Raw genomic sequence first — 72089 nt, 5'->3', positions numbered from 1 at the left:
TGTTAGATCAACGATAATGCATATAAGAGCCACTTTAACATTTTCATTATGGTCTTCTCCTATCGACCCCCAAAGAAAAAGAAAAGAAATAAAACTATTTACACGGGAAAGCTCCCAACAAGCAAAAGAAGAACGAGAAATCTTTTTGGGTTTTCTTTTTAATTACTACTACAAGCATGGAAATTAAACTAATTAAAAGCTACAACTATTTTTTTTGTTTTTCTTAAGGTTTATTAAACACACAAGAAGAAAGCATAAAAAGGAAAATAAACTAGCATGGATATTACAATGAAATAGTATGAGCACCGATAACTAGCAATGAGTGTGTGAACATGAATGTAATGTCGGTGAGAAATACGTACTCCCCCAAGCTTAGGCTTTTGGCCTAAGTTGGTCTATGGCCACGGCTGGCCTGGCGGATATCCAAAGTTGTAGCTGGGGTCGTACTGAGATGCAACAGCTATTGCCTCATGAGCTGCCACTTGGAGACGAGCCGTCTCCGTCCTCCTCTTATACTCATCCGCCTCCTCCCTGGTTATAATATATCTCCCTTTTGCCTGAGAGTCAAAGAAAGTAGGAGCAGGGAGAGCGACGTGATAGGTGCGTCGTCTGTCAAAGATTAGTCGGTACTGGAGGAAATGATCGTTCCTCTCAACAAACTGATGACGAACCATGGCCTCATAATCTAGATAAACAGGAGGCAACTCAATATCATACCCACGTATGGGTATATCAAGAAAATTAGCTAGACGGGTTGCATAAATTCCACCAAAGAAATCTCCATGAATACGATTATTATGCAACCTACGTGCAATGATAGCCCCCAAGTTGTATTGTTTCTCTCCTAAAACAGCGCTTTTGAGAATGCTAAGATCAGGCACACACATGTGACATGCTTCATCTTTACCATTAATGCATCTACCTATGAAGAGAGCAAAATAATGTATAGCAGGAAAATGAATTCTCCCCACGGTATCTTGTGTTATATCTCTAGATTCCCCCACATTTATACTAGCAAGAAAATCTCTAAACTCATATTTGCGAGGCTCACTAGTGCTGCCCCATTGTCGAAGTTTGCAAGCAGTATTAAAATCCTCTAAGTCCATAGTATAAGAATTTTCATAAAGATCAAATAGGACAGTTTGAGAATTGCGTGATGATGAAAATTCAAACCTCCTCACAAAGGAATCAGTGAGATAGTGGTATTGGCAGCACTTATCTGCCTTGAAGCTCTCAAGATCGGCATTATGCACATACGCGTTAAATTCTTCCTTGATTCCTGCTCGATCCATAAAGTCCTCTGACGGCCATTCACAAGCCCGCACATGAGCTTCCCTCTGTGGTTCATCATCGACATCGCGTATTGCGAGCCTGGGTCCTTGCTTCCTTGAAGGACTACCTTGGTACATTTTCCTAAACATATTTCTTCCTCTGAAAAATTTCTGAAATTTTAGTAACTTCAAAATAAAAGTGAACCAAACTCAACAATATTGATAGCAACTATTCCTACAAGTGCCTAGAGGCAATATCATGCATCAAAACTACTTTTGACCATATAAATTTGACATGCAAGCTCAAGAATAGGGTCACCTAAGCAGCAAAAATATGCAATGAGTAAAGCACTAGAACAAAAACTAATTGGACCATTGGAGGAGTCACATACCAAGGAACAATCCCCCAAAGCATTTTTTTGAATGGATCTTTGAGCAAGGAGATCGAAAATGGCAGCAAAATGAGCTTGGACTCGGGTTTGAGCTGGTTAGTGATGTTTGTGGGAGGAAGAAGGAGTGTGTGGTAGCGGGAATAAGTGGAGGGAGCCACCGTGGGCCCATGAGGCAGGGGGCGTGCCCTCCACCCTTGTGGCCAGGTGCTTGCTCCCCCTACTATGTTCTTAGTGCCAGATATTCTCAAATTTTCTAGAAAAAATCATATTTAATTTTCAGGGCATTTGGACAACTTTTATTTTCGGGGTATTTTTTATTGCATGGATAATTCAGAAAACATACATAAATTATTATTTTTGCTTTATTTAATATAGATAACAGAAAGTAAAAAGAGGGCACAGAGAGTTGTGTTTTCTAAATTCGTCCATCTCATGTTCATCAAAAGGAATCCACTAACAAGGTTGATCAGGTCTTGTTAACAAACTCATTCTGAATAACATGGAACCAGAGAATTTAGAATAACACTAGGTTACCTCAATGGGGATATGCACATCCCCAACAATAAGAATATCATATTTCTTCTTGACAGTAGGAAGAGGAAATTCAAAACCTCCAAAAATAATCGATGAAATTTTTCCAATAGAGTTTATACTATGAACTTGAGGTTGTTTCCTTGGAAAGTGTACCGTATGCTCATTGCCATTAACATGAAAAGTGACATTGCCTTTGGTGCAATCAATAACAGCCCCTGTAGTATTCAAAAAGGGTCTTCCAAGAATAATAGACATACCATCGTCCCCAGGAATATCAAGGATAACAAAGTCCGTTAAAATAGTAACGTCTGCAACCACAACAGGCACATCCTCAAAAATACCAACAGGTATAGCAGTTGATTTATCAGCCATTTGCAAAGATATTTCAGTAGGTGTCAACTTATTCAAATCAAGTCTACGATATAAAGAGAGAGGCATAACACTAACACCGTCTCTAAGATCACATAAAGCAGTTTTAACATAGTTTCTTTTAATGGAGCATGGTATAGTTGGTACTCCGGGATCTCCTAGTTTCTTAGGTATTCCACCCTTAAAAGTATAATTAGAAAGCATGGTGGAAATTTCAGCTTCCGGTATCTTTCTTTTATTAGTAACAATATCTTTCATGTACTTAGCTTAAGGATTCATTTTAAACATATCAGTCAAACGCATACGCAAGAATATAGGTCTAATCATTTCAGCAAAGCGCTCAAAATCCTCATCATCCTTTTTCTTGGATGGTTTAGGAGGAAAAGGCATGGGTTTCTGAACCCATGGTTCTCTTTCTTTATTGTGCTTCCTAGCAAAAAAGTCTCTCTTATCATAACGTTGATTCTTTTATTGTGGGTTATCAAGATCAACATCAGGTTCAATCTCTACATCATTATTATTACTAGGTTGAGCATAACATGAACATCATTATTAACATTATCACTAGGTTCATGCTCATTACCAGATTGTGTTTCAGCATCATAAATAGAAATGTCATTGGGATTCTCAGGTGTGTCAACAACAAGTTCACTAGAAGCATGCAAAGTCCTATCATTTTTCATTTTCTTCCTTTTAGAAGGACTAGGTGCATCAATATTATTTCTCTGAGAATCTTGCTCAATTCTCTTAGGATGGCCCTCAGGATACAAAGGTTCCTGAGTCATTTTACCACATCTAGTCATAACTCTAACAACATTACCATTTTTCTTACTATTCAATTCATTGAGCAAATCATTCTGAGCTTTGAGTACTTGTTCTACTTGAGTGGTAACCATAGAAGCATGTTAACTTATAAGTTTTAGTTCACCTTTAACATTAGTCATATAATCACCCAAGTGTTCAAGCATATCGCATTGCATTTTAATTCCCTACCAAAATAAGCATTGAAGTTTTCTTGTTTAACCATAAAGTTATCAAACTCATCCAAGCATGGGCTAGCAAACTTAGTAAATGGGATTTTAGCTCTATCATATCTATAGAGAGAATTTACCTTTACTACCTGTGTCGGGTTGTCAAGACTGTGTGTTTCTTCAACATGCAGTAAATTAAGACCATGTATTTCTTCAATAGGAGGTAAATTCTTAACATCTTCAACTTTAATACCTTTTTCTTTCATAGATTTCTTTGCCTCTTGCATATCTTCAGGACTGAGAAATAGAATATCCCTTTTCTTCGGAGTTGGCTTAGGATTTGGTTCCGGAAGTGTCCAATTGTTTTCATTGGTCAACATATTATTCAATAAAATGTCAGCTTCATCTAGTGTTCTTTCCCTGAAAACACAACCAACACAACTATCCAGGTGGTCTCTGGAAGCATCGGTTAGTCCATTATAAAAGATATCAAGCATTTCATTTTTCTTAAGAGGATGATCAGGCAAAGCATTAAGTAACTGGAGAAACCTCCCCCAAGCTTGTGGGAGGCTCTCTTCTTTAATTTGCACAAAATTATATATTTCACTTAAAGCAGCTTGTTTCTTATGAATGGGGAAATATTTAGCGGAGAAGTAATAAATCAAATCCTGGGGACTACACACACAACCAGGATCAAGAGAATTAAACCATATCTTAGCATCACCCTTTAATGAGGACGGAAATAATTTTAGGATATAATAGTAGCGAGTTTTCTCGTTATTAGTGAACAGGGTGGCTATATCATTTAATTTAGTAAGATGTGCCACAACAGTTTCAGATTCATAGACACAAAAAGGATCAGATTCAACCAAAGTAATTATATCAGGGTCGACAGAGAATTCATAATCCTTATCAGTAAGAAAGATAGGTGAACTAGCATAATCAGGATCATATTTCATTCTAGCATTCAAAGTTTTTTTGTTTCAGCTTAGCTAATAATTTCTTAAGATCACTCCTATCATTACATGCAAGAAAGTCTAGCAGTTTCTTCATCCATAACATAGCCCTCAGGCACAATAGGTAGTTCATATCTGGGGGAGAATCTTCATCATCACTTTCATCAATATTATCAGTTTCAATAATTTCATTCTCTCTAGCCCTAGCAAGTTGTTCATCAAGAAATTCACCAAGTGGCACAGTAGTATCAAGCATAGAAGTAGTTTCATCATAAGTATCATGCATAGCAGAAGTGGCGTCATCAATAACATACGACATATCAGAATTAATAGTAGAAGCAGGTTTAGGTGTCGCAAGCTTACTCAAAACAGAAGGTGAATCAAGTGCAGAGCTAGATGGCAGTTCCTTACCTCCCGTCGTAGTTGAGGGATAAATCTTGCTTCTTGGATCTTTCAAGTTCTTCATAATGATAAGCAGATATAAATCCCAAGTGACTCAAAGAATAGAGTTATGCTCCCCAGCAACGGCGCCAGAAAATAGTCTTGATAACCCACAAGTATGGGGGATCGCAACAGTTTTCGAGGGTAGAGTATTCAACCCAAATTTATTGATTCGACACAAGGGGAGCCAAACAATATTCTCAAGTATTAGCAGCCGAGTTGTCAATGCAACCACACCTGGAAACTTAATATCTGCAGCAAAGTATTTAGTAGCAAAGTAATATGATAGTAGTGGTAACGGTAGTAAAAGGTAACGGTAGCAAAAGTAATATTTTTGGTGTTTTATAGTGATGATAACAATAGCAAAGGAAAAGTAAATAAGCGAAGAACAATATATGGAAAGCTGGTAGGCAATGGATCGGTGATGGAGAATTATGCCGGATGCGGTTTGATACGTCCATTTTGCATCATGCTTTTATATCGATATTTATTGCATTATGGGCTGTTATTACACATTATGTCACAATACTTATGCCCATTCTCTCTTATTTTACAAGATTTACATAAAGAGGGAGAATGCCGGTAGCTGGGATTCTGGGCTGGAAAAGGAGCAAATATTAGAGACCTATTCTTCACAGCTCCAAAAGTCCTGAAACTTCACGGAAGTTATTTTCAGAATATATAAAAAATACTGAGCGCAAGAAGTACCAGAGGGGGGGCACTCACTAGCCACGAGGGTGGGGGGCGCGCCCTACCCCCTGGGCGCGCCCCCTGCCTCGTGGGCCCCCTGGTGGCCCTCCGATGCCCATCTTCTGCTATATGGAGTCTTTCGTTGGGGAAAAAATCATAAGCAAGCTTTCAGGACGAGACTCCGCCGCCATGAGGCGGAACCTTGGCGGAACCAATCTAGGGCTCCGGCGGAGCTGTTCTACTGGGGAAACTTCCCTCCCGGAGGGGGAAATCATCGCCATCGTCATCACCAACGCTCCTCTCATCGGGAGAGGGCAATCTCCATCAACATCTTCACAGTTCTGTATCCAATTCTTGTCTCTAAGTTTGGGATTGGTACCTGTAGGTTGCTAGTAGTGTTGATTACTCCTTGTAGTTGATGCTAGCCGGTTTATTTGGTGGAAGATCATATGTTCAGATCCTATATGTATATTAATACCCCTCTGATTATGAACATGAATATGCTTTGTGAGTAGTTACGTTTGTTCCTGAGGACATGTGAGAAGTCTTGCTATTAGTAGTCATGTGAATTTGGTATTCGTTCGATATTTTGATGAGATGTATGTTGTCTCTCCTCTAGTGGAGTTATGTGAATGTCGACTACATGAAACTTCACCATTATTTGGGCCTACAGGAAGGCATTGGGAAGTAATAAGTAGATGATGTGTTGCTAGAGTGACAGAAGCTTAAACCCTAATTTATGCGTTGCTTCGTAAGGGGCTGATTTGGATCCATATGTTTCATGCTATGGTTAGGTTTACCTCAATACTTCTGTTGTAGTTGCGGATGCTTGCAATGGGGGTTAATCATAAGTGGGATGCTTGTCCAAGTAAGGACAGCACCCAAGCACTGGTCCACCCACATATCAGATTATCAAAGTACCGAACGCGAATCATATGAACGTGATGAAAACTAGCTTGACGATAATTCCCATGTGTCCTCGGGAGTGCTTTACTTCATATAAGAGTTTGTCCAGGCTTGTCCTTTGCTACAAAAAGGATTGGGCCACCTTGCTGCACTTTATTTACTTTTGTTACTTGTTGCTCGTTACAAATTATCTTATCACAAAACTATCTGTTATCTATAATTTCAGTGCTTGCAGAGAATACCTTGTTGAAAACCGCTTATCATTTCCTTCTGCTCCTCGTTGGGTTTGACACTCTTACTTATAGAAAGGACTACGATAGATCCCCTATACTTGTGGGTCATCACGGTTCATCATGTAAAAGTCGTAACATAGGGTGACACAGAACTATCTCCAAATCATTAATGTAATGTAGGCATGTATTCCGAATATAGTCATACATGCTTATGGAAAAGAACTTGCATGGCATCTTTTGTCCTACCCTCCCGTGGCAGCGGGGTCCTAGCGGAAACAAAGGGATATTAAGGCCTCCTTTTAATAGAGTACCAGACTAAAGCATTAACACATAGTGAATACATGAACTCCTCAAACTACGGTCATCACCGGGAGTGGTCCCGATTATTGTCACTTCAGAGTTGCCGGATCATAACACATAGTTGGTGACTATAGACTTGCAAGATAGGATCAAGAACTCTTTTATATTTATGAAAACATAATAGGTTCAGATCTGAAATCATGGAAGTCGGGCCCTAGTGACAAGCATTAAGCATAGCAAAGTAATAGCAACATCAATCTCAGAACATAGTGGATACTAGGGATCAAACCCTAACAAAACTAACTCGATTACATGATAAATCTCATCCAACCCATCACCGTCCAACAAGCCTACGATGGAATTACTCACACACGGCGGTGAGAATCATGAAATTGGTGATGGAGGATGGTTGATGATAACGATGGCGACGGATTCCCCTCTCCGGAGCCCCGAACGGACTCCAGATCAGCCCTCTCGAGAGAGTTTAGGGCTTGGCGGCGGCTCAGTTTCGTAAAACGCGATGAATCCTTCTCTCTGGTTTTTTCTCCCCGAAAGTGAATATATGGAGTCAGGGTTGAGGTCGGTGGAGCGTCAGGGGGCCCACGAGGTAGGGGCGCGCCCAGGGCGTAGGGCATGATAACCCACAGGTATAGGGGATCGCAACACTTTTCGAGGGTAAAGTATTCAACCCAAATTTATTTATTCGACACAAGGGGAGCCAAAGAATACTCTCAAGTATTAGCAGCTGAGTTGTCAATTCAACCACACCTACAAACTTAGTATCTGCAACAAAGTATTTAGTAGCAAAATAATATGATAGTAGTGGTAACGGTAAAAAAGGTAATGGTAGTAAAAGCAATGTTTTTGGTATTTTTGTAGTGATGATATCAATAGCAACGGGAAAGTAAATAAGCGGAGAACAATATATGGAAAGCTTGTAGGCAATGGATCGGTGATGGAGAATTATGCCGGATGCGGTTCATCATGTACCAGTCATAACCTAGGGTGACACAGAACTAGCTCCAGTCCGTCAATGTAATGTAGGCATGTATTCCAAATATAGGCATACGTGCTTATGGAAAACAACTTGCATAACATCTTTTGTCCTACCCTCCCGTGGCAGCGGGGTCCTTACGGAAACTAAGGGATATTAAGGCCCCGGAACAAAGCATTAACACATAGTGAATACATGAACTCCTCAAACTATGGTCATCATCGGTAAGTATCCCGATTATTGTCACTTCAGGATTAACGGATCATAACACATAATAGGTGACTATAGACTTGCAAGATAGGATCAAGAACACTAATATATTGATGAAAACATAATAGGTTCAGATATGAAATCATGGCACTCGGGCCCTAGTGACAAGCATTAAGCATAGCAAAGTCATAGCAACATCAATCTCAGAACATAGTGGATACTAGGGATCAAACCCTAACAAAACTAACTCGATTACATGATAGATCCCATCCAACCCATCACCGTCCAACAAGCCTACGACGGAATTACTCACGCACGGTGGTGAGCATCATGAAATTGGTAATGGAGGATGGTTGATGATGACGATGGCAACGGATTCCCCTCTCCGGAGTCCCGAACGGACTCCAGATGAGCCCTCCCGAGAGGTTTTAGGGCATGGCGGCGGCTCCGTATCGTAAAAAGCGATGAATTCTTCTCTTTGATTTTTTTCTCCCCGAAACACAATATATGGAGTTGGAGTCGGAGAGGCAACAGGGGGCCCACGAGGTAGGGGGGCGCGCCCTAGGGGGGAAGGTGATACGTCCATTTTGTATCATGCTTTTATATCAATATTTATTGCATTATGGGCTGTTATTACACATTATGTCACAATACTTATGCCTATTCTATCTTATTATACAAGGTTTACATAAAGAGGGAGAATGCCGACAGCTAGGATTCCGGCTGGAAAAGGAGCAAATATTAGAGACCTATTCTGCATAGCTCCAAAAGTCCTGAAACTTCACGGATGATGTTTTCCAAATATATAAAAAAGATTGAGCTCAAGAACTTCACCAGGGGGGCCAGACCCTGCCCACGAGGGTGGGGGGCGCGCCCTACCCCCTGGGTGCGCCCCCCTACCTCGTGGGCCCCCTGGTGGCTCTCCGGTTACCATCTTCTGCTATATGGACTCTTTTGATGGAAAAAATCACAAGCCATATTCTCGGACAAAACTCCGCCGCCACGAGGAGGAACCTTGGAGGAGCCAATCTAGGGTTCTGGCGGGGCTGTTCTGCCGAGGAAATTTCCCTCCCGGAGGGGGAAATCATCGCCATCGTCATCACCAACACTCCTGTCATCAGGAGAGGGCAATCTCCATCAACATCTTCATCAGCACCATCTCATCTCAAAACCCTAGTTCACCTCTTGTATCCAATTCTTGTCTCCAAGTCCGGGATTGGTGCTAGTAGGTTGCTAGTAGTGTTAATTACTCCTTGTAGTTGATGCTAGTTGGTTTAATTGGTGGAATATCATATGTTCAGATCCTATGTGCATATTAATACCCCTCTGATTATGAACATGTTTATGCTTTGTGAGTAGTTACTTTTTTTCCTGAGGACATGGGAGAAGTCTTGCTATTAGTAGTCATGTGAATTTGGTATTCGTTCGATATTTTGATGAGATGTATGTTGTCTCTCCTCTAGTGGTGTTATGTGAACGTCGACTACATGACACTTCACCATTGTTTGGGCCTAGAGGAAGGCATTGGGAAGTAATAAGTATATGATGGGTTGCTAGAGTGATTGAAGCTTAAACCCTAGTTTATGCGTTGCTTCGGAAGGGGCTGATTTGGATCCATATGTTTCATGCTATGGTTAGGTTTACCTTAATACTTTTGTTGTATTTGCGGATGCTTTCAATAGAGGTTAATCATAAGTGGGATGTTTGTCCAAGTAAGGGCAGCACCCAAGCACCGGTCCACCCACATACCAAATTATCAAAGTACCGAACGCGAATCATATGAGCGTGATGAAAACTAGCTTGACGATATTCTCATGTGTCCTTGGGAGCGCTTTACATCATATTAGAGTTTGTCCAGGCTTGTCCTTTTCTACAAAAGGATTGGGCTACGTTGCTGCACTTTATTTACTTTTGTTACTTGTTGCTCGTTACAAATTATCCTACCACAAAACTATCTGTTACCACTTATTTTAGTACTTGTAGAGAATACCTTGCTGGAAACCGCTTATCATTTCCTTCTGCTCCTCGTTGGGTTCGACACTCTTACTTATTGAAAGGACTACGATAGATCCCCTATACTTGTGGGGTCATCAAGACTCTTTTATGGCGCCGTTGCCGGGGAGTGAAGCGCCTTTGGTAGGTGGAGTTTGGTAAGGAAAAATTTATATAGTGTTCTGAAATTTACTGTCACTTGTTACTATGGAAAGTAATCCTCTGAGGGGCTTGTTCGGGGTATCTTCACCCCAACCAGTAGAGCAAAGAGTTGCTCTTCAACCTACGGAACCTACTGAAAATGAAAATGCTTGCTTTGAAATTCCTTTGGGTATGGTAGAAAAACTGCTAGCTAATCCTTTTTTAGGAGATGGAACAAAACATCCTGATGAGCATCTAACATATGTGGATGAAGTTTGTGGATTATTTAAGCTTGCAGGTGTACCCGGAGATGTTGTTAAGAAGAAGGTCTTCCCTTTATCTTTGAGGGGAGATGCATCAACATGGTATAGGCTATGTGATGATATGGAGTCTTGGAATTACAAACGATTGAAATTGGAATTTCATCAAAAGTTTTATCCTATGCATCTAGTTCACCGTGATCACAATTATATATATAATTTTTGGCCTCGCGAAGGAGAAATCATCGCTCAAGCTTGGGGGAGGCTTAAATCAATGTTATATTCATGCCCCAATCATGAGCTCTCAAGAGAAATGATTATTCAAAAAATTTATGCTCGGCTTTCTGATAACAATCGCACCATGCTTGATACTTCTTGTGCTGGCTCTTTTATGATGAAGACTATTGAATTCAAATGGGATTTATTGGAAAGAATTAAACGCAACTCCGAAGATTGTGACCTCAACAATGGTAAGGAGTCAGGTATGACACCTAGTTTTGATTGTGTTAAATCTTTTATGGATACCGATATTTTCCATAAATTTAGCACTAAATATGGACTTGACTCTGAGATAGTAGCTTCTTTCTGTGAATCTTTTGCTGCTTATGTTGATCTCCCCAAGGAGAAGTGGTTTAAATATCATCCTCCCATAGAAGTAAAAGTAGCTGCACCTATTAAAGTTGAAGAAAAGACTATTACTTATAATGATCCTATTGTTCCTACTTCTTATGTTGAGAAACCACCTTTCCCTGTTAGGATCCAGGATCATGCTAAAGCTTCAAATGTGGTTCATAAAAGCAATATTAAAACATATACACCTCCTGAGCAAGTTAAAGTTGAACCTAATATTGCTATTGTTAAAGATCTCTTGTCTGATAATATAGATGGGCATGTTATTTATTTCTGTGATGAAACTGCTAGAATTGCTAAACCCCGTGATACAGATAAACCTAGACATGTAGTAGGTATGCCTGTTATTTCTATTAAAATAGGAGATCATTGTTATCATGGCTTATGTGATATGGGTGCTAGTGCTAGTGCAATACCTATTGACTTATACAACGAAATTATGCATGACATTGCACCTGTTGAGTTAGAAGATGTTGATGTCACAATTAAACTTGCCAATAGAGATACTATTTCACCAATGGGAATTGTTAGAGATGTTGAAGTCTTGTGTGGGAAAACTAAATATCCTGCTGATTTTCTTGTTCTTGGTTCCCCACAAGATAGCTTATGTCCCATTATATTTGGTAGACCCTTCTTAAATACTGCTAATGCTACCATAGATTGCAAAAGAGATGTTGTTACTATCGGTTTGGATGATACGACTCATGAATTTAATTTTTTGAAATTTAGTAGACAATACCGTGAAGAAGAATTACCTAGTAAAGATGAAATTATTAGTCTTGCTTCTATTGCCGTACCTCCTAGTGATCCTTTAGAACAATATTTGCTAGACCATGAAAATGATATGTTTATGAATGAAAGAAGGGAATTAGATGAAGTATTGTGTAAACAGGAACCTATTCTGAAACACAATTTACCTGTTGAAATCCTAGGGATCCTCCTCCACCCAAGGGTGATTCCGTGTTTGAACTTAAACCATGACCGGATACTCTTAAATATGCTTATGTTGATGAGAAAAAGATATATCCTGTTATTATTAGTGCTAACCTTTCATAACATGAAGAAGAGAGATTATTGAAAACTCTAAAGAAGCACCATGCTGCTATTGGGTATACTCTTGATGATCTTAAGGGCATTAGTCCCACTCTTTGTCAACATAAAATTAATTTGGAAGAAGATGCTAAACCAGTTCATGATCATCAACGCCATCTGAATCCTAAAATGAAAGATGTGGTAAGAAAGGAGATACTAAAGCTCCTTGAGGCAGGTGTAATTTAACCTGTTGCTGATAGTCAGTGGGTAATCCTTGTTCATTGTGTCCCTAAGAAGGGAGGTATTACTATTGTTCCTAATGATAAAGATGAATTGATTCCTCAAAGAATTATTACTGGTTATCGGATGGTAATTGATTTCTGCAAGTTAAATAAGGCCACAAAAAAAGATCATTACCCTTTACCTTTTATCGATCAAATGCTAGAAATATTATCCAAACATACACATTTTTGCTTTCTAGATGGTTATTCTTGTTTCTCTCAAATACCTGTGTCAGCCAAAGATCCATCAAACACTACTTTTACATGCCCTTTTGGTACTTTTGCTTATAGACGTATGCCTTTTGGTTTATGTAATGCACCTTCTACCTTTCAAAGATGCATGATGGCTATATTCTCTGACTTCTGTGAAAAGATTTGTGAGGTTTTCATGGACGAATTTTCCGTCTATGGATCTTCTTTTGATGATTGCTTGAGCAACCTTGATTGAGTTTTGCAGAGATGTGAAGAAACTAATCTTGTCCTGAATTGGCAAAAGTGCCACTTTATGGTTAATGAAGCTATTGTCTTGGGGCATAAAGTTTCTGGAAGAGGAATTGAAGTTGATAAAGCCAAGGTTGATGCTATTGAAAAGATGCCATGTCCCAAGGACATCAAAGGTATAAGAAGTTTCCTTGGTCATGCTGGTTTTTATAGGAGGTTCATTAAGGACTTCTCAAAAATCTCTTGGCCTCTGACTAATTTATTACAAAAAGATATACCATTGGTCTTTGATGATGATTGTGTAGAAGCATTTGAAATACTTAAGAAAGCATTGATCTCTGCACCTATTGTGCGGCCCCCTGATTGGAATTTACCCTTTGAAATTATGTGTGATGCTAGTGATTATGTTGTAGGTGCTGTTCTAGGACAATGAGTTGATAAGAAACTAAATGTTATTCAATATGCTAGTAAAACTCTAGACAATGCTAAAGAAATTATGCTACTACTGAAAAAGAATTCTTAGCAGTTGTATTTGCTTGTGATAAGTTTAGACCTTATATTGTTGATTCTAAAGTAACTATTCACACTGATCATGTTGCTATTAAATATCTTATGGAAAAGAAAGATGCTAAACCTAGACTTATTAGATGGGTTCTCTTGCTACAAGAATTTGATTTACATATTGTTGATAGAAAAGGAGCCGAGAACCCCGTTGCAGACAACTTGTCTAGGTTAGAAAATGTGCTTGATGACCCACTACCTATTGATGATAGCTTTCCTGATGAGCAATTAAATGTCATAAATGCTTCTCATACTGCTCCATGGTATGCTGATTATGCTAATTACATTGTTGCTAAGTTTATACCACCTAGTTTCACATACCAGCAAAAGAAAAAGTTCTTCTATGATTTGAGGCATTACTTTTGGGATGACCCACATGTTTATAAAGAAGGATTAGATGGTGTTATTAGACGTTGTGTACCTGAGCATGAACAGGAACAGATCCTACGCAAGTGTCACTACGAAGCTTATGGAGGGCACCATGCTGGAGATAGAACTGCACATAAGGTACTACAATCTGGTTTTTATTGGCCTACTCTCTTCAAGGATGCCCGTAAGTTTGTCTTATCTTGTGATGAATGTCAAAGAATTGATAATATTAGTAGACGTCAAGAAATGCCTATGAATTATTCACTTGTTATTGAACCATTTGATGTTTGGGGCTTTGACTATATGGGACCTTTTCCTTCCTCTAATGGTTATACACATATTTTAGTTGTTGTTGATTACGTTACTAAGTGGGTAGAAGCTATTCCAACTAGTAGTGTTGATCATAACACTTCTATTAATATGCTTAAAGAAGTTATTTTTCCAAGATTTGGAGTCCCTAGATATTTAATGACTGATGGTGGTTCACATTTTATTCATGGTGCTTTCCGTAAAATGCTTGCTAAATATGATGTTAATCATAGAATTGCATCCCCTTATCACCCTCAGTCTAGTGGTCAAGTAGAATTGAGTACTCCCTTCGTCCGGGTTTATTAGGCCTCTCAGCATCACAAGCATGTCCCCTTTTATAAGGCCCCGCATTGGAAAGGTGCATGCATGCAACCATTTCATTGGTTGTATTGAAAGCTATTGTTGTTGGTGCCATGGCTGAAAAGTTAATACACTTCATGTGTGCTTTTTCATTGGCTGCATGCATGTGAGAGAGTGCATTGGGAGTGGAATGGAATAATTAATGTGAGCAAATTACTATGTGTCTTGGTCTAAGAGAAGTTGTCTTTAGGCCTAATAAACCCGGACGGAGGGAGTAATAGAGAACTCAAATTAATTTTGCAAAAGACTGTTAATAGGTCTAGAAAGAATTGGTCCAAGAAACTTGATGATGCATTATGGGCCTATAGAACTGCATATAAAAACCCTATGGGTATGTCTCCGTATAAAATGGTCTATGGAAAAGCATGTCACTTACCTCTCGAACTAGAACACAAGGCTTATTGGGCTATTAAAGAACTAAATTATGATTTTAAACTTGCCGGTGAGAAGAGGTTATTTGATATTAACTCACTTTGATCAATGGAGAACCCAAGCCTACGAAAATGCCAAGTTGTTTAAAGAAAAAGTTAAAAGGTGGCATGATAAAAGAATACAAAAGTGTGAGTTTAATGTAGGTGACTATTTATTGCTATACAATTCTCGTTTAAGATTTTTTGCAGGAAAACTTCTCTCTAAATGGGAAGGTCCTTACGTTATCGAAGAGGTCTACCGTTCCGGTGCCATAAAAATCAACAACTTCGAAGGCACAAATCCGAAGGTGGTAAATAGTCAAAGAATCAAACATTATATCTCAGGTAATCCCATAAATGTTGAAACCAATGTTATTGAAACCATAACCCCGGAGGAATACATAAGGGACACTTTTCGGAACGTTCCAGACTCCGAAAAGGAATAGGTATGTGGTACGGTAAGTAAACCGACTCCAAAACAGTTTTTAAGGCAATATTTCTTTGTTTTGGAATATTTAGAAAAATAGAAAAATAAGCAGCAATCCGGAAAGGACACGAGGGCTCCACGAGGGTGGAGGGCGCGCCCTACCCCCCTGGGCACCGCCCCCTACCTCGTGGGCACCTCATGTGCTCTCCTGACTCCGATTTCTTACATGACACGTATTTTGGTCGGTAAAAATTCATTATATAATCTCCCGGGGGTTTTGACTCCCGTATCACGCAAAAATCTCCTGTCTTTGTTTTGAGCTATTTTCTGTCAGGGTTCTCAAGGCCACTCACTATGTCGTCTCCCTCCTCCTCCAACCATGAGGGCAATGATGCTTGGCTAATGAAGATAGAGCTTAAGAGAGAAGAACCTATGGAGGTCAACAAGGATGAAGGGATCAAGAAGGCCATGGAGGACCAAGTTCCAGCAATAGAGGACACCCTTCAACTTGATCACAATCTTCTTACCCCAACAGAAATCGAAGCTTTCAAGATGATTGAGTTGGCTCGTATACAAAATAAGTATCTCACACGTGAAAATATTTTGTTGAAGGAGCATATCATTGCACTCAAGGGCATTATCCGCAAGCTAGAAGACCTCTTACGCTCGATGTGCGACTATCCATCATCAACAACTCCACCTTCTTCACCAACAAAGAAGAATTAAGTATCTGGTATGGGCACTCCACTTGGCAACTGCCAAGCTTGGGGGAGTGCGCCGGTATCGTATCACCATCACTTTTATCTTTACCGTTTTTCTTAGTTCGATCCTTTTGGTAATATCTTGATCTAGTAGAATAAAAGTTCTTAGTATGATCTAGTAGTGAGTTTTGCTTTATTATCCTTCTATGTAATCGAGTCCTTGAGCTATATAATAAAGATTAGTGTTGAGTCAAGGGCTTGCTTATTTTTGCCATAATCCAAATAAAAGAAAAGAAAAGAGAAAGAAATAAAAGAAACAAATAGATCATGTGAGTCTTATGGAGAGTAATGAGCTCACATAGAAGGAGTATGATAAATAAAAGTTATTGAGGGTTGACAAACATAGTTTTGGTCATCGTTGCAATTAATAGGAAGTAATAAAGAAAGAGAGGTCTTCACATATAAATATACTATCTTGGACATCTTTTATGATTGTGAGCACTCATTAAAATATGACATGCTAAAGAGTTGCTATTGGACAAGGAAGACAACATAATGGGTTATGTTTTCTTACATCTGAGATAAATTATATTGTCTTGGATCCTCCAACATGTTGAGCTTGCCTTTCCCCCTCATGCTAGCCAAATTCATTGCACCAAGTAGAGATACTACTTGTGCTTCCAAATACCATTAAACCAGTTTTGCCATGAGAGTCCACCATACCTACCTATGGGTTGAGTAAGATCCATCAAGTAAGTTGTCATCGGTGCAAGCAATAAAAATTGCTCTCCAAATATGTATGATTGATTGGTGTGATAGAAATAAGCTTTATACAATCATGTGATATGGAAGTAATAAAAGTGACAGACTGCATAATAAAGGTCCATATCACAAGTGGCCATATAAAGTGACATTTTTTCGCATTAGGATTTTGTGCACCCAACCATAAAAGCGCATCACAACCTCTGCTTCCCTCTGCGAAGGGCCTATCTTTTACTTTTATCTCCTATACTGCAAAAGAGTCAAGGTGATCTTCACCCTTCCTTTTTACATTTTATCCTTTGGCAAGCACAATATGTTGGAAAGATCCTGGTATATATGTCTAATTGGATGTGGGTTTTCATGAACTATTACTGTTGACATTACCCTTGAGGTAAAACATTGGGAGTCAAAACTATAAGCCCCTATCTTTCTCTGTGTCGGATTAAAACTCCATACCCATAAGTATTGCGTGAGTGTCAGCAATTGTGAAAGACTATATGATAGTTGAGTATGTGGACTTGCTGAAAAGCTCTTATACATTGACTCTTTCCTATGTTATGATAAATTGCAATTGCCTCAATGACTGAGATTATAGTTTGTCAGTTTTCAATGAAGTTTATGATTCATACTTGATATTGTGATTGAATTATTACTCTAGCATAAGATATCATATGACAAGAATTATATAAGTTGCTATTCTAAGAATGATCATGATGCCCTCATGTCCATATTTTATTTTTATCGACACCTTCATCTCTAAACATGTGGACATATTTTTCGATTTCGGCTTTTCGCTTGAGGACAAGCGAGGTCTAAGCTTGGGGGAGTTGATATGTCCATTTTGCATCATGCTTTTATATCAATATTTATTGCATTATGGGCTATTATTACACATTATGTCACAATACTTATGCCTATTCTCTCTTATTTTACAAGGTTTACATAAAGAGGGAGAATGCTGGCAGCTAGGATTCTGGCTGGAAAGGAGCAAATATTAGTGACCTATTCTGCACAGCTCCAAAAGTCCTGAAACTTCATGGATGATGTTTTCTAAATATATAAAAAACATTGAGCTCAAGAACTTCACCAGGGGGTCCACACCCTACCCACGAGGGTGGGGGGCGCGCCCCCCTACCTTGTGGGCACCCTGGTGGCAATCCGGTGACCATGTTCTGCTATATGGACTCTTTCGATGGGAAAAAATCATCAGCCATCTTCTCGGATGAAACTCCGTCGCCACGAGGCGGAACCTTGGCGGAGCCAATCTAGGGTTCTGGCGGGGATGTTCTGCTGGGGAAACTTCCCTCCCGGAGGGGGAAATCATCGCCATCGTCATCACCAACGCTCCTCTCATCGGAAGAGGGCAATCTCCATCAACATCTTCATCAGCACCATCTCATCTCAAAACCCTAGTTCATCTCTTGTATCCAATTCTTGTCTCCAAGTCCGGGATTGGTGCTAGTAGGTTGCTAGTAGTGTTAATTACTCCTTGTAGTTGATGCTAGTTGGTTTAATTGGTGGAAGATCATATGTTCAGATCCTATATGCATATTAATACCCCTTTGATTATGAACATGTTTATGCTTTGTGAGTAGTTACTTTTGTTCCTGAGGACATGGGAGAAGTCTTGCTATTAGTAGTCATGTGAATTTGGTATTCGTTTGATATTTTGATGAGATGTATGTTGTCTCTCCTCTAGTGGTGTTATGTGAACGTCGACTACATGACACTTCACCATTGTTTGGGCCTAGAGGAAGGCATTGGGAAGTAATAAGTAGATGATGGGTTGCTAGAGTGACAGAAGCTTAAACCCTAGTTTATGCATTGCTTCGTAAGGGGCTGATTTGGATCCATATGTTTCATGCTATGGTTAGGTTTACCTTAATACTTTTGTTGTATTTGCAAATGCTTGCAATAGAGGTTAATCATAAGTGGGATGTTTGTCCAAGTAAGGGCAGCACCCAAGCACCGGTCCACCCACATACCAAATTATCAAAGTAACGAACGCGAATCATCTGAGCGTGATGAAAACTGCTTGACGATATTCCCATGTGTACTCGGGAGTGCTTTACATCATATTAGAGTTTGTCCAGGCTTGTCCTTTGCTACAAAAGGATTGGGCCACCTTGATGCACTTTATTTACTTTTGTTACTTGTTGCTTGTTACAAATTATCCTATCACAAAACTATCTGTTACAACTTATTTTAGTACTTGCAGAGAATACCTTGCTGGAAACCGCTTATCATTTCCTTCTGCTCCTCGTTGGGTTCGACACTCTTACTTATCGAAAGGACTACAATAGATCCCCTATACTTGTGGGTCATCAACAGGCGCACCCCCACCCTCGTGGACAGGTGGTGGCCCCCCTAGCCTTCATCTTTTGCAGGTATTTTTCATATTTTCTGAAAAGTTGCTCCGTGAAGTTTCAGGTCATTTCGAGAACGTTTGTTTCTGCACATAAATAACACCATGGTAATTCTGCTGAAAATAGCGTTAGTCCGGGTTAGTTCCATTCAAATCATGCAAGTTAGAGTCCAAAACAAGGGCAAAAGTGTTTGGAAAATTAGATACGATGGAGACGTATCAACTCCCCCAAGCTTAAACCTTTGCTTGTCCTCAAGCAATTCAGTTGACAAAGTGAAAGTGATAAAGAAAAACTTTTACAAACTTTGTTTGCTCTTATTGTTATAAATATGTAAAGCCAGCATTCAAGTTTTTAGCAAGGATTATAACTAACCACATTTGCAATAACACATAGGTCTCAAGTTTTCTCATATCAATGGCATAATCAACTAGCGAATGACAACACTTTCTCAAAACAATCATAATATGATATAACAAGATGGTATCTCGCTAGCCCTTTCTGAGACCGCAAAACATAAATCCAGAGCACCTTTAAAGACCAAGGACTGACTAGACATTGTAATTCATGGTAAAAGAGATCCAGTCAAGTCCTACTCAATGAAAAGTAACAACAATGAATGCAAATGACAGCGGTGCTCTCCAACTGGTGCTTTTTAATAGGAGGATGATGACTCAGTATAAAAGTAAATAGATAGGCCCTTCGCAGAGGGAAGCAGAGATTTGTAGAGGTGCCAGAGCTCGCTTTTGAAACATAGGTGAATAATATTTTGAGCGGTATACTTTCATTGTCAACATAACAACCAAGAGATGGCGATATCTTCCATGCTACGAACAGAATGGTAAAGTTTATACTCCCCCTTCAACCAACAAGCATCAATCCATGGCTTGCTCGAAATAAAGAGTGCCTCCAACTAACAAGAGTCCCAGGGGGAGTTTTCTTTGCAATTATTTTGATTTAGTTTGCATAAAGCATGAGACTGGGCATCCCGGTGACCAGCCATTTATCTCGTGAGTGAGGAGCGGAGTCCACTCCTCTTGAGAATAACCCGCCTAACATGGAAGATACGGACAACCCTAGTTGATACATGAGCTATTCGAGCATTCAAAACAGGATATTTATTTGAAGGTTTAGAGTTTGGCACATACAAATTTACTTGGAACGGCAGGTAGATACCATATATAGGTAGGTATGGTGGACTCATGTGGAATAACTTTGGGGTTTAAGGAGTTTGGATGCACAAGCAGTATTCTTGCTTAGTACAAGTGAAGGCTAGCAAAAGACTGGGAAGTGACCAACTAGAGAGCGACAACAGTCATGAACATGCATTAAAATTAATCAACACCGAATGCAAGCATGAGTAGGATATAATCCACCATGAACATAAATATCGTGAAGGCTATGTTGATTTTGTTTCAACTACATGCGTGAACATGCGCCAAGTCAAGCCACTTAAATCATTCAGAGGAGGATACCACCCTATCATACCACATCATAACTATCTCAATAGCATGTTGGCACGCAAGGTAAACCATTATAACTCATAGCTAATCAAGCATGGCACAAGAAACTATGATCTCTAATTGTCATTGCAAACATGTTTATTCATAATAGGTTGAATCAGGAACGATGAACTAATCATATTTACAAAAACAAAAGAGGTCGAGTTCATACCAGCTTTTCTCATCTCAGCCAGTCCATCATATAACATCACAATTGCCTTTCACTTGCACGATCGAATAATGCGAATAATAATAATAATAGTGCATGTGCATTGGACTAAGCTGGAATCTGCAGGCATTCAATAAATAGGAGAAGACAAGGCAATATGGGCTCTTTTGTCAGATAAAAAATAATGCATATAAGAGCCACTTCAACAATTTAATTATGATCTTCTCCTATCGACCCCCAAAGAAAAGAAAAGAAACAAAACTATTTACACGGGAAAGCTCCCAACAAGCAAAAGAAGAACAGGAAATCTTTTTGGGTTTTCCTTTTAATTACTACTACAAGCATGGAAATTAAACTGATTAAAAGATACAACTAATTTTTTTTGGTTTTTCTTAAGGTTTATTAAACACACAAGAAGAAAGCATAAAAAGGAAATAAACTAGCATGGATGATACAAATGAAAAAGTATGAGCACCGACATCTAGCAATGAGTGTGTGAACATAAATGTAATGTCGGTGGGAAATACGTACTCCCCCAAGCTTAGGCTTTTGGCCTAAGTTGGTCTATTGCCACGGCTGGCCTGGCAGATATCCATAATAGTAGTTGGGGTCGTACGCGATGCAGCGGCTATCGCCTGCTGAGCTGCAGCGTGGTGACGAGCGGCCTCCGCTCTCTTCTCGTACTCATCTGCCTCCTCTCTGGTAATAGTATATCTTCCTTTTGCCTGATGATCAAAGAAGGCAGGAGCAGGGAGAGTAATATGGACAGCACGACGTCTGTCAAAGATTAGTCGATGCTGGAGAGGTGATTCATTCCTCTTGACAAACTAGTGGTGAACCATAACATTAAAGTCTAGGTAAGCAGGAGGTAATTCAATATCATCTTCGCGTATGGCTATACCAAGAAAATTAGCTATGCGGGTTGCATAAATTCCACCAAAAAAATCTCCATTAAATCTATTAAGATGCAACCTACGTGCAACAATGGCTCCCAAATTATCAGATTTATCTCCTAACACAGCACTCCGAAGAATACTGAGGTCTGGGACACACATGTGACATGCCTCATCTTTACCATTAATGCATCTACCTATGAAGAGAGCAAAATAATGTATAGCAAGAAAGTGAATGCTCCCTATGGTGGCTTGTGTTATGTCTCTAGATTCTCCCATGGTTATACTAGTAAGAAAATCTCGAAATTCAGATTTGTGAGGATCCCTTATACTACCCCATTGTGGACGTTTGCAAGCAGTGGTAAAATCCTCTAAGTCCATAGTGTAAGAATTATCATAAAGATCAAACAGGACAGTTGGAGAATTCTGATAAGTTGAAAATTCAAACCTCCTCACAAAGGTACTTGTGAGGTTGTGGTACTGGCTGCACTTCTCTTCCTCGAAGCTCACAAGATCAGCGTTACGCAAATATGCGTTGAATTCTTCCTTAATTCCCGCTCGATCCATAAAGTTCTCAGAAGGCCACTCACAAGGACGCACTAGAGCGTCTCTTGGTGGCTCTTCATCAGCATCACGCATTGTAAGCCTGGGGCCTTGCTTCCTTGAGGAACCACCCTGGAACATTTTCCTAAGAATTTTTCTTCCTCTGAAAAATTCTGAAATTTTTTTGTAACTTCAAAATAAAAGTAAACCAAACTCAATAATATTGATAGCAACTACTCCTACAAGTGCCTAGGGCCTATATCATGCATCAAAACTACTTTTGACCATATAAATTTGACATGCAAGCTCAAGAACAGGGTCACCTAAGCAGCAAAAATTTGCAATGAATAAAGCACTAGAACAAAAACTAATTGGAACAATGGAGGAGTCACATACCAAGGAACAATCTCCCCAATCAGTTTTGTCAGAGGTGCTTTGAGCAAGGAGATCGAAAATGGCAGCAAAACGAGCTTGGACTCGGGTTTGAGCTGGTTATTCGTGTTTTGGGGAGGAAGAAGGAGTGTATGGGTGAAAGGATAAGTGGAGGAGGGCCACCATGGGCCCACGAGGCAGGGGGGCGCGCCCACGGGGGTAGGGCGCGCCCTCCACCCTCGTGGGCAGGTGGTTGGCCCCCCTGCTGTGTTCTCAGTGCCAAATATTCTCAAATATTCTAGAAAAAATCATATTTAAATTTCAAGGCATTTGGAGAACTTTTATTTTGGAGGTATTTTTATATTGCACGGATAATCAGATAACAGACAGAAAAATATTTATTTTTATTTTATTTAATATAAATATCAGAAAGTAAAAGTGGGGTACAGAAGGTTGTGCCTTCTAGTTTCATCCATCTCATGATCATCAAAAGGAATCCACTAACATGGTTGATCAAGTCTTGTTAATGAACTCATTCCAAATAACATGGATCCGGAGAAATTTCGAATAACACTATGTTACCTCAACGGGGATATGCACATCCCCAATAATAGGAATATCATATTTCTTCTTGACAGTAGGAAGAGGAAATTCAAAACCTCCAAATATAATCGATGGAATTTTTCCAATAGAGTTGATACTATGAACTTGAGGTTGTTTCCTCGGAAAGTGTACTATATGCTCATTACCATTAACATGAAAAGTGACATTGCCTTTAGTGCAATCAATAACATCCCTTGTAGTATTCGAAAAGGGTCTTCCAAGAATAATAGACATACTATCGTCCTCGGGAATATCAAGAATAACAAAGTCCGTTAAAATAGTAACGTTTGCAACTACAACAGGCACATCCTCACAAATACCGACATGTATAGCAGTTGATTTATTAGCCATTTGCAAAGATATTTCAGTAGGTGTCAACTTATTCAAATCAAGTCTATGATATAAAGAGAGAGGCATAACACTAACACCGGCTCCAAGATCACATAAAGCAGTTTTAACATAGTTTCTTTTAATGGAGCATGGTATAGTTGGTACACCGGGATCTCCAAGTTTCTTTGGTATTCCACCCTTAAAAGTATAATTAGCAAGCATGGTGGAAATTTTAGCTTCCGGTATCTTTATTTTATTTGTAATTATATCTTTCATGTACTTAGCATAAGGATTGGTTTTGAGCATATCAGTTAATCGCATACGCAAAAAGATAGGTCTAATCATTTCAGCAAAGCGCTCAAAATCCTCATCATCCTTTTTCTTGGATGGTTTGGGAGGAAAAGGCATGGGTTTGTGAACCCAATGCTCTCTTTCTTTACCATGTTTCCTAGCAACAAAGTCCTTTTTATCATAACGTTGATTCTTTGATTGTGGGTTATCAAGATCAACAGCCGGTTCATAATCCTTATCAGTAACAAAGATAGGTGAAGTAGCAAAAGCAGGGTCAGGTTTCATTCTAGCATTTAGAGATTGCTTACTCCATTTAGCTAATAACCTTTTGAGTTCATTTCTATTTTTGCAAGCTAAAATAGCTAAAGAAGCTTCTTGATCAAAAACATAACCCTTAGGAATAACAAGTGATTCTTCATCATCACTTTCATCAGTATCATTAGATTCAACATTTTCAATTTCTCTAGCTCTAGCAAGTTGTTCATCAAGAAATTTACCAAGTGGCACAGTAGTATCAAGCATAGAAGTAGTTTCATCATAAGTATCATGCATAGCAGAAGTGGCATCATCAATAATATGCGACATATCAGAACGAATAGCAGAAGCAGGTGTAGGTGTTGCAAGCTTACTCAAAACAGAAGGTGAATCAAGTGCAGAGCTAGATGGCAGTTCCTTACCTCCCCTTGTAGTTGAGGGATAAATCTTGGTTCTTGGATCTTTCAAGTTTTTCATAATGATAAGAAGATATAAATCCCAAGTGACTCAAAGAATAGAGCTATGCTCCCTGACAACGGCGCCAGAAAATAGTCTTGATAACCCATAAGTATAGGGGATCGCAACCGTTTTCGAGGGTAAAGTATTCAACCCAAATTTATTGATTCGACACAAGGGGAGCCAAAGAATACTCTCAAGTATTAGCAGCTGAGTTGTCAATTCAACAACACCTGAAAACTTAGTATCTGCAACAAAGTATTTAGTAGCAAAATAATATGATAGTGGTGGTAACGGTAACAAAAGGTAAAGGTAGTAAAAGCAATGTTTTTGGGATTTTATAGTGATGATAGCAATAGCAACGGGAAAGTAAATAAGCAGAGAACAATATATGGAAAGCTCGTAGGTAATGGATCGGTGATGGAGAATTATGCCGGATGCGGTTCATCATGTAACAGTCATAACCTAGGGTGACACAGAACTAGCTCCAGTTCGTCAATGTAATGTAGGCATGTATTCCAAATATAGTCATACGTGCTTATGGAAAAGAACTTGCATAACATGTTTTGTCCTACCCTCCCGTGGCAGCGGGGTCCTTATGGAAACTAAGGGATATTAAGGCCTCCTTTTAATAGAGTACCGGAACAAAGCATTAACACATAGTGAATACATGAACTCCTCAAACTACGGTCATCACCGGTAAGTATCCCGATTATTGTCACTTCGGGGTTAACGGATCATAACACATAATAGGTGACTATAGACTTGCAAGATAGGATCAAGAACACTCATATATTGATGAAAACATACTAGGTTCAGATCTGAAATCATGGCACTCGGGCCCTAGTGACAAGCATTAAGCATAGCAAAGTCATAGCAACATCAATCTCAGAACATAGTGGATACTAGGGATCAAACCCTAACAAAACTAACTCGATTACATGATAGATCCCATCCAACCCATCGCCGTCCAGCAAGCCTACGATGGAATTACTCACGCATGGTGGTGAGCATCATGAAATTGGTGATGGAGGATGGTTGATAATGATGATGGCCACGGATTCCCCTCTCTGGAGCCCCGAATGGACTCCAGATGAGCCCTCCCGAGAGGTTTTAGCGCTTGGCGGCGGCTCCGTATCGTAAAACGCGATGAATTCTTCTCATTGATTTTTTTCTCCCCAAAACAGAATATATGGAGTTGGAATTGGAGTCGGAGAGGCAACAGGGGGCCCACAAGGTAGGGGGCGCGCCCTAGGGGGGCAGGCGCGCCCCCACCCTCATGGACAGGTGGTGGGCCCCCTGGCCTTCATCTTTTGCAGGTATTTTTCATATTTTCTGAAAAGTTGCTGAGTGAAGTTTCAGCTCATTCTGAGAACGTTTGTTTCTGCACATAAATAACACCATGGTAATTCTGCTGAAAACAGCTTCAGTCCGGGTTTGTTCCATTCAAATCATGCAAGTTAGAGTCCAAAACAAGGACAAAAGTGTTTGGAAAAGTAGATACGACGGAGACGTATCAGGGCATGCCCCACCCTCATGGACAGGTGGAGGCCCCCCTGACGTGGATCTTCCTTCCAGTATTTTTTATATATTCCAAAATAATTCTCCGTTGATTTTCAGGTCATTCCGAGAACTTTTATTTCTGCACAAAAATAACACCATGGCAATTCTGCTAAAAACAACGTCAGTCTAGGTTAGTTCCATTCAAATCATGCAAGTTAGAGTTGAAAACAAGGTCAAAAGTGTTTGGAAAAGTAGATACGACAGAGACGTATCATGTACCTTACTAATGCTCACAGTAGCGCCTGGGTATTTGATACTGGTTCTGTTGCTAATATTTGCAACTCGAAACAGGGGCTACGGATTAAGCAAAGATTGGCTAACGATGAGGTAAGGATGCGCGTGGAAAATCTACTTAATGAAACATAAGTCTGAGACATTTGAAAAGTTCAAAGAATTTCAGAGTGAAGTGAAAAATCATTGTAACAAGAAAATCAAGTATCTACGATCTGATCGTGAAGGTGAATATTTGAGTTATGAGTTTGGACTTCATTTGAAACAATGCGGAATAGTTTCGCAACTCACGCCACCAGGAACACCACAACGTAATGGTGTGTCCGAATGTCGTAACCGCACTTTATTAGATATGGTGCGATGTATGATGTCTCTCACTGATTTACCGCTATCGTTTTGGGGTTATGCTTTAGAGATGGCTGCATTCACGTTAAATAGGGCACCATCAAAATCCGTTGAGACGACACCTTATGAACTGCGGTTTGGCAAGAAACCCAAGTTGTCGTTTCTTAAAGTTTGGGGTTGCGATGCTTATGTGAAAAATCTTCAACCTGATAAGCTCGAACCCAATCAAAGAAATGTGTCTTCATAGGATACCCAAATGAGACTGTTGGGTACACCTTCTATCACAGATCCGAAGGCAAGATATTCGTTGCTAGAGAAGGAGCTTCTCTCGAAAGAAGTAAGTGGGAGGAAAGTAGAACTTGACGAGGTACTTGTAACTTCTCCCTTATTGGAAAGTAGTTCATCACTGAAATCAGTTCCAGTGATTCCTACACCAGTAAGTGAGGAAGCTAATGATGATGATCATGAAACTTCTGATCAAGTTACTACCGAACCTCGTAGGTCAACCAGAGTAAGATCCGCACCAGAGTGGTACGGTAATCCTGTTCTGGAGGTCATGTTACTTGACCATGACGAACCTAGGAACTATGAGGAAGCGATGATGAGACTAGATTCCGCAAAATGGTTTGAGGCCATGAAATCTAAGATGGGATCCATGTATGAGAACAAAGTGCGGACTTTGGTTGACTTGCCCGTTGATCGGCAGGCCATAGAGAATAAATGGATCTTCAAGAAGAAGACTGACGCTGACGGTAATGTTACTGTCTACAAAGCTCAACTTGTTGCAAAAGGTTTTTGACAAGTTCAAGGAGTCGACTACGATGAGACCTTCTCACCTGTAGCGATGCTTAAGTCCGTCCGAATCATGCTAGCAATTGCTGCATTTTATGATTATGAAATTTGGCAAATGGATGTCAAAACTGCATTCCTTAATGGATATCTTAAAGAAGAGTTGTATATGATGCAACCAGAAGGTTTTGTCGATCCAAAAGGTGCTAACAAAGTGTGCAAGCTCCAGCGATCCATTTATGGACTGCTGCAAGCCTCTCGGAGTTGGAATATACACTTTGATAGTGTGATCAAAGCATATGGTTTTATACAGACTTTTGGAGAAGCATGTATTTACAAGAAAGTGAGTGGGAGCTCTGTAGCATTTCTGATATTATATGTAGATGACATATTGCTAATCGGAAATGATACTGAATTTCTGAATAGCATAAAAGGATACTTGAATAAGAATTTTTCAATGAAAGACCTCGGTGAAGCTGCTTATATATTGGGCATCAAGATCTATAGAGATATATCAAGACGCTTAATTGTACTTTCACAAATCACATACCTTGATAAAGTTTTGTAGAAGTTCAAAATGGATCAGGCAAAGAAAGGGTTCTTGCCTGTGTTACAAGGTGTGAAATTGAGTCAGACTTAATCCCCGACCACTGCAGAAGATAGAGAGAAAATGAAAGTCATTCCCTATGTTTCAGCCATAGGTTCTATCATGTATGCAATGCTGTGTACCAGACCTGATGTGTGCCTTGCTATTAGTTTAGCAAGGAGGTACCAAAGTAATCTAGGAGTGATCACTAGACAACGGTTAAGAACATCCTGAAATACCTGAAAAGGACTAAGGATATGTTTCTCATTTATGAAGGTGACAAAGAGCTCGTCATAAACAGTTACGTCAACACAAGCTTTGACACTGATCTGGATGACTCTAAGTCACAAACTGGATACATATTTTTATTAAATGGTGGAGCTGTCAGTTGGTGCAGTTTCAAGAAGAGCGTCGTGGCAGGATCTACGTGTGAAGCGGAGTACATAGCTGCTTTGGAAGTAGCAAATGAAGGAGTCTGGATGAAGGAGTTCATATCCGATCTAGGTGTCATATCTAGTGCATCGGGTCCAATGAAAATCTTTTGTGACAATACTGGTGCAATTGACTAGGCAAAGGAATCCAGATTTCACAAGAGAACCAAGCACATCAAGAGACGTTTCAATTCCATCCGCGATCAACTCAAGGAGGGAGACATAGACATTTGCAAGATACATACGGATCTGAATATTGCAGACCCATTGACTAAGCCTCTCCCACGAGCAAAACATGATCAGCACCAAGACTCCATGGGTGTTAGAATCATTACAATGTAATCTAGATTATTGACTCTAGTGCAAGTGGGAGACTGGAGGAAATATGCCCCAGAGGTAATAATAAAGTTGTTATTTATATTTCCTTATATCATGATAAATGTTTGTTATTCATGCTAGAATTGTATTAACCGGAAACTTAGTACATGTGTGAATACATAGACAAACAGAGTGTCACTAGTATGCCTCTACTTGACTAGCTTGTTGAATCAATGATGGTTATGTTTCCTGACCATAGACAACAGTTGTCACTTGATTAACAGGATCACATCATTAGAGAATAATGTGATTGACTTGACCCATCCGTTAGCTTAGCACGATGATCGTTTAGTTTGTTGCTATTGCTTTCTCCATAACTTATACATGTTCCTATGACTATGAGATCATGCAACTCCCGAATACCGGAGGAACACTTAGTGTGCTATCAAACGTCACAACGTAACTGGGTGACTATAAAGATGCTCTATAGGTGTTCCCGATGGTGTTTGTTGAGTTGGCATAGATCGAGATTAGGATTTGTCACTCCGAGTATCGGAGAGGTATCTCTGGGCCCTCTCGGTATTGCACATCACTATAAGCCTTGCAAGCAATGTAACTAATGAGTTAGTTGCGGGATGGTGCATTACGGAACGAGTAAAGAGACTTGCCGGTAACAAGATTGAACTAGGTATTGAGATACCGACGATCGAATCTCGGGCAAGTAACATACCGATGACAAAGGGAACAACGTATGTTGTTGTGCGGTTTGACCGATAAAGATCTTCGTAGAATATGTAGGAACCAATATGAGCATCCAGGTTCCGCTATTGGTTATTGACCGAAGATGAGTCTCGGTCATTGAGGGAGTCCTGGATTAGGGGGTGTTCGGGTAGCTGGACTATACCTTCAGCCGGACTCCTGGACTATGAAGATACAAGATTGAAGACTTCGTCTTGTGTCCAGATGGGACTTTCCTTGGTGTGGAAGGCAAGCTTGGCGATCCGGATATTCAAGATCTCCTACCATTGTAACCGACTGTATGTAACCCTAACCCTATCCGGTGTCTATATAAACCGGAGGGTTGTAGTCCGTAGGCAATCAACTCCATATACAACAATCATACCATAGGCTAGCTTCTAGGGTTTAGCCTCCTTGATCTCATGGTAGATCTACTCTTGTACTACCCATATCATCAATCAAGAAGGACGTAGGGTTTTACCTCCATCAAGAGGGCCCGAACCTGGGTAAAACATTGTGTTCCCTGCCTCCTGTTACCATCCGGCCTAGACGCACAGTTCGGGACCCACTACCCGAGATCCGCCGGTTTTGACACCGACATTGGTGCTTTCATTGAGAGTTCCTCTGTGTCGTCGCCTTTAGGCCCGATGGCTCCTTTGATCATCAACAACGATACGGTCCAGGGTGAGACTTTTCTCCCCGGACGGATCTTCGTCTTCGGCGGCTTCGCTCTACGGGCCAATTCGCTCGGCCACCTGGAGCAGATCGAAAGCTACGCCCCTGGCCATCAAGTCAGGTTTGGAAGCTTAAACTACACGGCTGACATCCGCGGAGACTTGATCTTCGACGGGTTCGAGCCACGGCCAAGCGTGCCGCACTATCTCGAGGGGCATGATCTAGCTCTGCCTCCGGACAGTGTCCTCGAGGCCGCATACGCATCGGTTCCGACCCCTAACTCGGAGCCTATTGCGCCAATCGAGGATGAGCGGTTGGACGTCACCTCGGGGGCTTCGATCTCAAAGGCGATCGAGCCGAACGCTAGCCCCGCACTCTGCATGATCCGTGACTCTGAGGATCCGGACTCCTTTCCGAACTCCGAACCCCCCGCGCCCCTGCCGATCGAATCCGATTGGGCGCCGATAATGGAGTTCACCGCCGTAGACATCTTTCAACATTCGCCTTTTGGCGACATCCTGAATTCTCTTAAGTCTCTCTCTTTATCAGGAGAGCCCTGGCCGGACTACGGTCAGCGAGGGTGGGACGCGAACGATGAGTAAATTCAAAGCCCACCCACCACCCACATGGTAGCCACTGTCGACAATTTAAACGACGTGCTCAACTTCGACTCCGGAGACATCGACAACATGGATGACGATGCAGGAGATACCGACGAACCAACACCCATAGGGCATTGGACAGCCACCTCATCTCACGATGTGTACATGGTGGATACCCCTAAAGGAAGCGACAACGAGGAAAAAGGGGATGGGACGGGAGATCGACCCCCCGAAAAGCAATCAAAGCGTCGGCGAAAATGCCGACCCAAGCCCCGCCTGGACAAAAACCCAGCCATAGAGCAGGACGAGCCGGTAGATGACGAGCAGGCCTTAGAGCAACCGTCCGAATAGGGCAACACGGATAGAGAAACCGAACAACCCTCCTCCGGCGAAAACGGCATTCCGGACGACGTCACGCCGGATAAACTTATGGAGCAAAAGAATCTCCACGAGAGGCTCGTTGCAACTGCACGCAGGCTAAAAAAGCAGAAGCAGAAGCTAAAAATAGCAGAAGATGCACTCCGGATTAGATGGAGCAAAGTAATCAGTACCACAGAGAAATACGGCGACAGTCGCCGCACTAAAAGCTATCCGAAAATAAAGCTACTGCCTGAATTCGACGAAGAGGCCCTAGAGCCCTCGCATTCAAAATATGAGAAAGCCACACGGTCGGATAGACGACCCCATAAAGCGGCAAGCGGCGCCGTACCTAAATCGGCATGCGACCCACTTAAGGATTCGCATCATGGCCCAGTCAGGTCCATTTATGGGCCAAGAAAGCAAGCTCTCGTAAGCAACGCTATGAAGCCATCATCAGAATCCGGCACACCCAAATACAGGGGCGCCGCACACCCCCTATGTTTCACCGATGAGGTCCTGGACTATGAATTTCCAGAGGGATTCAAACCCGTAAACATAGAGGCATATGATGGAACAACAGACCCTGGAGTTTGGATCGAGGATTATATCCAACACATACACATGACTAGAGGAGATGATCTCCACGCCATAAAATATTTACCCCTTAAGCTTAAAGGGCCAGCCCGGCATTGGGTTAAAAGCCTTCCCGAAAAGACAACTGGAAGCTGGGAAGAGCTCGAGGATGCTTTCCGAGCAAACTTTCAAGGGACCTATGTCCGCCCTCCGGATGCAGAAGATCTTAGTCACATAACTCAACAACCCGGAGAATCAGCTCAGCAGTTCTGGAATAGATTCCTCACTAAAAAGAATCAGATAGTCGACTGTCCGGACGCCGAAGCCTTAGCAGCTTTCAGGCATAACGTCCGAGACGAATGGCTCGCCAGACACCTCGGCCAAGAAAAGCCAAGAACAATGGCCGCACTAACAAGCCTCATGACCCGCTTTTGTGCAGGGGAGGACAGCTGGTTGGCAAGGTGCAGCCCCAGCGACCCAAGTACATCCGAAACTAGGGATGGAAACGGAAAACCACGAGGCAACAAGGACCGTCGCTGGATTAAGGACAAAAGTCCGAAGAGCATGGTAGTCAATGCCGGATTCAAAGGCTCATGACAAAATCAGGAAAAATCGCCCCCCAGGATAACAGGGACGATCCATCCAACCTAAATAAAATCCTGGACAGGATATGTCAGATACACAGTACTCCCGGGAAGCCTCCTAACCATACCCACAGAGACTGTTGGGTTTTCAAACAATCCGGCAGACTCAATGCCGAACACAAGGGGCTCGACACACCAAGCGAAGACGAGGACGAACCCCAAAAGTAGAGCACCGGGAAACAAAAGAACTTCCCACAAGAAGTAAAAACAGTGAACTCACTTCACATAACAAAACATGCGGCGCCCGTAAAGGTACGCACCACACGTCCCATCCCCAAAGGTTCCTGCCACTGGTTGTCAAAACCGATCATCTTCGATCAGCTAGATTATTCTAGAAATATCAAGAATGCAGGCTGGACTGCCTTGATACTCGATCCAATAATTGGCGGACTCCAGTTTTCAAATGTCCTTATGGACGGCGGCAGTGTACTAAACCTGATATATCAGGATACAATCCATCACATGGGGATAAACCCAGCAAGAATCCGCCGCAGCAAAACCTCCTTTCAAGGGGTAACACCTGGTCCGGACACCCATTGTATGGGTTTTCTCCGGCTCGAAGTTATATTCGGCTTTGCCGATAACTTCGGCCGCGAAAAGCTGACCTTCCATATCGTCCCGTTCTCAAGTCGCTATCAAGCACTACTGGGATGCAAAGCTTTCGCTCGCTTTAACACAATACCGCATTATGCATCTCTCACGCTTAAGATGCCCGGTCCACGAGGCATCATCTCTTTGAAGGGGAAGCACTAAAGTGCGCCTCCCCAAGCAGAGGACTATGCATCCGCTTTGACAGCCCCACAGTAAAATGGCCTCACGGGCCAAAAAACTTCGAAACAGGTCATTAAAGACCACGAACGCGGACAGACGAGTTCGGTACAAAATCATCATTGATGCAGGCTTAATGGCCATATACCCCTGCACTAGGGGCTCCATGCATATACAATAAGAGACAACAAAGCTCAATTTTATATATTTTACTTTATACTTTGTTTATTTTAAACTTTTGTTCGGCACGACCCGTTTTCAACTCAGTTTCTCTCTTTTACAGATGAACGTCGTGCCGCGCCCGTCCAGGATACGGCACAACGGAGACACAGGCGCAGACGTGCAGTAGGGACCCGTCCTAAAGGATTCTTCTTAGATTAAGACCCTGCGTAAACCTTTTTTACTGTCTCTTGTTGCTACACATCCCCTGGTTTTTTCTGATATAACCAAGGAGGAGGCTGGCGTCTTGGCATGTGGCCACGTCAGAATTTTTGCACGTACCTGGACACTAGGGGCTTTTTTAATAAAGAGTGTTGTTTCGCCCGCACTCATAAAGACCGAACACCTTAGGGAGTGTTCGGTGTCGCGAGTTTTGGCATTATATGCATCGGCTCCGAATCATGTCTTTGGTCAAATGTTGGGTTGCCCGGCTCCTGAGTTCGGCTACCTTACGTTTCGCTCTATCGGCTAAGGTAGCACTAGGAGAACTACTGCGATTGTGCCCCGGTTCGGCCGGGCGAGCACCTCAGTAGAGAAAGCCGAAAACTGACTGTCATGATGTAGCGTGAGACTGGTCAGCCACTCGATTACCTATCGGAATCTATCGGATTCCTCCGCTTTAACGAAGGGCCGCTTCCCGTTCAGGCACATACGCGCCCCGAACTCGGGCGAGCGCAGTCGCCACCAAGGGGCTACCTAAATAGTCTCACTGTCAAGCTCCTATGGCTAAGTGAAAGTGTTAAAGCATTATAGTCCGGTTGCCTGGCCCGCTGCGCTATCACCTCCTTTGTAGGACCAAGACATTGGGTTAAGTGTGAAAATGCGTCTTCTGCGAGTACCCCCGCACTATGTGCGTGGGGGCTGAAGCCAACGACTGCCATCTTTCAGATTTTGTATATATATATCCTAAAACGGCCGCACAGGAGGTGTTCCCAATACTTGAAGGCACAAGTATAAAAAGGCCACTACAGTTTATCAAAATATTACTTTATAATTACATATGCTATGCATAACATAGCATCTTTCGAGCACTGCGTCTCTATTACACGAGCGCCTTCAAGGACTTCCTGAACATAGTGCTCGGAGGGTACTCGGCTTTTGTCCGAATCTCAGGACGCAACAATGGTGGTCTCCATCTCTGCCCAGTATGTCTTGACACGGGCAAGAGCCATCCTTGCGCCCTTTATGCATGCTGACCTCTTCATTGCATTAATACGCGGCACCGCGTCAAGAAATTGCTGCACCAAGCTGAAATAACTCTTCGGCTCCGATCTCCCCGGCCACAGATGACCCATGACGTACTTCATGGCGAGTCCGGACAACCTATTCAGTTCAGCCCATTGAGCCAAATGATCGTCCACTGCCAGCGGACGCTCTGGATTGTGAAACTGCGACCAGAAAAGCTTTTCCACTTCGCGATCTTTCTGATCTCGAAAGTGTTCGGTCGCATCAGTAACACTCGCTGCCAAATCCAGATAGGTACCCTCCACGCTCCACATCCGGTCCAACGGAGCAAACTTCGGATCGCAAAATTTCCTTCGCAGCATAAAGGGCTTTCCAGCGGCAATCTGTTCGGCCTGACGCAGCTCCTCCTTCGCAGCTCTCATCGCAGAGCGCGCGTCCTTGGCATTGGCAACGGCTTTCTCTAAGTCCGTCTGTTTCACCTGGTCTTCTTTCTCAAGAAGTCTGCAACGGTCTGCAGCACTCTTTAACTTTTCGGCCATCTTGGCCATCTCTTCCTTGCTTCGGCAATGAGAAGCCTGTTCGGCTCTCAGCTCTTCAAGGGCTTTCTTGGCAGCCGCATCACTTTCTCTGGCTTGTTCTTTAGCTCGGGAAAGTTCTGCCCTAAGACTCTCCACGGCGGCCGCACCATCTGCGTCAAGCACACACATCGTAAGACGTTGACAAGCGCGATGTCGGCATTTGCCATGTCCAGTTGCCACTTTAGTTCAGCAAAATCATCAGTTCGGCTCGATTCCGGACACCCCGTCGCCTACATTCAAAGGCAACATCTTAGACCTGGGATTATGATCCTCCGCGTGCCGTCATTTCTTGACGACGCGCAGAGTCTCAGGGGCTACTATCTACACAGGGCGCATCTTATTCATGCGCAACTTACAAAAGTGTACATTATCTAATGTACCTCAAAACCCGTCAGTAAACTTTTGACGGCCTCATGCAATCCGCTCTCTGCGGATGAGATCCTTTCAATCACCATGCCCATCAATGCACGGTGCTCCTCCGAGATAGAAGCTTGCCCCAGCAGAATCTTTAGCTCCTCCGACCGAGCACCAGACAGTGCCGGACTTGTCCCACGACCTCTTTCAAAGGCCGGACGCGGAGAACCTCGGGGGGCCACATAGCTATCTTCCGCCCCTGCCGGATTCGGAGAAACCCTCTGCGACGACACCTCAGGGTCGCCCGCCTCGCTAGGCGGCACGGCAGGGGGAGGCGTCCCGCTCTCCATCATCTCCGGAAGGAGATCCCCCGAAGACGAGCTCTACTGAGAAGGGCTGAGGTCCGAGCTACAAGGTAAAAATTCGGTTAATCTTCTCAGATCTAAATCAAGGATTTCCCTCATCCCTCAAAAGGAAAATCTTTCTCTACTTACGGCTCGCTGGAGGGCTGATCCCCTTGAGGGCGTAGTCCGGCCGAGGGACTCCCCGGCGTCGGACCCTTTGACGAGGATTTTCTCCCCCGCTTCGAGGCCATGGTTTCCGGGTCGTCAGAGGCGGCTCTCTTCTTCCCCTTAGGAGAGGAATTGTCAGTTCCTCCCTTCGGAGCAGCCTCCTTCGAGGAGGCCATAGCTTCCTTGTCCTCCCCCTCCAAAGGCATTATCTCCAGCATCCTGACCAACACGGGATCCGGCCTGGTTTCAGGAAGGGGAGCCGGACACCTGATCAGCTTTGCCTTCGCTATTCACTCCTGTTTAAAAAGATGGCTCTTTCAGGGGCAAGTTTATGACAATTACATGGATAGAAGGTCCGGGCACAAGGTTGCTTACTTGAGTATCCGGGCGATTGCAGCTTAGGCCTGCGTCCTCGGTTAGATCCGGACACATCTCTTGTGATCCGAAGAACAGTCTATACATCTCCGCGGGCGTTGCGCCCATGAAATTCTGGAGAGCTCGCGGTCCCTCTGGATTAAACTCCCACAGGCGAAGGGAGCGACGTTTGCCGGGAAATATTCGGCGAATCAGCATGACCTGCGTCACCTTGACCAGGCTGAGGTCTCCTTCCAAGAGATCCTTAATGCGGCCCTGTAACAAGGGCACGTCTTTGGGCAAACCCCAATCTAACCCTCTGTTAACCCATGACGCTAGCCGTGGTGGGGGACCCGAGCGAAAGGCAGGAAGCGCCACCAACTTGGTGCTCCGGGGAGTGGTGATATAAAACCACTCTCGTTGCCACAAGCCTAGCTCCTCTTGAAAAGAGCCCTCGGGCCATGGAGCATCAGCATTTTTGCTTATAACAACGCCTCTGCACTCTACGTGCCGTCCCTTGATCATCTTCGGCTCCACTTTGAAAGTCTTGAGCCATAATCCGAAGTGAGGGGTAACACGGAGGAACGCTTCGCATACAACGATAAACGAGGAGATATGGAGGATGGACTGCGGAGCTAAGTCATGAAATTCCAGTCCGTAATAAAACAGCAGTCCCCTCACAAAGGGATCCATCGGGAAGCCTAACCCCCGAAGGAAGTGAGACACGAACACTACGCTCTCACCGGGCTGGGGACTGGGGATAGCCTGCCTTTGAGCAGGCAACCTGTGCAAAATTTCGGCAGTCAAGAACTTAGCCTCTCTCAACTTTAGCACGTCCTCCTCTGTGACGGAGGAGGGCATCCATCAGCCTTGAAGGTCGGAACTGGACATTGTCGAAGGTCTGAGGCGCCCGGAATCTGGAGCCTAGGGTGTTGGAACTCGAGGCGACGGGCGAACTTGTTTTGGGATTGGAGAAAAGGAGTGAGGCCCTGGTCTCTTTATAAGAGGTTGAATACCAGGAGCCCTCCCCGTAACCGTTTGGGACTCGCCTTTAATCGAGAAAACATGCTAACGGGCATGATTGGGTTACCCATGTCCGTATTGATGAGAATCCCGTAAAAGGGGGGCACACGATCTCTGCTTTGACAAGACGTGCCAAGGAAACCGCCTCGCAAAACACGCTGAGGTGGAAAAGTGAAAACGATTCGAGTGAAGGACTTGGCTGTAGTGTGTTGACGCACTGCGGAAAACGTCAGCAGATTTGATTTGTGTTAATATTATTCTCTCTACGGCAATATGTGGAAGCTTATTTTGCAGAGCCAGACACTACTCTTGGTGTTTACAATCTTCTATGAAGGACTTGGAGGAGGAACCCGCCTTGCAATGCCGAAGACAATTTGCGCGCCGGACTCGTCGTCATTGAAGCCTGGTTCAGGGGCTACTGAGGGAGTCCTGGATTAGGGGGTGTTCGGGTAGCCGGACTATACCTTCAGCCGGACTCCTGGACTATGAAGATACAAGATTGAAGACTTCGTCTCGTGTCCGGATTGGACTTTCCTTGGCGTGGAAGGCAAGCTTGGCGATGCGGATATTCAAGATCTCCTACCATTGTAACCGACTCTATGTAACCCTAACCCAATCCGGTGTCTATATAAACTGGAGGGTTGTAGTCCGTAGGCAATCAACTCCATATACAACAATCATACCATAGGCTAGCTTCTAGGGTTTAGCCTCCTTGATCTCGTGGTAGATCTACTCTTGTACTACCCATATCATCAATCAAGCAGGACGTAGGGTTTTACCTCCATCAAGAGGGCCCGAACCTGGGTAAAACATCGTGTTCCCTGCCTCCTGTTACCATCCGGCCTAGACGCACAGTTCGGGACCCACTACCCGAGATCCGCCGGTTTTGACACCGACAGTCATGTCTACATAGTTCTCAAACCCGTAGGGTCTACATGCTTAACGTTCGGTGACGATCGGTATTATGAGTTTATGTGTTTTGATGTACCGAAGGTAGTTTGAAGTCCCGGATTTGATCACAGGCATGACGAGGAGTCTCGAAATGGTCGAGACATAAAGATTGATATATTGGAAGCCTATGTTTGGACATCGAAATGGTTCCGGATGAGTTCGGGCATTTTCCGGAATGCCGGGAGGTTACCGGAACCCCTCGGAGAGTATATGGGCCTTATTGGGCCTTAGTGGAATAGAAGAGAGGAAGGGAGAAGGTGGGAGGCGCCCCCCCCCCTAGCCCAATCCGAATTGGGTGGGGGTCGGCCCCCCTTTCCTTCCTTCTCTCCTCCCCTTCCTTCTCTCCTACTCCTACTACTTGGAAAGGGGGAATCCTACTCCCGGTGGGAGTAGGACTCCCCTAGGGCGCGCCATAGAGGGCCGGCCCTCCCCACTCCTCCACTCATTTATATACGGAGGAGGGGGCACCCCATAGACACACAAGTTGATCATTGTCTTAACCGTGTGCGGTGCCCCCCTCCACCATAATCCACCTCGGTCATATCGTAGCAGTGCTTAGACGAAGCCATGTTCCGATAGCTTCATTATCACCATCATCACGCCGTCGTGCTGACGAAACTCTCCCTCGACACTCAGCTAGATCTAGAGTTCGTGGGACGTTACAGAGCTGAATGTGTGCAGATCGCGGAGGTGCTGCACCTTCGGTGCTAGGATCGGTCAGATCGTGAAGACGTTCGACTACATCAACCACGTTGTCATAACGCTTCCGCTTACGGTCTACGAAGGTACGTAGACAACACTCTTTCCCTCTCGTTGCTATGCATCACCTAGATAGATCTTGCGTGTGCGTAGGATTTTTTTTTAAAATTACTGCGTTCCCCAACACGTGTCGCTGAGGAAGAGGCCATGGTTCGAGAAGATGCATGCTGACATGCTCAAGTTCGACGATGAGTGACTTATGGCGGAGAGTGCCATCCTCTTTTTGTATGCCAGCAAGTGTGCTGGCATGACCACGACTGAGATGGCGTGATCGAATTTCCGCCCTTTTTTGTGTGCTGGCATGTGTGCCAACCGCTGTCAAATGCGTCAACATGAACTGTGTGATGGTTTTTTTGGAGGTTGGCATTGTATGCTGGCCGCTGGCATGCGCCGGCTTGAACTTTGGGCGCTGGCATGATTTATGGCTGCCGGCCTTTTAAAGTTATGCATGGATATGACACGAGTCACACGCGTTGGGTGCACGGTCAACCCAAAACAAAAACAAGACGGACGCCAAGCGGGTGGCTGACCTAAAAACGAACGAAAAATGGACAAAATACTGTTTGTTTGAATCGGCGCATTGGAATTGCTCTTACTGTTTCTTATAACAATCTCCAAAACTGAAGAAGGCAAGACATGCATTGTACCAACACTCTGGATGATATGGAGATCGATGCAGATGTGTTGGCCATGGTGCGGATGATAGATGCACCAGGCTGCGGAGACATGCCCCTAGAGATGGACAACTATTTGCGGCCTCCATTTCACCAGATACGTTCTCCTAGGTGATAGCTCGCCGCGCATAGTCTGTGGTTGTTGCTTTTTGTCAGGTTGATATCATAGTATGCTACCTGCATTTAGAAAAAAGGCATTTAAGGGCCGACTTGTGGATACCCTACTTCGCATGTAGGAAGAACTCGTGTTATATTTTGCTTGTAAGACGTGCTATATCTATCTATTGTCATATCTCAAGAATCGTGTATGTGAATACCCTAGATGCAATGGTTATTTTAGTTAATTTCTTTGTCATATCGAATAATCATTTATGTTGAATTGTCATATCTATCTATTGCATGTCTCTTTGGATATAAAATTACAAAAAAACACAAGTGGGAGATTGCCGACTGTAGCACTCGGCAAAAGGAGCCATATGGTACTCGCTGCTAACTCATGGAGTAAGTCTTTGCTGAGCACCCATGTTCGGAACTCATGAAACACTTTCTGTTTTGAAAAAAAAGATAAACCTTTGCCGAGTGTCTGTGAGATGACGCACGACAAACCACGGCTCGAAGTCACTGAGCTGTTAGCTGCACTGGGTGGGGCCTATTGATTAGGTCTTTGCTGAGTTCTTCCCATCCTGCACTCTGCAAAGAACAATTTTTGCCGAGTTCTATCTCTTCACATAGTTTTTTTTCACACTCGTCAAAGATACTTGTTTGCCGAGTTTCATTATACCTTGCACCCGGCTTTCTATTGTTTTGTCAAGCGCCCGATAAAAAAAACTCGGCAAACAACTACTTCCTCCATTCCCTACAACAACAACAACAACAAAGCCTTTAGTCCCAAATAAGTTGGGATAGGCTAGAGGTGAAACCCATAAGATCTCGCAACCAACTCATGGCTCTGGCACATGAATAGTAAGCTTCCACGCACCCCTGTCCATAGCTAGCTCTTTGGTGATACTCCAATCCTTCAGGTCTCTCTTAACGGACTCCTCCCATGTCAAATTCGGTCTACCCCGTCCTCTCTTGACATTCTCCGCACGCTTTAGCCGTCCACTATGCACCGAAGCTTCTGGAGGCCTGCGCTGAATATGCCCAAACCATCTCAGACGATGTTGGACAAGTTTCTCTTCAATTGGAGCTACCCCAACTCTATCTCGTATATCATCATTCCGGACTCGATCCTTCCTCGTGTGGCCACACATCCATCCCAACATACGCATCTCCACCACACCTAACTGTTGAACATGTCGCCTTTTAGTTGGCCAACACTCAGCGCCATACAACATTGCGGGTCGAACCGCCGTCCTGTAGAACTTGCCTTTTAGCTTTTGTGGCACTCTCTTGTCACAGAGAATGCCAGAAGCTTGGCGCCACTTCATCCATTCGGCTTTGATTCGATGGTTCACATCTTCATCAATACCCCCATCCTCCTGCAGCATTGACCCCAAATATCGAAAGGTGTCCTTTTGAGGTACCACCTGGCCATCAAGGCTAACCCCCTCCTCACACCTAGTAGTACTGAAACCGCACATCATGTACTCGGTTTTAGTTCTACTAAGCCTAAACCCTTTCGATTCCAAGGTTTGTCTCCATACCTCTAACTTCCTATTTACCCCCGTCCGACTATCGTCAACTAGCACCACATCATCCGCAAAGAGCATACACCATGGGATATCTCCTTGTATATCCCTTGTGACCTCATCCATCACCAATGCAAAAAGATAAGGGCTCAAAGCTGACCCCTGATGCAGTCCTATCTTAATCGGGAAGTCATCAGTGTCGACATCACTTGTTCGAACACTTGTCACAACATTATCGTACATGTCCTTGATGAGGGTAATGTACTTTGCTGGGACTTTGTGTTTCTCCAAGGCCCACCACATGACATTCCGCGGTATCTTATCATAGGCCTTCTCCAAGTCAATGAACACCATATGCAAGTCCTTCTTTTGCTCCCTATATCTCTTCATAATTTGTCGTACCAAAAAAATGGCTTCCATGATAATATTTTTTAACCTTTTCTTGACTCGTATGTATGTAGACACGTTTTAGTATGTATGTAGTTAATATTTTGAAATAGGTAAAAAGTCTTATATTAGGGAACAGAGGGAGTAGTCACTCTCACTCGGCAAAGTTGTTGATTCCAGTAGTGAATGACTTTTTTTATTTACTACCTAATTACATATTCTCCAGTGTCAGGAGCCAACCAAACAAGTGAACAACCATGCCTTAAGGATTCGTTATTTTGTCCACGTATCCAGACTATATTCTAGTCAACCACAACATGCACGACGCTGGATTTAATTTTGCGTTAGCTTTTCCTTTCATTTTTCTTTGTATATAAAGTAGATGTACAGGACGACGTCCATGCATGCATGCACCTTCCATCTTGGGAAATGAGAACCTGTGTTGACACCTTATAAATTATAGGATTTTATGCTCGAATATCTGTTCCATATGGATGGATGATTGTAATAATTTGCACCGCCAAAAAAAGAAGAATTCGATCGAATAAGGCTTCAGTTGCTTTTTAGAATCTAGCTAGTAGCTCCCTTTTAATCTAGCTAGTACTCCCTCCGTCCCATAATATAAAAACGTTTTTGACACTAGTGTAATGTTATAAACGTTTTTATATTTTGGGACAGATGGAGTAGTAGCTACCTAGATACGCAAGAACATCTTGCAGACAACCTCAAATTTGCCGTGAAATTCATGTATTTCAAGCGCACTCTAAGTGCAACTCCAACGCAGCGACCCATTTTATCCGTTTGGGTCATTTGGATAGATAACTTGGCCCGACAAGACAATCTAAACGAAGACACGTGTCTGCCTGTTGTCCGTTACTATCCGCCCCGATCCAAACTGAGCACAAATATGGGTCACAAATGGGTCCGCGACGAACAAAAGCGGATGCTCCCATCGTCCGCTCTCGTCCGCTGGTGCCCTCTCGTGTCCGCCCTAGTCTCACTAGTCAACGGCACCACAAGGGCAGTTGAGTCTCTGCCTCCACAACAACAGGGGCAACCACAAGCTGCCATCCTCAACGGCGAGGCCCCCGCCTCCTCCGCCGTCCTCGACAGCGAGGCCTCCACCAAGCGCCGCCCCAAGCTGCAGGCCACGTGCGCCGTGGGCCCGCTTGACGGGGAACTGAAGGCGAGACCCCCACCCAGTCCAGCGTCGCCGCAAGCTGCCGTCCTCGACGACAAGGCTTCCGCCTCCTCCGCCACCCTCAACGGTGAGGACTCTGCCAAGCGCTGCCGCAAGCTGCAACCCTCGTGGCGTGCCAAAAATTTATCAAATAATCGCATTCGTAGAAGGCGTGGCAAAAAAAACAATGCTCCAAAATGCTTTTGAAGTAGCATTTTCAGAGTATCGAATTTTTTTTGGCCACTCCTTCCAAAAATGTGATTTCATAACGAATTTTTGCAAGCGCGTGAAAATTTTGTCACAAAAAGCAGATATTTTACTGTTCATCCGAGCTATTTGAGCTCAGGAGCAGAAACTCCGCGTCCCAATGCTACAATCTTGTATAGCCCCATGTGTATGTATACACACGCAAAACCACAGCCGACGGAGCAACCTAAAGCAAGACAAAAGGGCCATGTTCACACAAAAAAAAAGGCCAAACAAGGGCCAATCAGTACTGAAACACCGCAGCCAGCAGCTAGCTCGAACCTAACTAGCATTTGCCTAAAACTAATTAAGCTCAAGATTATTCAAACAAGTTGTGCAACTCGTGCTCCTTGTCTCTGTAAACCAGCCCCCGCAATTTAGCCTCCTAGCCGCCAGCGCACTATCTGTTGTTGGGTCATACAAAAATTAAATGTGGGCTATGCATCAATGCAAGAAAGGAGAACTTAAGCCTAATTATAGAGCCGGATGAACATATGTATTGTTGCCACTTCCTCCATGCGCTCAGGCTCTCCCTTGACAGCTTTCCCCTTCATGCTTTTATGCACACATAATTATCCATCACCTGCATGTTTAAAATATAGAAATGTGAGGATGCAGGCTCTACTGGGTACAGGAGATATATATCTTCATAAGTATGTACTCTCTCTGTAAACTAATATAAAAGTGTTTAGATCATTAAAATAGAAATCTGAACGCTCTTATATTAGTTCACGGAAGGAGTACGTATGTACAATGATTGCATCTGCATGAACAGCTAATCATGCAGCAACCCAACTTTCTTATAGGAAAAACAAGGAGTTTTTCATTTGTCCTCAGAAATGCATACGTCTACAGAGAGGCAAATTCAGCCTAGCATGAGCAGCAAGAGCCACTCAGGCTAGCCAAGGTGACTGCCCATGAGAACCCACGCCAAGGCTAATGAAGCATTGAACATGGATGAAGACATAGGCAAGTCATCCTTGGCTATCAGAGGTAAGGCCCTTGCAGCCATGTAAGGCTTGCTCTCTTCTTGTTGTTGTTTCCCGTTGCCGCTGCTTTTATCATTTGGTGCACATATCGCTAGCTATTTATAGGCAGTTGAATGGGCTCATCCTTCGCATCCTACTACTAGCCTTTCAGCATTGTCTTTAATGCAGAGAACATATTCCAGATAATGTCAACCTGTATAGATATGGACAGCTAGCTTTACAGATTCAATTTCTCATTTTCAGTGGAACAATCAAGATATCCTATTTATTTGCCGGCCGGTTCCGTTCAAATTGTGAAGCCATTTTGGCTTGTCGGTCTTTGGTGTTGGTACAAGCAGCATATCATATACAAACTCAAACTAGGCATGCAAGCAGGACTGAGGCAACTGAACAATTTCCAAAAATAATCACCGACCATCATTGATCACTTCTACAATGAAATGGGCAACACAAACCGTAACAGGCTGCCAAATAAACAGTGCTTCCGTGTGGCAAAAACAAGCAAAAAGTGTATGTTCAGATGCTCAACACTACAGGAAGTTTTAGTGGGTCACGGTAGCAAAAGCAGGATGCCCGCAGGCAGATAAAACACGAGTATTTTCAGAAACCGCCGGGTACATCTGAATCCACTATATATAATAAATTTTCCGAAATCAAACTTTGAGACTTGAAGAATTATGAAAAAAATCAACATATATGGTATTGGCCGGAAACATACTTTTGTAAACTTGTACATAGAAAAGTGGCCCTTCGTGATCTGGTGAAATCGCAAAATGGGATATCTTAGATACATTAGATTTGGCAATGATGGCCAATGGAATATTTCTAGCTTATCTTGGCAAAAGGAAAGTTGGCATGCAAACGCTGACCTTGAGAAAGTAAGATCTATGGATACCAATGCACGCGATGTGTGTTTTTGTTTCATTTCCGTTTTGCTAATAGTATTGCAATGCATTTTATCACTAGCAAAAAGGCCCGTGCGTTGCAACGGGAGAAAAAAAATATCACACGCTCATAATTTACAAAAAATAATCTATAATCTGAGAATTTGTAGCTACAACCCAAACAAAGATGTTCTTAACCTATAAAAGTGTAGTCTAAAATTCTACAGGTGTTCTATTTCAACATAGCTTGCATGTAAATTTAATCCGTACAAAAAAACGGGCAAGTGATCATGCATTTATTCATGTCATGTTCGGAATGGGGTGTTGTTATGGGCGAGTAAAGAAAAATGACAAAAACAAACGATGACACATTAGCACACTAGGGAGACATGTGTGCATCAATGGCAGTTTTCAGTTTAAGAATCACTAACTTTGGGTAACTCTTGAACACTTTTTTTCACATGCATATTTCTTAAATACATGAAGAGTTGTTAACAACCTTTTTAACAACATATTCATCCCTAATCTGAATTAGTACCGGTATGAAAAAAAGACAGATAATACATTGTTGATTAACATTGCAGCCTAGATAGTATTTTTTTTTAAATTGTTAATATGTAAAATAACATCACATTCCGATTCTACATACTTTTTTAATCAAATTCCATATATAACATGTTTAATTTGGAGTTACCGTTTAGAAGATATGAGTATTTTAAAAAACATTTGATATGTATCTCAGGTTTAATGTGAGAAATATGAGGGTTTCTTTATAAAATAGTAAAACGACTAAGAATACCTATTTCTTTTATTAGTAGGTATAGATTGATGATCTACTATGTGAATTGATCCCCACGCTAGGCGACCACGTCGCCTCTCAAGTGCAGACTCCGCTTCTGCCGCCAGCGGCACCCCTCTTGTCGTCCCGTTCTCCTCGTCGTGTCGAAGGGCAGAACCCTAGCATGGGCCGAACCGGCCTGCGCCGCCATTGGATGTTAGCTCCTCCTACCAGTGGAGGGGCTCTAACCTGTGGAGTGGGGACCATGACCAAGGGCGCTATGGCCGATGCATTCCAGATCGATGGTTGACAGTCACCGTGTTGGGCTTATCCCCACCCACATCCGGTCGAGACTCGCCAGGGGACCTTTGCCCAAGTCTGCTCACGACCGCGTGGCTAGGATCAAGTCAGGGTGGGTAAGGAGCACCTTCTTGCCCTTTCCTCAAGCGGAAGGCGGCCTAAAGTTTAGCGGTGGTGTGGGGGGTCGGATACATGGATCGGCGTCCATAGAAGGTGGGATGCACAGTTGGCTCTCTAGCGAGTCTTGTGATAGCAGTGTTAGTGATGCCCCTTGGCCATATTGATGGTGCGGGGTCCTGTGGTGAGTGGTCCCTGTGAGGATGTTGCTCACGGTGGCAGTCGAACCCGCCAAACCCTAGTCTACATCTGGAGGTCCAGATTCATTGTGGTTAGCTCGGAGGTCAGATTTGCTTTGCGAGGTGTGAGGGAGATGTCAAGAAAAAGCGTTGCACCTCATCGCCGGCATTGCTGATTTTTGTGCATGTTGTGGCCCTCTTGGGGAGCAGCTTTAGCTCTCCTTCCACCCTACATGTTTGTCTTAATCCCTTGAGTGGATTTTGACAACTAATGTTAACATATATCAAGGGACTATTGGCTATCAAGTATATTTAAAATTAGCTCCCAAAAGATGCAACAATGGAAATGAATGGTGAGACTCCAATTTCATCAATGAGATGTATTGGCTAAGGGAATGACTTATTTTCTTTTATTTTAGTGATCCAAGATCGCATTGAGTACATAGGTATGCAGATATTGTTTAAAGGAGAACAAGGTTGCTAACCTATGATTGCCCTTGATCGTTTGCGATTGACTTTGTTTTGCCTGATTGTTTGCCTAGAAGGGTTGAAAAAATGCAACTAGTTGATACCTAGCTAGCTTTAGGTCGAAACCAAACCATTTTGAAATATTTATTTGGAATAAGGCTATCCCTAATAAGTGCCAAGTAATATTCAAGCCAAATTAAATCTTCCCAAAAGATTGAGTTGGATTCATTTTGGAAACAATTTAGCGTCAAATGGAAATTATTTAAATGTAGCTTATATTTATTTTGGTAGAGAGTGAATTTCATATGTCCAAATAATATCTTAGCCCCTGCCAAATTTGGAACACATTTGGTTTTGAAACCAAATTCAAAAGAAAAAGAAAAATATGAGTGCAGAAAACACTTGTCCCAAGTGCCCAAAAAATGTTCACACAGTCACAAATATTCAAATTGGATTTGGAACACATTTGGTTTTGAAACCAAATTCAAATTCAAAAGAAAAATATGAGTGCAGAAAACACTTGTCCCAAATGCCCAAAAAAAGTTCACACAGTCACAAATATTCAAATATGAAATTAGTTGCATTTGAATTTACAGAACGAAACATACAAGAAAAAAATGGGAAAAGAGAAAAGAAAAAGAAAAAGAAAAAGAAAAGCCCATCGAGGCCAGCTAGCCAGGCCGGCCCCGCAGCGCAACCTAGCTAGCCAGCCCTGTGCGCCTCTCTCTTTCCTCTAAGCCACTACCAGGCAGGACCCACCTGGTAGGGACATCACCTTCCTCGCGCCCACATCCTCCGTCACGACCTCCCGCAACGACCGGCGTCCCATGACGCCCACGTTGCTCCTGACCACGCCTGTGCCTCCCGAACCCCTCTATTTAAAGCTCCGGACCCCACTCTCCATTCTCTCTCCCGCACTCTTTCTGCCGCCAGGCTCCTCGCACGCGAGCTCGCAACTGCCGCCACCTGCAAGATCTCCGACAAGCCATTCCGCCATCGCTGGTGAGGCCCCGCCGCTCATTTTTCCACCGTTCGATTTGCCTTGACCTCCTCTATCTCCCTAACCCTTTCACTCCTGCTAAGACGCACCAAATCGAGCGCTCCACAGAGGACCCTGCTACGTCTTGAGCTTGCGTTGGTTTTTCCCTTGAAGAGGAAAGGGTGATGCAGCAGAGTAGAGTAAGTATTTCCCTCAGCTTTTGAGAACCAAGGTGTCAATCCAGTAGGAGACAACACACAAGCCACTGAATACCTGCACAAACAAACACCAACTTGCACCCAACGCGACAAAGGGGTTGTCAATCCCTTCACAGTTATTTGCAAAGTGAGATCTGATATAGATGGATAATCGGTAAATTAATATTTTTGGTATTTTTGGTTTATAGATCAAAAAGTAAAAGATTGCAAAGAAAGTAAATAGGAAATTAAAATTGTATATCGGAAACTTATATGGTGGAAAATAGACCCGGGGCGATAGGTTTCACTAGAGGCTTCTCTCAAGATAGAAAATATTACGGTGGGTGAACAAATTACTGCCGAGCAATTCATAGGGAAGTGCAAAGTTATGACGATATCTAAGGCAATGATCATGAATATAGGCATCACGTCCGCATCAAGTAGACCAAAATGATTCTGCATCTACTACTATTACTCCACACATCGATCGACTCCTGCCTGCATCTAGAATATTAAGTTCATGAAGAACAAAGTAATGCATTAAGTAAGATGACATGATATAACGGGATAAACTCAAGCAATATGATGAAAAACAATACAATACGTGTCGGTTCCCATTCTGTCACTAGGATTGAGCACCGCAAGATTGAACCCAAAGCTAAGCACTTCTCCCATTGCAAGAAAAACCAATCTAGTTGGCCAAACCAAATCGATAGTTCGAAGAGACTTGCAAAGATATCAAATCATGCATATAAGAATTCAGAGGAGATTCAAATAATATTCATAGATAAGATGATCATAAATCAACAATTCATCGGACCTCGGCAAACACACCGCAAAAAAAGTATCACATCGAATAAATCTCCAAGAACATCGAGGAGAATACGGTATTGAGAATCAAAGAGAGAGAAGAAGCCATCTAACTACTAGCTATGGACCCGTAGGTCTATGCTAAACTACTCACACTTCATCGGAGAGGCAATGGTGTTGATGTAGAAGCCCTCCGTGATCGAATCCCCTCCGGCAGGATGCCGAAAAAGGCCCCTAGATGGGATCTTACGGGTACAGAAGGTTGTGGCGGTGGAAAAGTGCTTTCGTGGCTCCCCTGCAAAGTTTTGGGGTATTTGAGAATATATAGGCGGAATAAATAGGTCGGTGGAGTCACGAGGGGCCCACAAGGGTGGGGGTGCGCCCTACTCCCCTGGGCGCGCCCTACCCCCTGGGCACGCCCTCCGTCCTTGTGGGTTCCTCGTGGCTTCCCTGACATGTACTCCAAGTCCTCTAGATGTCTTCTGGTCCATGAAAAATCATCGCGAAAGTTTCATTCCGTTTGGACTCCGTTTGGTATTCCTTTTCTGCTAAAACAAGGAAAAAATAGAAACTGGCACTGGGCTCTAGGTTAATAGGTTAGTCCTAAAAATAATATAAAATAGCATATTAATGCATATAAAACATCCAAAACAGATAATATAATAGCAAGGAATAATAAAAAAATTATAGATACGTTGGAAACATATCAGGCATCCCCAAGCTTAATTCCTGTTCGTCCTCGAGTAGTTAAATGATAAAAACAGAATTTTTGATGTGTAATGCTACCTAATATATTTATCCTAATAATTATCTTTATCATGGTGTGACGCCCAGATAATCAAGCTATATTAATCCACTGTTAAGGGTGCCATGTCATCACATTACTGTTGCTAATCCTCGATTGATCCAAATAAAAATCGAAACTCAAATTTAAAATAAAAGTACAAAATTCAAATTTCTCAAACATGCAAACTAAAATGTTCAAAGAGTGCAAATATTTCATAACCAATTATGGTGGCGACCCAACATTTTTTTGTAAGGTGTTTAGATGCCCTAAACTAAGTAAAACAGGGACTAAAACAATTAATTAAATGCTTTTTAAACAATAGTAATTGCAAAGTATTTATTTAAATACTGAACTAATTGTGACAGTGGCATAATTGTCAATGCTAATTTCGGGGCTAGTATTATGTTTTATAAAGCTAAAACTATTAAGAAGATAATATAAAACAGTAAACAAAAAGATTAAGAAAAGGGAAAAATGAAAACAAAACAAAACCCCTGCCCCCCGGGCCTCGGCCCACCCCAGCTGGCTGGCCCAACTTCCCCCACCCGGTCGCCTCCTTCACTGGTCCTCCGACTGAGCGCTGGGCACGCTCCCGCTCGAACACCTCATCGACATCGGCGGGAGGATAAGGACCGCCCCCGCCTCCTCGGTCCTCCCCCTGCTCCACTCACCATAATCCCCCATATTCGCCTTCCCCCTCGTTCCCCACTCCTTCCTCCCTTCCACTCCAGATCCACCTTGCCAGACGTGTCCGTCGCCGACCTCCTCGCCCGGCCATGCCCACCTAGCTCCCCGGCGCTCGAGGACGTATCGGGTTGCCGCGACGTCGTCGACTATGTCGGTGGAAGGGATCCACCTCGGAGCGCCAGCATCATCTTATCCATCATCGGCTACCGGAGCCCCACCGCGTGGTTTGCCGCCACCACTACGTCCCCGGTCTCCCCATGCTTCTCCCCGGCACCGCAGTGAGCTGCTTCCCTTTCCCCTATCTCCCTCACTCGCTTCCGCGCCCCTAGCCATCAGGCCACCGTAGTCGGAACTCACCGTCGCCTTTAACGTGCTTGCCGTCGCCCTAGAACCATGCGAGCCCAACCGTGGATGTCGATGAGCTCCTGGTGCATTGTAGATATCGCCTAGCCCTCGGTTTGTCAAGTTCGCACCCGTGGGCTCGTTTCCGTCAAGCTCCGCCGCCCGGCCGTCGCGTAGCCATCGTTCCAGCCACCCCTGCGCCTGCTGCTGCCGCCTAGCGCCCACCTGCACCAAGCCCCGCCTCGCTCCCTGCGCTGCTGCTGCTCCCACGAAGCTGCCCGAGCACGCCTGCTGCTCGCACCCACGGCGACATTGCCGTTGCTGCTGCATTCTGCGCTCGCGGCCGCCCCTGCTGCTCCCCGCTCACCCCCCGCCGCCTCCCCTGGCTTCTGCTGTTGCGCGCCACCACTCGCCTGGCCCGCTCCCCCCGTGTGTCGCCTCCCCCGCGCGCCCCGCGCCTTCCTGCGCTCTGCAAGCATCGCTCATCGCCGGAGCCCCGCCTCCGCCCGTCGTGGCCTCCTCCTCTATGCCGGCCCGCCGCGATCTCGCGCCATCGACGAGCCTCGCTCACGCCGCCCGCAGCGGCTCCGCGCCCATGCAGTCCGATCGCCGGTTGCGTCCCAGCTGTCACAACCTCTCTCGCCTCCAGCCGCCTCTAGCCCCGCCGTGGCCATGGCCTCATCCCGCACCCGGGCGGGTTACGGCCTCCGCCAGCGCCCGCTCGTTTAGCCGCTACCGGCAACCCCCCTGTGGGCCTTTGACGTATGGGGCCCAACCCCTATTTTTAAAAAAGAAATCAATATATTAATTAATTAATTAATTAATCAATTAATTAACTTAACTTAACTAATGTTGCTTAATTAACCGGTTATAACTACCTAATTAGTCTAACTAATCTTGTTAGTTAACTAGACAGTCAATGACACGGGGCTCACCCCCTGTTGACCAGTAAATGTTGACTGGTCAACTGGGACCCCCTGGACCCGCATGTCACCCTCTGGTACACCTTTGTGTACACAGATCTGGGTGCACATAGCATTTTAGCTATTTAATTTCAAATTAATAACAAATTTAGAATATTGTTTAAATCTTTGAAAAATCATGGAAAATAATTCGTAACTCGTATGAAAAAGTTTTGTACATGAAAGTTGTCACATGCCCCTAGCATAGCGAATATTGAACTTTTCCCCTCTGGTTCGTCTGTCTGAAAATGCCTAACTCCAGGAAAACTTTCCATATGTTATCCCCCTTCACCGGTACCGTGTAGCACTGCGTTAGAACACCCCTAGCCCTGCGTGTTACCCCAGTCATGCATCTGTGTTGCATCTGTTTGCATTGTATTTACTGTTTCTTCCCACTCTTCTCTCCGGTAGACCCCGAGACCACTGATGATGCCCCTGTGATCGACTACATCGATGACGACCCTTCTTCCTTTTCAGCGGAGCTTCCAGGCAAGCCCCCCTTTGATCATCCCGACATCACCCATTCCATTTTCTCATGCTTGCATTACATTTTTCTACTGTATTTGATTGCTCCTATTCTAATGCATAGCCTGCTATTGTAACCTGCTCATTGTACCTTACCTGCTTATCCTAAACTGCTTAGTATAGGTTGGTTAGTGATCCATCAGTGACCCCCCACCTTGTCCTTGTTGCCCCTGCTTCATCATCGACGACTCGATCAAAGTGATCGATGACCAGAGCCTGACACCTCACATCACCTCACCCCCTTTAGTTGTATGACTCTGCAAAGTTACTATCGAGTGCCGAGGGTGATACCTCATAATGCACTATCGATGATAACTCTATAGTGTAGCTATTCGGTCGTGGTCAACGAGGGTGGTTCGTCCTTCACCATTTCCGATACGACTTTGTCGCGCAACACCTCAAGTGTGAACCTCGAGGGTGGTTCCTCTTACGTTCACCTTGATGATTACATCGAGTGGAATCCATCGAGGGTATTTGAGGGAGTCCTGGATTAGGGGGTGTTCGGGTAGCCGGACTATACCTTCAGCCGGACTCCAGGACTATGAAGATACAAGATTGAAGACTTCGTCCCGTGTCCGGATGGGACTTTCCTTGGCGTGGAAGGCAAGCTTGGCGATGCGGATATTCAAGATCTCCTACCATTGTAACCGACTCTATGTAACCCTAACCCTATCCGGTGTCTATATAAACCGGAGGGTTGTAGTCCATAGGCAATCAACTCCATATACAACAATCATACCATAGGCTAGCTTCTAGGGTTTAGCCTCCTTGATCTCGTGGTAGATCTACTCTTGTACTACCCATATCATCAATATTAATCAAGCAGGACGTAGAGTTTTACCTCCATCAAGAGGGCCCAAACCTGGGTAAAACATCGTGTTCCCTGCCTCCTGTTACCATCCGGCCTAGACGCACAGTTCGGGACCCGCTACCCGAGATCCGCCAGTTTTGACACCGACAGTATTCCTCGGGTTTTCCCCTTGATGTTTGGACACACGGTTACCTTGACTTTACTTGAGACATTGGTGAAATTCAGGCGGGCCCAAAGAGCACCCGAGGGGTTACGGTGGTGACTGGCTGTTTAGTGGTATCACCCAGGAGGGGGTGATAGCTCCGGACTTGTCTCGACATCCGTCACTTCTTTTAATAATGCACTAATAGGTTTGGGTATTTGTTCTGAGTTGGCCTTCGGCCTTTACACACTAAGCACCACATGAGAATAGTTATGGGCCTCGACGTCGTAGTATCAGCCAAAGTTTTGTTAGACGTCCAGTTCAGCATTGCGGCATAGTCGGATCGTGCTGGCCATCCGAGGCGGTGCTGGTATTCACCCTGCGCGCAATGACCCAGAGTGCAATGGGCGATGGGCCCAAGACCCCGAAGTTCTTAGGATGTAGACCAGCGGGGACCTCTCTGCTGAGCCTAGGTAGGGCTGCGACGTGTTGATCTTCCAAGGCCGGGCATTGACCCAAAAAAGTGTGCCAGACTAGAGTAATCAAGTGTGTTGGAAAATGTGGTGCACCCATACAGGGAAGATTATCTAGATATGTGGCTCCGGGATTGCTTTCTCGCAGGGAGTCGAGGAAGGATCTCTGGGATTTAATACTACAACATGCTTGTTAAATTATAAAATGTTATTTTTTACTCTTCTACATGCTGCAAGATGCTTGGAGCTGCTTGAAGATGATGGTCTTCGATAGGCTAGGCCTTCCCCTCTATTTCTGGCATTCTGCAGTTCAGTCCACACACACAACCCATCCATTTGATACCAATGCATACTTAGTTTAGATATGATGCTTGCGAGTACTTTGGATGAGTGCTCACGGTTTCTTTGCTCCCCCTTTCCCCCCTTCTTTCTTCCTTCTGGTTGTTGCAACCAGATGGTGGATCCCAGGAGCCAGATGCCACCCCCGACGACTACTACTACTACCCCGAGGGTGCCTACTACTACGTGGAGCCTTCCGACGACCAGGAATAGTTAGGAGGTCCCAGGCAGGAGGCCTTGCCTCTTCGACCGTCTTGCTTTTGTGCTAGCCTTCTTAAGGCAAAACTTGTTTAACTTATGTTTGTACTCATATATTGTTGCTTCCGATGACTCGCTTATGTATCGAGCTATGTATTCGAGCCCTCGAGGCCCCTGGCTTGTAATATGAAGCTTGTATGACTTTCATTTTTGTTTAGAGTTTTGTTGTGATATCTTCCCGTGAGTCCCTGATCTTGATCGTACACGTTTGGGTGTATGATTAGTGTATGGTCGAATCGGGGGCGTCACACGTGGCATGAATGTTCAGATCCGTATGATTCAAAACAAAAGTTTAATATTGACATAAAAACAATAATACTTCAAGCATACTAACAAAATAATTATGTCGTCTCAAAATAACATGGCCAAAGAAAGCTTATCCCTACAAAATCATATAGTGTGGCTATGCTCCATATTTATCACACAAAATATTCAAATCATGCACAACCCCGATGACAAGCCAATAAATTGTTTCATACTTTTGATGTTCTCAAACTTTTTCAAATTTCACGCAATACATGAGCGTGAGCCATGTATATAGCACTATAGGTGGAATAGAAGGTGGTTGTGGAGAAGACAAAAAAGAAGGAGATAGTCTCACATCAACTAGGCGTATCAACGGGCTATGGAGATGCCCATCAATAGATATCAATGTGAGTGAGTAGGGCTTGCCATGCAACAGATGCACTAGAGCTATAAGTTTATGAAAGCTGAAAAAGAAAACTAAGTGGGTGTTCATCCAACTTGCTTGCTGATGAAGACCTAGGGCATTTTGAGGAAGCCCATCATTGGAATATACAAGCCAAGTTCTATAATGAAAAACTCCCACTAGTATATGAAAGTGACAATATAGGAGACTCTCTATCATGAAGATCATGGTGCTACTTTGAAGCACAAGTGTGGCAAAAGGATAGTAACATTGTCCATTCTCTCTTTTCTCTCATTTTTTTGGGCCTTCTGTTTTTTTATTTGGCCTTTTTTTCTCACATGGGACAATGCTCTAATAATGAAGATCATCACACATTTATTTACTTACAACTCAAAAATTAGAACTCGATACTAGAAAAAAAATATGACTCTATATGAATCCCTCCGACGGAGTACCGGGATGTGCGATGAATCAAGAGTGACATGTATAAAAAATGATGAAAGGTGACTTTGCCGCAAATATGATGTCAACTACATGATCATGCATACCAATATGACAATTATAGAGTGTGTCATAATAAACGGAACGGTGGAAAGTTGCATGTCAATATATCTCGGAATGGCTATGGAAATGCAATAATAGGTAGGTATGGTGGCTGTTTTTAGGAAGGTATATGATGGGTTTATGGTACTGGCGATAGTTATGCGGCACAAGACAGGCTAGCAATGGCGAAAAGGTGAGAGCGCGTATAATCCATGGACTCAACATTAGTCATAAAGAACTCACATACTTATTGCAAAAATATATTAGTCATCAAAACAAAGTACTATGCGCATGCTCCTAGGGGGATAGATTGGTAGGAAAAGACCACCGCTCGTCACCTACCGCCACTCATAAGGAAGACAATAAAAAAATCCCATGTTCCAACTTCGTTACATAACGGTTCACCATACGTGCATGCTACAGGACTCACAAACCTTAACACAAGTATTTTTTAAATTCAAAACTACTCACTAGCATGACTCTAGTATCACCATCTTCATATCTCAAAACAATCATAAGGAATCAAACTTCTCATAGTATTCAATGCACTTTATATGGAAGTTTTTATTTATCCTTCTTGGATGCCTATCATATTAGGACTAATTTTATAACCAAAGCAAATTACCATGCTGTTTTAAAGACTCTTAAAATAATATAAGTGAAGTGCGAGAGTTCATTAATTTATATAAAATAAAACCACCACCATGCTCTAAAAAGATATAAGTGAAGCACTAGAGCAAATTTGCCTAGTTCAAAAGATATAAGTGAAGCACATAGAGTATTCTAATAAATCACGATTCATGCGTGTCTCTCTAAAAAGGTGTGTACAGCAAGGATGATTGTGATAGACTAAAAAGCAAAGACTCAAATTATACAAGACGCTCCAAGCAAAACACATATCATGTGGTGAATAAAAATATAGCCTCAAGTAAAGTTACTGATATGAGAAGACGAAAGAGGGGATGCCTTCCGGGGCATCCCCAAGCTTAGGCTCTTGGTTGTCCTTTAATATTACCTTGGGGTGCCTTGGGCATCCCCAAGCTTAGGCTCTTGCCACTCCTTATCCCATAGTCCATCAAATCCTTACCCAAAACTTGAAAACTTCACAACACAAAACTCAACAGAAAATCTCATAAGCTCCGTTAGTATAAGAAAATAAATCACCACTTTTGGTACTGTTGTGAAGTCATTCTTTATTTATATTGGTGTAATATCTACTGTATTCCAACTTTTCCATGGTTCATACCCCCCGATACTAGCCATAGATGCATCAAAATAAGCAAACAACACGCGAAAAACAGAATCTGTCAAAAACAGAACAGTCTGTAGCAATCTGGAGATTTTGAATACTTCTGTAACTCCAAAAATCCTGAAAAATTAGGATGACATAAGAAAATTGTTTGTTAATTTTCCGAAGAAGAATCAGTATTTTATCGCGGTTCTGCTAAAAATGAAAACTAATTTGCTGAGGGCAAAAATTTCTGTTTTTCAGCAAGATCAAATCAACTATCACCATAAGCTATCACAAAGGTCTTACTTGTCACAAACACTAATTAAAACATAAAAACCACCTCTAACCAGAGGCTAGATGAATTATTTAATGCAAAACATGACCTTAAAAGCAAGAACAAAAAATAAAATTGGGTTGCATCCCAACAAGCGCTATTGTTTAACACCCCTAGCTAGGCATGAAGTACGAATAGATCTAAGTATTATTATCTTCAGTATGTAATTCTTTTATCATAAAATCCTCCAAAACCCATCTAAGCAATTATATCCATTCCTTTATTTCCCTTCTAGTGGATGAACTTAAATCATGGAAAGGACTTTGATTGGTAATTCTAACACTCATAAACCCATAGTCGGGATCATCACCATATATATATATATATATATATATATATATATATATATATATATATATATATATATATATATATATATATATATATATATATATATATATATATATATATATATATATATATATACTAGCACATATGCCCGTGCATTGCAACGAGAGATTTTTTTTGCGAGAAGCACCAGGAGAGGTAAATTGAAGTGTCCATCAAAATGGTCTCCTCAGCGATGGGACGACAGAGCGAGGAGTTACGGTGTTCTCATGGGTCATGTTTGGCCCGCGAGATTTTGATAGTGATGTGGTTGGTTGGTGTGGTGGCCACCACTCAACTCGTGCCTTTTTTTTCCTCCAGGTCCGTCTCCATGTCTAGATTATGGTTGCTTCCTCATTTTGTGGTTGCACGGTGACCTTGGGGGCATAGTTGCTTCGACCACTCTCTCCTACAATGGCGTACCTGATGGATTACTAATTCAATTAATCCCATTTCATTGCCATAATCAGCACATAACCAGGTAGTCCCTGCTTTACTAGGGTTTATTCTCTTTTATTGGCATGTGCCTATAATTTCCTTTAATTATAGCCAACCAACATATTCTCTTTTATCGTCAAATGGCATGTGGAATGCACAACAATTCGCGTCTGCGTTAGGCCACTGGCAGTTACCAAAACAACATGTGTTTGTAACACAGGGATAAAAATTCAAAACAACCGCTGAGTTGAAGGATTAGAATCATGACCTCAATATCTTAGTCATTCGAACAAACGGCTCCTGCTAATAAATGGCCAACACGAATGTTTAAGAACATAATGTAGCGTAACATTTCAAACATTTTTTCATTTTTTGAGCTTTTCAAAAAATAAAGTAATAATTACGAAATTCTTAATATTCTTTAAAATGTGAACAATTTTTAAAAATCCTGTTTTTTCAAAAAATGCGAGCATTTTATTTAAATTTCATTAAATTTGAAAAAATACGAACAAAAATTGATATGTTTTTTAATTCAAAAACATTTTTTGAAAACATGAACCTCTTTTTAAGAAAACATTTTTTAATTTGTGAACAATTTTTGAAAATGGGAACGTATTTTCAACATTAAAAACAAACTTTTAAACGTGTTTTCTAAACACAAACAATACTTTAAATTTGTGAACATTTCAATAAACATGAATAATTTTTGAATTTGTATCATTTTCTAAAATAAAATTTATTTTAAAAATCTCAAACAACTTTGGAAAACATAAATATTTTTGAAAAATGCAAACCTTTTTAGTTTTCAAAAGTTTTGAAAAATAATTGGAGGGAAAAGAAAAAATATAAAGGTCAAACATATTTCAATATTGGAATTGTTTTTGAAATTCTGCTGATTTTACCAAAAATTAAACAAAAGATGGAATTCTGAATTTTTTTGAAAAATAAACTTTATGAAAAAAAGGAAAAAGAAAAATAAACTTGGAAATAAAAAATAAAACATAAGGATAAAAAAGGAAAACAAAAATAGAAAGGGAATAGAGGAAAAACGAAAACGGGTCGGCCCAATCTTCTGCACCATGTGCAAAATTCCGACTATTTTTCAGACTATGCGGTAAATAATGATTCTCAGTTGATTGGGCAGGAAACCAATGGGCTTGCTTTGCTGGGACGCAGCGTGCACGGACCACATACAAAATTCGGGACAAAACTGTTTTTCTTTTCTAATATATGGACGCACAGAAAATTTAGTACCACCTTGAATAGAACAAAAATCTTTTCGGTGGTGATCTTACGATAAGATTTTTGTGTTGCTATTCATCACCCAGGGTTCAGAATAAGCTATTCTTCACCCGTGTTAATCTTACGATCGCTTCCTAAATAAATTACGTTTACAATATAGTTAGATGCATATTGATTCAATATGTAAAATTTGGTATAAAAAACAAAGATATATGTTATAATACCAAAAAATCACATTTTAAGTATGTTTTACACTATATTTTTACATTCATAATTTTACGTAACATAATATTTTTTTTTACAGTGAGTACATATTTTCTTATGCTCTCTTTTTATGTATGAAATAAGATAAAATTTACGAAACGTAAAAATACGGTGCATTGATGTCAAAATTGAGAGGGGGTGAAGAATAACTATTCCTCACCCAAGGTGACGAATAGCGCGACCCTATATATATATCGTATAAGATACGAAGCTTGTTTTTGAAAGGTTCCTTCATCATTTATTCAACCAATCTCTATTAAATCCTACATAAATTCTCCTAGTTATCAAATTGCTCAAAAGTTTCAAGATACAAAGATTGAGAGATCTCTGAATGGGGAACTCTTCTCCTAAGATTTTCACTCTAAGATTGATAATCCCTAGATTCCAAACTACGCATAGTTTCTTTATCATGAAGTATATCTATAATTGGAGGGTGTTCAACATCCTTTTTATAGAAAGCAAAAATATCCCTAGCTTCTTGTATTATAAATCGAATTCATGCATAAGGATGATAGTGGCAATCTTTTTAGCTATTGGATGATTAATATTAGGTAGTTATAAAACACTTTTTGCAAGGCAGGATGAAGATGCACAAATTTTCTTTCCAATTTCTCAACAAGCATAACAATAGCATGTGTATAACAATTTGTCTCAAGAAGAATAAATCTTTTATTAATAGGCATGGATCCCGTACAATCAAAGAATTCTTGGATAACGCTCTTCCTGATAACATTACCATCCCCCACATGAAAGATTTTTGTTTTGTAATTAGGCGGATTTTCAGCATGATCCGAAGAACAAGATTCTGGTTTTTCCTCAAGATTTTCAATGATAACCTCCCCAGTTTCAGACATGGTGGCAACTGGCAAACGAGCAAGCGAAGAAGATGAACGAAAGAGGGGCGAAGAAAAGGCAAATCTTTTCGAAAATTGTTTTAGAAGTGGGTGAGAGGAAAACAAGAGGCAAATGGCAAATAATGTAATGCGAGGGATGAGAGCTTATGATGGGTACTTGGTATGTCCTGGCTTGGCGTAGATCTCCCCGGCAACGACGCCATAAATTCTTCCTGCTACCTCTTGAGCTTGCGTTGGTTTTTCCCTTGAAGAGGAAAGGGTGATATAGCAAAGTAGAGTAAGTATTTCCCTTAGCTTTTGAGAACCAAGGTATCAATCCAGTAGGAGACAACACACAAGCCACCGAATACCTGCACAAACAAACACCAACTTGCACCCAACGCGACAAAAGGGTTGTCAATCCCTTGACAATTATTTGCAAAGTGAGATCTGATATAGATGGATAATCGGTAAAGTCATATTTTTGGTATTTTTGGTTTATAGATCAGAAAGTAAAAGATTGCAAAGAGAGTAAATTGGAAACTTGAATTGTAGATCGGAAACTTATATGATGGAAAATAGACCCGGGGGCCATAGGTTTCACTATAGGCTTCTCTCAAGATATAAAATATTATGGTGGGTGAACAAATTCCGGCCAAGCAATTCATAGAAAAGAGCAAAGTTATGATGATATCTAAGGCAATGACCATGAATATAGGCATCACGTCCGTATCAAGTAGACCGAAACGATTCTGCATCTACTACTATTACTCCACACATCGACCGACTCCTGCCTACATCTAGAGTATTAAGTTCATGAAGAACAGAGTAACGCATTAAGTAAGATGACGTGATGTAGCAGGATAAACTCAAGCAATATGATGAAAACCCCATATTGTTATCCTCGATGGCAACAATACAATACATGTCGGTTCCCCTTCTGTCACTAGGATCAAGCACCGCAAGATTGAACCCAAAGCTAAGTACTTCTCCCATTGCATCTCCAGTGCGGACCCGCAAACCGTCCGCAACCATTCGGACCGTGTGGTCTGGACGTGTTGTGCCATCCAACGCGGTTCTGGATTGGTCCGCACGGCGGTCCGGACACACTTTCTCCCGCAAACCGGAGACAAACTAGGAGGCTTTTCGGGCATCCAGAAAACAACCACTCCCGCTTCCGACCACCCTGGCACACCCAAAACCATCCTACCTCTGCCACGCGTGTTCCTGCATGGTGCCAACTGCTCGCATGCATGCCGCTGTAGAGCGGCCATTCCACATTGAAGCCGTCCCAAAACGGACACGACCTCTCACTGGCTACGTCATTGAAGCGGTACGCTGGCCGAGGGTGCCGCCTGTGACACATCCCTAGTGTCTGTGACTGTTCAATGCTGGAGACACGTTACTGGATGGGACGGGACAGATCTACCCTGCCCGTTAAATGCTCCTTCCGTCTGTATGCCGCCATTAAGCAGGCTTGCCGGCCGAGAAACCCACTCCGGCGTTGCGCATTGATGCATCTGGATGCCTGGCCTCACTGGAACCTGCTATTTAAGGGCAGCCACACCCGGCTAATCTCCACGCCATAACACAAGCTACTCCACATCCTCGTCTCTTACATCACATCCGCCATGACTGCCGGTGGCAACGCTATGTGGGACAACCTTTCGAGGGAGATGAAGCACGAGGTGACCGGCCTTGCAGACGCCTGGCAGAGCCACTGTGCTAGGCGGATCGAGGCCTACATGCTGGCCAGCTTGCCCGAGCTCTCCGACGACGACGATGACCCCACGATGGAGGCGGGTGATACGTCCATTTTGCATCATGTTTTCCTACTGTTATTTATGATGTTTTTATGCATAGTAATGTTTTTGGAGTAACTCTAATGCCTTTTCTCTCATAATATGCAAGGTACACACAAAGAGGGAGAATACCGGTAGCTAGAAATCTGGACCTAGAAAAGCTACGTCAGGCCGCCTATTCTGCACAACTCCAAACAAGCTGAAACTTCACGAAGATTTTTTATGGAATATTGGAGCCAATAAGTACCAGAGGGGGGCCACCAGGTGGGCACAACCCACCTGGGCGTGCCAGGGAGCCCAGGCACGCCCTGGTGGGTTGTGCTCACCCAGGCCCACCTCCGGTGCCCATCTTCTAGTATATAAGTCATTTTGACCTAGAAAAATAAATAAGGAGAGGACTTTTGGGACAGATCGCCACCGTCTCGAGGCGGAACTTGGGAAGGAGCACTTTTGCCCTCCGGCGGAGTAATTCCGCCGGGGGAACTTCCCTCCCGGAGGGGGAAATCATTGTCATCATCATCACCAAACAACTCTCCCATCTTGGGGATGGCAATCTCCATCAACATCTTCAACATCACCATCTCATCTCAAACCCTAGTTCATATCTTGTGTTCAATCTTGTTACCGGAACTGTAGATTGGTGCTTGTGGGTGACTAGTAGTGTTGATTACATCTTTTAGTTGATTACTAGATGGTTTATTTGGTGGAAGATTATATGTTCAGATCCAATATGCTATTTAATACCTCTCTGATCTTGAGCATGATTATCATTTGTGAGTAGTTACTTTTGTTCTTGAGGTCATGGGAGAAATCATGTTGCAAGTAATCATGTGAATTTGATATGTGTTTGATATTTTGATAGTATGTATGTTGTGATTCCCTTAGTGGTGTCATGTGAACGTTGACTACATGACACTTTACCATATTTGGGCCTAAGGGAATGCATTATGGAGTAGTTATTAGATGATGGGTTACGAGAGTGACAGAAGCTTAAACCCTAGTTTATTGGCTATTTCGTAAGGGACACTACTGCAGGATGCTACTAACGTGACACTACGATCAGACCCTTCGACGAAACTGTGTGCGATGCCATAATCGCAAACGGTGGTGTAAAAAACCCGTCAAAAAGGGTGCAAAACGTTTGCGATGGAGGATGCATCAAATACGGTTCAGATTTTAGTTGTGTGTGCGATTGAGGGCATACGGTTCAGTTCAGTTAACCATTTGCGATGAGGAGGAACAAAAGAAACGGGTAGCCAGATGAAGGTGTGTGCGATTTACAGCATACGGTTCACTCAGATGAACTATTTGTGATTAGGCAACACAAAAGAAACGGTCAACCAGATCAAAGGTGTGTGCGATATACGGCATGCGGTTCACTTGGATGAACTATCTGCGGTGAGACATGAGAACAGAAACGGTTCAAATGAACAAGATGTGTGTGATACGAGGCAAACAAGTCTATAGTCGGAAACGTGTGCGAAGACCGATAACAACACAGACGATTACTGCTAACAAGACATTTGTGTTGTGAGCAAACGATTGTTGGTATACAATTGTGAGTGATTAATGAAAACATCACCGACGGGTTCCATTGTTTAGTCCGTGTGTGATGTGATTTTCTTTGTCCGCACAACATCTACGCTCTGTCTACAGAGCAGCAACATATATACTTAAAATGACAGTATTGCATAACCAAATTAAGCATACAATTACACAAGTGACTACACACATAACATTTCCACACACCAGAGAAAGCAATTACATGCATACTAAAGTAGGAGAAACGAGGATCTAATCATCTACTTATTGTTGCGACGACACTTGCCATTGCTCTGCTTCTGGCTAGAACCCTGGCCGTTTTGGGGAAGGAGACACTTCCTCATGTCAACGATCTGCATGTACATGTCGTAGCTCGTGTACGCCTCCTTGGCCGCGTACACGACGTGAGCTTTGTCGAGTTTCTCCATCCAGGCCGAGTGCCAGGCACGCTTGTCCTTGTTGCATGAATCCTTCATGTCTCTATAGTAGGGGTCGATGATGGCCTCTGCGAGGTGAACCAGTGAGTCCTTCTCATGCTCCTTGCTGCCCCAGATCTTGTATTGGCCCTGGATGTGAACAAGATTCTGGCAAACGATGCCTGAATTCTCGAGCGCCTTTACATCGTTGGCGATGCCCACCGCAGCGAACATGTAGTGGGGGCTGTTGACAAACCTGGCAAAATGCTCGCAAGGCCTTGTGGCCAAGCAGTAGTGGTAGACGAGGATGTGGTGGCGCACGCACATCTAGGTGACGGCAACCTTGGGACGAGACCCGGCATGAGCGCGGGTGTACTCGAGGTCGAACCCGACCACCTTGTACTTCTCCGCAGCAAGCAACAACTCCATGATGTGGATGGAGTGCTCCACCCAGACCGGGTTGTTGGTGTACACCACCAAGAGGTCCATGAACCTTCTGTGGGTGTCCACCAGGGCTCGCATGGTGAACTGCTGCTTGTCGTCGGCAGCCGCTCGGAGTGCCATTGGAGCCGCGCAGGATACCCTCTAAGAATTTCTCGTGGTGGGTGTGCTTCTTGCAATGGTGGGGCGCGATCGAAAGGTTGAAGAGACACAAGGGTAGGTTAAATGGCCGCTGTAATAAATTGGGGCCGACCGGCCTGTAATCGTCACGTCTTGTCACAATGTTCATAGCGGAGGATTCCAGTGCACGCTTGACAACACCGCACCACACACGTGGGCTCGAAGAGGCACCAAATGTATCATCGGTGAGCCTGTTCCCGCGCTACCACGCTATTTACCGTGCAAGCTTCCCGCCCAGCTAGTTTGGCCACGCGTCGGCTAAAAGAGGGACAAATTGTGGGTGTTTATTGGCAAAAAGCTTTGTAAAAACGAAGTGTGTGGAATGACTTCGATCATAAGTTTACCCTTGGGTGATGAGGTCAAAGTTACATAGAAAGGTGATGATGGACACTCGAGTGCGATAATTAATTCTATGCTCTACAGTGCACACGGTGGAAGAAACCAACTGTGTGCAATAATGCCGAAGATCGCAGTCGAGTTAGCTATGCAGATCGTGTGCTTTGAGATCGACAAGGTAAAATGATTCGAGAATGGTTAATAAAATCTAAGACCATTTCATATTAAGGTCAAAATAGTGCTAGCAATATACGAGTCTCATACGATGCCATTTCAACGATTGTACCACAAACGCTCGAAATGTTACAAGGTTCAAATTCCAGAGTTATATGGCTCAAATTCAAATATTACAAGGTTCAAACTAATATTAGAAATGAAATTCAGCTCATCAGCTGCAAACGCTCGCGCTGATCCGCTGAACATGGATATCAGAGAGGTTCAAACTAATATCACCGCTTCTAAGTCTGGCTTCGAAACCTCACAATTTTTGCAAAGGGGCCAGCCACTTAGAAGTCATGTATGGGGGAGACACGATGACTTCCGATTACTCTGTCATCTGAAGTTCCAAAATGAAATTCAGCATTTATGGAGCCTACTCCATTCTGCCACAGGCACCGGTGTTGATCAACAAACCAATCGTATTTGCGAAATAAATGTAGGGCAAACCTCATTTCCTTAAGCACCCTTGCTTTGAGAACAAAGAACTTGGCAAATATAATCTCTGGTAAGGTCCCTCGGTAGGAGTTCAAAGTAATTTCTGAGAGATGCAGATCTAGGTATTCGACGTGATTGTTATATTGTATCACATTATCCACCACCGGGCCTAATCTTATCTGCAAAAGAAGAAAACGTGTTAGTGCCTACATGCAGTTTTCAACATTACTACATGCCTAGCTATTTGGTTTGCATGATTTGTAAAATGCACTAACATGCCATCTTTGATCTGACATGATTAATATGGGCATTTGATTACATTCTAGAAAAATGTAGCCTTCTTCACAAGAGGTTGGAGTGGATGAAAAGTTCCCTAAGAAACTAGTACATATGAATCAAAAGGAGAAATGCTTATTGATTGTAACCATATTGATCAAGTAACCAATATTGGGGGGACATGTATGTACTGAAATCGTCCAAAAGAACCTTCAGAAATCGTAGTACATTATCATTGTAAACTTGGAAAAGGTGTCACAAATTGAACTCCCTTATGGTTAACATTTAACAGGAAAGGAACATCACCTCGATATATAGCTTCTCCAGGCGCGGAAAGCATCTCAGGAAACTGACAACTTGCTCCAAGTCGGGCCTGATAGATTCTAGTGCCAAGACCTTCACTGTGCGCAGTTTCGGGGTCATGCTTGTCGGAATCATTTTCTGAATGGTAGACGAACAAACATCTTCAAAATTAGAAATAATGTTAATTTGTAGAAGGAGAGTTAGAAGGCGGCTGTTGTACCTAAACGGGTGTGGATCCAATAACAAGTTCGGAGCATTTGTCAGACGAGTAGCCCACCATTGTCAATTTCGGCGCAGAAATGACATTGATTCTTGTTGGACCTTCTTGATCAACTACAAGTAATCTCTCAAGTGCAGGTGTGTCCTGGATGACCAATTCCGTGGTACACATCTTGTGATGTCTTCCTGCCGCACCAGCAACACACATAAATAATCCGAAGAGTCATGGAGGTGATGTGGAAGGTACTCAACCCATTGATCGCCTGAAGATGAAGGTACTCGAGTGCAGTACAGCCACGGAGCAGGGGCTCCATGTCACCCTTTGAGAGGCAGATGGCGACGATCTTGAGGTGCTTCAGTCGTGGTAGAATAAGAGCGGGCGCGTCATTAAGGGGCAGGAAATGACAGTTCCTCAACTTGGCGACACGCAGCATGGGCGCGAGCCGGAGTGCGGATGTTGGCACCGACCGCATATGCCCATCATCAAAAGTGAGCTCCTCGAGCTGATCTAGGGCGGGGGTTGGAACCAGTCGTCAAGCTTGGCTCGGTCCTTGCCGTTGGAACGGAACTTGCCCATTCTAAGGCCTTTGGTTGGGCCAAGGTGACTGCCGAGGATCTTGGAGAACACATCCAAGCTTTTGCGATAGCCATGGCAGAGCTCGTGGGTGTCGATGAGGTCGAGAGGGCTGGAGTTCCATAGGGGGCACCACCACTGGGAAAGGAGGGTTGTACGCGCCCCATATTTGATTGGGAGGAGGGAGATGATGACTCTCAACATATCATCGAGGAGGCTGCTGATTAAGTCTAGGCCTGCTGGAGTCGCTTGCGTTTCTAGCTCGCCCCGCCTCCGCTTGTTGGCAGCCCCGTTCTCCACCTCCGAAATCTCCTTGTCAGCGGCGCTTTCTGATAGAAATGGGAGTACAGGGAATAATTAGTTAAAACGGGGCAATAGAAAAGTGTATTGGTAACTAGAAGTTATTAGGTAGGAATATAGTAAGAAAAGGGAATAACAATTGGTTGCTTAAATACTACACAATTCATTTGACATTGCGGGGTAAGTCAACATGTGCAGATAGTTGAAAAGAAAACTTACTCCGAACGAAGTCTAGACGGATGATTTTGTTGGGGAAGTTAGCATATATCTCATGACCAGGCCCTTTTATGTGCAGTGCAATTTTAGTGCCAGCTTTCAGTACATAAAACTTTGCAATTTCATTCCAAAAGCCAGTGCCAAAATAGGAGTCACCATGTTCATCAAGTCTTACAGTAGCAACGATTGTAAATCCATGGTTTGTGTGCAGTATGACATCCGTGGAGCCTTGATGTATGTAAAGGGGAAAATTGTGCACCACATAATCTATTGCATGGCGAGGGATGTTCTGTAGAAGATGGTAGGATTGTTAAAGAAAATATGATAACATGCAAATATGGGCCCAAATTGAAAGAATTGTACATCAGTTGAAATCGAAGGACAAAAATCTATAATTAAATAGATAGGGTAAACATGATGTCATGGAAAAATGAGAATAATCGAAAGAACAATACATCATTAATTTTCCTAATATAGAAAGAAGAGGGGGAAAATCCCCTTTGACGTATATGGTGCATGTGGCACCTTTTATCCAAATGTAGCAATATTTAGAATATGTTGAGGAAAGTAGGCCATGCCAACCGATTTAGGGTGAGATTGAACATAAAGCGTGTGCTCAAGTTATCTCGTACGGAGAGATGGAATCTCTGGCGGCGGTCGCAAAGTCCTAAAGTGTCGGTGCACTGTACATTCTATGAATTAAAGAAAACCCTCAAATCAGCTCGAATAAAAATGAATTCACGTTGATTTCTGTCAGGTGATTAAAGGAGGCAGATGAACTGGGATAAGAGATGAGATAATATCTCGTTAAACTAGTTACCTTGTCATCCATGAGAAAGAACCCTCGGTATGGAAGATTCCACAACCGAGCGGAGCTGGGTCGACCGCGAGCAGCATCGAGAAAGTCAATTGCGATAGGCGGCAGCAAGCGAAAGTGGTGAAATGCGATGGGCTTTGCCGGCAGCCTGGCGGCGGTGGCAGGCGTCGAGCTAAGTGTTTACCGCCGCGATAGGCGGTGCCATGGCATAGACGCGGAGGAGCTTGTGCAGGTGTGAATGGGGAACGTACCGGAGGGGCTGAGGGGGTGGTGGGCAGGGTGAGGGTTTTTGTGATGTGGGGATGGTGAGGGTTTTCTTTTTTCTTTTTTGAATTGGGTGGTGAGGGTTTTCTGTCCCACAAAGAATTTTGGAAGCGACGGTTTGCTAGAGCGAACCGTGTGTGATTGACGCAGCAAGCAAAATGAAAGTCATTGCACACGGTTCCAATTTTGGGAACCGTGTGTGATTGACGTACTACATCCATCCTGGTTTATTGGTCCCCGTTGTAATTTTTACCAAAATTTGGCGAAATATTTAACATACTCAGACATAGATAATAAGCGTACACATAGATAAGCATAGTTCAACCATAAGTAGTACATAGTTCAACAATATTAAGCATACTCAAGCGTACATATATAGTTCCATCCACCCCACGTCTCATCTCACACGCCGGCACGATCTTGAAGCTTCTCCAGATACTCAGCATACGCGCTGTGCGCCACCCTGCGAGAATACTTCTGCTTGAAGGAGCCGACAGCCCGTCCTCTTGCATGCGCCAGAACACTTAGATACGTGTCATGAAGCTTCTGGATGCAAAATGGGCATCCACAGCCACCGTTCCAGGTCCTAATACGCCTGTTATGCATTCCCGCATAAAGCTCCCTCAGGATTTGCCTGTTGTACCTTCTCTGGACATCTTCATCCTTGCTCCACATCATCAGACAACACCTATACAAATAGTAAAACAAATTTGGCATCAAATCAATGATTACATGCCGTGAAGTAGGATTAGGAATTTATGGCTATTTATTTATACATATCCAGAGATTATGGTTCGATTTTTAAGCGCAGCCGTCTATGTATAGACCAACCTTGAAGAAAATAATGGCACAAACATATGTAGGTCATTGAAAATGAGTTGTCAAGCCATGGCTAGGAATTATTAGCACGGACATTAACCCTAGTTGAATTACTAGCAGAAATCATTTGCACAGATGAAACAACTAATCACTTATCACTTGTACCATTCAAACAATCAATACACTACACGGATCTAATGAAACTTTCTTAGATTTCATGGATTGGGAGAACATAACCATAGGATTTCTATTCCAAAAAGGGGGAGGCAGGAGTAACCAGAGAAACCCTATGATCTATTTGACACATAAATGGGTATAGATGACTAACCAGCTGTCCGTTGTCGTCGGAGTCATCGCCGGAGTGGTCCTTCAAGTCGGTGTGGAACTCCGCCTCCGGCTGTGGAAGCTCGACGCCGTTGACAATGTCAGGGTGCAGCGATAACTCACCGGCGGTGACGGCAACATCTGTCTCCATCTCCATGCCGTGCTCCGATGCTTTAGCAGCCCCGGCGTCGCCACTCCCTCCGATGAGGCACTTCGGCGGCATCCTCATACACTGACAACTTTGAGGACTGAGAGCGGCGTCGAGGATGCAAGCGGAGAGAGAGCATTGTGTGTGCGTAGCGAGGATGGGGGGTGCGGTAGCTCGGGCGCACCATTAATATGGAGTAGTGGGAGTTGTGGGAGAGAGGCAGGCAGCGGTCAAACCGATGGCTCGCCTCCCGGTGAGCCTGCGCACCGAATTGCTGGCATGCCTACCAAACTTTCACATAGCTACTCGCACGCCTCCCGATGACACTGCGCAGCGAGCATGCCTCCGTCAATTCACACACCTGCACGCACGCCTCCCTGTCTGCCTGCGCGGCGGACGCGTCCCGTCAACTCACGCCTGCTCGCACGCCACACGGGTCGCACGACGGCACGTATATTGTTTTCTATTTGGATGATTAATGCTGCCCTTTATTGCTTAACCGAAGCATGGCACGTATCCATTGTTGGTCTAACGCTCACGGTTCAAATAAATAATCCATTTGGGATATTGGTTCCCAATTATTAATAATCTCCCGTCTGTAATTAGATAAAGATTACATCAAAACTGGTCTCAAATTTGACAAAAAAAGTACAACGCCACTTTGTATTGATGTCCATATGACAACACGATAAGTTTCATGAACTTCAAATAAGTTTTGGATGTACTAGAATTTAAAAATCAAGATTCTCAATGTTTGAAATTTGTTGCATGGAGAGTAAACATGCACCCAGTGAGACACATGTGTTTTTGCAATCCATTTAGGTGCACTGTCACGTGTGCATGTAGCTCAAATTTGATTTTTGTACTTTATACCCGTAGAAAATCAATCAATCAATATACTAAGACGTCTTAATGATCTCTGTGATTTTTTTGAAATTAAAACATCCCTCATTTGGTGACATGTATGTTCACCGCGGGATAATTAATTTAACATGCATCGTAGTTGCGGTAGGTTCGCAGTGTGTGTGTGTGTGGGTGTGTGAGTCTGGGGGTGGTGGGTGGCTCGCAGTACACTACGAGTTGTGAGCCACCGTGTGGGTTGGCCGTTTTGTTAGGCAGGTCGGTGTCACATCAGAGTCGTGAACTCGTTATTTAAAACATTACACAACCTGTCATACATAAATGTTTTAGCCACATGCAGTCGATGGTTGTCCTACACGACACTCGATACTCGCGTGTGACGCTTTCTATGGGCCCGCGACGTCGTCGTCCATCACTTTGACGAACAGCCGGCGGTGAGGTTAATTTGACCAGCAAGGTAGAATCTTTTTCGTTTGTGTTATGGTGGTATATAGTACGTGTCGAAGAGGTGGGAGGGGACTAGCATATATACTATACGTACGCGCCCGTGAACAAGTACACCTCACTCAGTGTCGGAACTTTTTGGTTTCCGAGGCACGTGCCACATCAAAATTGTGAAATTGGTTATTCAAACATCACACAACACCTTTTTGGGCCACATGCATATCCTAGCTAGGACACTCACGTGTGACGCTTCCATCTGTGGGCCCATGAGGCCATCATCGATGCATGCATGCATCACTTTGACCTACATCGGGAGAGGTTAATTAATTTCACCATCAATGAGGATTCTTTTGGGTTACATATATTACGGCAGGAGCATATAGTATGTGGTGAAGAGGGGGGAAGGGGACCATCATATGTAGTACACTTGATATGAACCTCGCTTTGTGTGGGTGCATGGTTTACGGTTTTTGAGGCATGTGGCACATCAAAGTTGTGCATTTTGGGTATTCAACATATATATGTTTGGCCCACATGCAAAGCGGTGGCGGTTGTCCTCTCGCACCCACTTAAGCGGTTATCAGCGATATCGATGCTTTCCATTTGTGGGCCTGCTGGTCCATCACTACTTTTTGCCTGACAACAAGAGAGGTTAATTTGACTTAGGATGGGATTATTATTTTTGCTCTGGTATGACATGCATGATACATCTTGAGCACACACACATGCATGTGTACGCATGAATCCCTCCCGTCGAGTCGAAGAGGCTAGTACAATGACACATCATGAACCGATCTCGCTCTGTGTGGGGAGCTAGTGTATGATGTTTGACACACGTGCCACATCAATGTTGTGTATTCAAACATGCA

Source organism: Triticum dicoccoides, chromosome 7A (assembly GCF_002162155.2).
Source record: "Triticum dicoccoides isolate Atlit2015 ecotype Zavitan chromosome 7A, WEW_v2.0, whole genome shotgun sequence".
Lineage (NCBI taxonomy): Eukaryota > Viridiplantae > Streptophyta > Magnoliopsida > Poales > Poaceae > Triticum > Triticum dicoccoides.
Note: the sequence above shows the minus strand (reverse complement) of the source record.